This window comes from Monodelphis domestica, chromosome 8, assembly GCF_027887165.1.
Source record: "Monodelphis domestica isolate mMonDom1 chromosome 8, mMonDom1.pri, whole genome shotgun sequence".
NCBI lineage: Eukaryota > Metazoa > Chordata > Mammalia > Didelphimorphia > Didelphidae > Monodelphis > Monodelphis domestica.
Genome location: NC_077234.1, coordinates 47313701 through 47383911, shown reverse-complemented (window position 1 = coordinate 47383911; position 70211 = coordinate 47313701). Strand labels below are relative to the sequence as shown.

The window sequence follows — 70211 nt, the reverse complement described above, 5'->3', positions numbered from 1 at the left end:
GGCTGGGCAACTGATGTTAAATGATTTGCCCAGGGTCACACAACTAGGAAGAGTCTGGGGTCAGATTTAAACCCAGGTCCTCTTGATTCCAGCCTGATGCTCTATCTTCTGTGCTAGCTGGCTGCCACAGTTCTATTCTGATAACTACATTCCAATATATTTGTTTTCCTTTGTTATCCTATGTGCTTTATTCAACTCATTTAAAAACATGGTTCTGAGAATGGGTCCATGGGCTTCACCAGACCACCAAAGGTGCCCATGACACAAACAAGGTGAAGAACTCCAAGATTAAATGACGTCTAAGGTCACTTCCAGCACTAGACCATATGAAGTCCAAGGGATTCTAGGGAATGCGGCTTTGGATATCTCCAAGGAAATGTCCTTGCTGCTAGAAGGAAAAGGACCATGGGATAAGGCCAAACAGAGACAGTTCGCGTTTTTATCTGTCCTTACTTCAGAATTATTATTCTTTATTCTGTGTTAAAGTTAAGCATCTGATATTTGGAGAGTGTCGACATCTGGGGGAAGCAGGCAAGAATGCCCAAGAATTTCTTCTTCAGATTCCCAGGCTCAGCTCCATTTCCCCATTTAACAGGATCATGTTTGTCCCACCTGATAAACTTGTCAAGAACCAGGCTGCCACATGTTAGTGGAAATATAGAACAGAGTGATTTGATAAGAGCCCTGGATTGAGAATCACATGACCTGCACTCAAATCCTGGTTCTGTTGCTTATGTTTGTAGGATCATGGCACCCACTTTGCCTCTCCCTCCCTCCCTCTCTCCCTCTCTCCCTCTCTGTCTGGCTCTGTCTCTGTCTTTCTCTGTCTCTATCTCTTTTTCTCTCTCTCTATCTCTTTCTCTCTCTTTCTGTGTTCATAAAATGAAAGTCTTGGGCTATACAGTCATTGTGGTCCTTTCCAGCTCAAAATCCTTTCATTTTAGAGCAAGAGGCCTGAACTTCAAGGGTTAATTTCCAATGTGTTTGAGCAAAAGACTATTGAGAGAGAGAATTTCCAAACACAGCCTGAGAGATAACAGATCAAGCTGGAGTAGAGGAGAAATAATATTCCTGGGCAGCCACCAAAAACCTTCCTGCTCCCTAATGTGGAAAGGGATTGTCAAGTTTCATAGGGTGAAAATCTGGCTCCCTCTTTCCCACCATAAAGGAGCTCCTTAGGCAACAACCGTAGACCTGCTTTTGTTGTTTCTTTGTAAGCCTCAAGAAGAGTGAGTTGGCATTTCTGTCTTTTTCTTGGAAGCTCTTCCTAAAGGGCATATGCAGGGCACCCTCTAAGCAGGCTAAGGGACCTAGTGGTCAGAAGATATATTCTATATGTGGGTGGGGGGCTTCAAGGCAACTTTTTTTGGAGTTTAGGTATTCCAGGGTGTGTGTGTGTGTGTGTGTGTGTGTGTGTGTGTGTGTGTGGTCAGGGTTGGGGTGCTGGTGGACTACAGTGGACCCAGAGATTCTGATCTGGTCCCAGGTTGACCTAAATTGCCTGAGACCCCTTAGTTGTGCAGTCTACTCCCCCAACCTTATTCCTTCCCTATTATCACACCTACTTGAAGCTATAAATGGAACCAAAGCCTAGCATAATACCTCGTATATACTTGGTGATTAAAGAATGTCACTTATACAATATTAATACTCACATTACACATCATTGCCCTCATTTGAACCCTACTACACCTTTATTCCGTAGGAAATTCAGGTATTTTTCTTCCTGATTTACACGAGAAGAAGTTAAGGCTTGGAGAGGTCCAATGTGTCAAGGGTAGTTGAATCCAGTCAACGCTGGCTCCAACTCTAGTATCCACACTGCTGCCTCTAAAGTCTAATGGGAAATCGAGCACGGTTCAGCAGGCAACTTTCTCTTGAGCTTAATATTTAAAACAGTATAATTATTTTGAAAAATTAGGGGTGGCATTTTTATCATAGATACCAATGGTCATGAATTTGAGTTGACTGACTTGATGACCTCTACAGTCCTTTCTAGATCTAAGTCTATCATCCTATAATCCTGGGAACTAAAGATAAGAGAAAAGTAGGACAGCAAGAAACAGAAAATAGATTAATTTTCGAGTCCGTGGTGCGTTTCAGACCATGGAGAAAGAGTAGATCCCAGCCTCAGGACTCGAGAGTAGGCATTTTTCTCAACCTCCCACCAGGTGAATCAGAGAGGTCAAAGCCTTAGGCCAACCATGGCAGACTGATTATGAAGTCAACCTGCCTTTTATCCTGGGTACCACTCCCAGCTTTGAACCGTGGGAATTTGAAGTCCAGCCTAAGAATGACTCACCTGCCAAACCGTGACTAAGACAGATTTGCTGTCTTGCAATTCCCAAGGATTCGTCATGCAAAGGCCAAAAGGGAATGGTTTAACCCAAGTGTGAAAAACAGAAAAAAAAAGAAAAGAAAAAATCACAAGTTGTTTTTCAGAGAATACTGGTCCATTGCACGAACAGAAAGAAATGTAACTGGACTAGACACCCAAGGAAGTGAATCACTGAATGGGAGAGCTGGAAGGGCTAGTCTGATCCTTGCTTTCCCTAGATAAGGCCTAGAAAGTTAGTTACCCAAGGCTTTCATCAGGACTCATTTTTTTTTTAAATCCTCACCTTCCATCTTGGAGTCAATACTATGTATTGGCTCCAAGGCAGAACAGTGGTAAGGGTTAGGCAATGGGGGTCAAGTGACTTGCCCAGGGTCACACAGCTGGGAAGTGTCTGAGGCCAAGGACTCATTTTTTTTTATATTTAAATTTGTTTCTTTTCAAAATTTTGATTTAGGGGCAGTTCAGAGGATAGAGAGCCAGGCTTGGGTTCAGATCTGACCTCAGGTACTTTCTGGCTATGTGACCCTGGGCAAGTCAGTTAACCCCCATTGCCTTGCCCTTACTATTCTTCTGCTTTGAAACCAATATATAATATTGATTCTAAGAGAGAAGGTAAGGGTTTTAAAAGGAAAAAAATATTTTTATTTTTATCTTTTTTTTTTAAACCCTTACCTTCTCTCTGTGTATTGGTGTATTGGGAAACCAATATACAATATTGATTCTAAGAGAGAAGGTAAGGGTTTTAAAAGGAAAAAAATATTTTTATTTTTATCTTTTTTTTTAAACCCTTACCTTCTCTCTGTGTATTGGTTCCAAAGCAGAAGAGGGGTGAGGGTAGGCAATGGGGGTTAAGTGACTTGCCCAGGGTCACACAGCTAGGAAGTGTCTAAGCTCAGAGTTGAACCCAGGACCTCCTTTTCTAAGCCTGGTTCTCAATCCACTGAGCCACCCAGCTGCCCCCTAATTTAGATTTTTTGAATGCAATGGTATCACATTAATTATAGTGCTTCAATACCTGCAAAAGGTAGGAACATCTCTTTCTAGAATGGGAGGGAAGGTCCTATGATGTAATAGGTAGAGAGGAGGATTTGGAAGCAGGAAGCTTTGAATTCAAATATTATCTGATACTCATTGACTGCATGACCTTGGCCAGGTCACTTAACACCCCAGAGCCTCATTTTCCCCAACTACAAAATGGGACCAGCAATAGCATTTATCTCCCAGAGTTTTTATGAGGTTCAAATGAGATCACGTATGCCATATAAATTTGGCCTAGTTTTATTATGAAGCAAGTAACTTGGCTCTTCCAAGTTTCAGTTTCCTTATTGCAAAATGGGCATAATAAACCCATCAGCATTGCTTCATGGCTCAAATGAAGTAATGTGTATAAAATAATTTCAGAAATCTTAAAGCTGTCATGTAAGTGGTCAGTTACTTGGGTCACATTGATTATTAGAAAAAGCACACATTTTAGTTCAGCAGACATTCCCCAAGCAGTTACTCTGTGACTTCATTCTATTGCCTAACTTTTTATTTGTGTGTCTAAGAACAGACACTCTTAGGGGACTCGTGGTTCATCGGGAATTATGTGAAAGGCTGTTGTATGGGAGACTGGGCTTGGATTGCTTTTGGTTGGCCCCAGAGAAAAGAGCCAGAAGTACTGGGTTTGGAGGTGCAGAGCAGGGAGAGCGTTCCATTGCTTGGAGATGTCCCCAAATGGGCCAGACCGTCTGTCACAGGAGGGAATGGGGTCCCCATCCCTAGAGGTCTTCAAGCAGAGGGTACCTTGTACCAGCTGTCAGAGAGGGATGCTCTCCTGGCTCACGGGGGATCCTCTCGAGATGGAGGTTGGACAGGATGCTTTGAGAGTTCCCTTCCAATGAAAACATTTCCTAATGAGCACCTGTGTGTGTATTCTGAGACTAAGGCCAGTGTTCTTCCCATTACATATTTCCTTTCTATAAAGAATGGAAGCTCCTTTAGGGCACAGGCTGCTACTGTTGTTTTGTTGTTGTTGTTGTTTTTTCTTTCTCTTTATATCTTCAATACTTAGCATGGTTTCCGGTACACAGTAAATGTTTAATAAGTGCTTAACTGATTGATATGAGGAAGATTTTCCTGCCAACGAGGATACTACGAATATAAAACCTTTTCTTTTCCTCCTGACTCTTTCAAGACTGCCTCTTCCAACCTGGTCTAGGCTGGGAGTATGTAAATCATAGATTCAATAGTGGTCCTGAGGCTTTAGCCCACTCCATTAAAAATACTTTATTTGTTTAACATTCATTTTTAGAAAGGATTCTGAGTTCCAAATTCCCTCCCTCCTAGAGAAGACAAGCAATATGATAGCAATTATATATGTAAAGTCATAGAAACATATTTCCAGATTAGCCATGCTGCAAAAAAAGCAAGAAAAAGTAAGAGAAAAAAAAAAGCAAGAGAAGTAAGTGAAAAAAACGCTGCCCTCAGAGTTTATCATTTTTCTCTCTGGACGTACATCTGCTCCATTTTTTCTGCCCTGGGCTGGTTTACCCTCCTTAGCCTGATTGTAGACTCTTGAACTCAAATAATCCTCCAGTCTCACTTTATCCAGCAGCAAAGATTCCACTCCACCCAGCTAGAACATCACTAAGCCAAGTCCTTAAGAGTTAGACCTAGAGGAGCAGCTAGGTGGTTCAATGGATAGAGTCAGGAAGACCTGCATTTAGATCTGACCTAGACACTTGTATGACCCTGGGTAAGTCACTTAACAACCCCCCCCCCCCGCCCCCTTTTCCCCATTCGACTGCCAGCTCCATGAGGACAGGGACTGTTTATGTTTTCCCAGTTGTTTAGCACTGAACTAGGCACACAGTAGATGCTTAATAAACATGTATGACTAACTGACTTCAAGCCTGTGATCCCTCTGGGACATCCATAGGAATTGGGGGCAGTCAGGGGATGCAGTGGAGCACTTTTTTGCCTTGGGACCAATACTTAATATTGAGTCTAATCCAGAAGGTAAGGATTAAAAAAAAATTAAGCTCAGATTCAGTGGTTAATCTTTCTTTTAAATTGAAAAATTTTATTTAATTACTTTAGAATATTTTCCCATGGTTACAAGATTCATGCTCTTTCCCTCCCCTCTCCTCCTCTCCCCACTGTAGCCAATGCACAATTCCATTGAGTTTTATTTGTGTTATTGATCAAGACCTATTTCCTTATCATTGATAATGGCCAGTGGTTAATCTTAAAGCCTTTTCTGGCAGGTGTCTAGGCTAAGATGGGGATGGGGACAAAAGTCTTGCCCTTGGCAGTTCCCCATTCTCATCGTCCCAAGGTTTATGGGAGATGAGATATAGTCGGCTTCAGGAGCATGGTGCCCTGATTTTTGTCAGATGGCACTGGCATGGTTTTATCAGAAGGCAGACTCAAATAGAATCAAACCATCCATAGGGATCATTGTGGGCCACATGTTGAGGTGGAAAACTGCATTAATATTATCTATACTCTATTATATTTTTATTTATTTTGGTAAACATCTTCCAATTATATGAAAAGAAAAATCTTACTATTTGTCTTAGAACTAATACTAAAGTTGTAAGGGCTAGTCAACTGAGGTTAAGTGACTTGCCCAGGAGCACACAAGTAGGAAGAGTCTTGGGCCAAATTTGAACCCAGTTCCTTCTGTTTCCAGACCTGGAGCTCTCCTCACTGAGCTACCTAGATACCTTCTTACTCAACAACATTTTAATCTGGTTTGGCACCTCTTGGGTTTATGAATGCAACCTTGGGTTTGTAAGGATCATTTTAGGGTTGTGACCTAATCTAAATTAATTTGATCACCAGAGAAAATCCCAAATAAAATAACCAAGTCAGTTTGGAAATTTATGGTGATTTTAATTAATATCAGGGAAGGAATTAAGGGGAAGAGAGAGAAAGTGGGTATAGGATTTCTCCCGCCTGGCCTGTGCCAAGGGGAGTTGAAAGACCTCCATCACGAAGAGGTCTTTGAAGAAGATTAGAGGCTTTTCTAAGAGGATAGTGTATGGAAGGTAAAGGAGAAAAGAATCAGCCTAAACCCCGAGAGAGCTCAGTGAAGATGCCTCACCTGAACTAGGCTACTAAGCTTCTCCCAGTATAGTATCAAGGAAAACTCATCGCCAAACCTGGACAATAGCTGCCACCATGCCAAGATGCCAAAACACTTAGCAAGCTGCTGCCAGAGCCACCTCTTCTCGGAAAAAGAGACCGGAGAGAGGAAGTAATGCAAAATATATAGACGGTTTTTACATCACTTTCCTGAGTCTCACATGTACCAATGGTAGCTTAAGCTTGACTTAGGACAGCCCAGGGGTCTGTCAGTTGTTTCTGATTTGTCATTTGTTAGCATATGTCTGTCATAGGCCATCCTCCTAAATACTTAATCCTTAAGTACGGGTGTAGACATTCCTGTATTTTTAGACTATGTAGGGTGGAGTAATCTAAAGTTCACAGGCTAAAAGTTTGACCCTTATGAGCTAGGAAACTTCCCTGTAATTTTTAGAATTCCAGAGTTGTTTTTTGTTTGTTTTGTTTTCCCAATATGGAATAGGTAGTTGTATTTTCACGCAAAGAACTGTTATGTGAAGCAAAAAAGAATCATAGAATGACTAGAATGGAATCTAGCTCTAACATATCACTCTTGGTACCATCTTGGGTCTTTTTCAACAGTTTCTTGGTGGAGGCTGTTAATTATTTTATATTTATATTATATATGTCTTTTAATGAGGACATTGATGCACATCAAGTGACTTGTTTCCTTCTTGGGGGTCTTTCTTTCTGCTTGTTGACTGATTGGATGAAGGTATGAACAGGAAGTGTCCCTATCTCACCAAAGGCTTACCTGGGAATGGAACTCAGAGCATGCAGACCATGGAGGGGAAGGAAGTACATTTCCCAGACCCCACTCCATTCCATCACCCACCCAACCCTCGAGTGACATCCCAGGGTCATCCTTAGATTTGCAAGTTGGCAGGAAGGCCCATGATTGATACATGGAAATGTTACTTAATTGCAACCTTGAACTAAGCCAGGGAAGAGAAAAAGAAAAACTGGAGACTTCTGGTATTTCCAAACCTATTTTTAACTTTCTGTGTATAGCAATGAACCTCTTTTGTGGCCCACTTCCTCTTCAAATGAGGAATTACAGAGTCTTTTGGGGTATAAACTGATAGGAAAAATCAAAGATAGCTAACATAGTGAACATCGATGGAGTATTGTAAAGTTTGAGAAGGGTTTCATGCAGATTTTCTCATCTGATTCTCACAACTACACTGTGAGGTAGTTGATAGCATTTTACAGAGGAGGAAATCAAGTCAGAGAAGGGTTGTTTGAATAACTTGCCATCAGGTAGTGAGCTCCTGAGGTGGATTTAGGTCCTAGGTCATCCTGCTAACAGATGGTCTTCCTTCCATAGCTAAAGATGCTTTCTGTTCCATTACTTCCAGGAGGTTATGAATGAGTAATTAGTAAAGGATTATAATTATATACTTATATATAATTATAATGATAAAAATTAGTAAAGGAATTAATTCGGGTCCCCCCTCTCCCAAGATTTGTCTTGGAGAAGAATCAGATCTTAGAGAGACAGAGGGTGGTGGAATGAGAGAATCCTTGTAGATTTGGAATTAGAATCCCAAATGCTGGGGCTCCCATTTATTACATGTGACGGTGGGCAAATCATTTCCTTTTATGGACTCAGTTTCCTCATCTGTAAAATGAGGGGTTGGAGCAGATCACCTCTATGATTTGCATTTTCCAGATCTAAATCTACAGCCGTAACTGAAATATGGATTGGTGTAATTTAGCAAGTCCTGGAACGTTAATTCCTTCCCTTAATAAATGAGGCAACTGTCTCATGATGGGAAGTGAGGTGGTAAATGTCTCACTGCTATCTAGTGGTGGAGCCTGGACCAGAACTCAGCCATCTTGACTCCCAGTTCCAATAGTCAATGTGAATCATTTGGGGCCATTCTCTTAGAACGATGACCCAGCTGAGCCAGCTTAAATCATCTCTCAAGACCTGAATTCGTCTTGGATGAGAAATTTCCAACCTCCAAGGTCACAGTTCTGTTTGTGCCTTTAGATATTGCATATGGAACCCATTCTTTGGTCGGATCTCTTCTTGGTATCACTGCCCAGTCTCTCCTGTGATACCAGAACTTTGCCACAAGGGCTAAGCTCAACTCTTTGAACCTTGATGTGGCATTGAATTATTTTTCATGTGTTTTCTACAGTGGTTCTGCAGCAAGAATCATGGATTGATTCAAATGCTTATTGTGTGCCTATTCCAGATGAGGCATGGTTTTATAGGTTAAACTTTAATCCATAGAGATTTCTTTTGTGAAGGTTATTTTCTGAAGTCAGTGTGTATAGTGAGTGGGCTAGATGATGCAGTAGGAAGAACACTGGGTCTGGAGTCAGGAAGCCCCAGGTTCAAATCTGACCCCTGACACTACCTGAGTGATCCTGAGTAAGTCACTTAGCCCATTTGGCTCAGTTTCTTCTTCTGAAAAATGAAGATAACAATAGCATCTACCTCTGAAAAATGAAGATAACAATAGCATCTACCTCCTAGGGTAGTTGTGCGGACCAAATGAGATAGTAACTGTAAAGTGCATAGTACAGTGGCTAGCCTACAGTAATCACTATAGAAATATTAGCTATTATTACTCTTGTTGTTGGACAAGTAGATGGATTGAGCACTGAACCTGGAATCAGGAAGACGTATTCAAATTCGGCCTCAGACATTTACTAGCTGTGTGATACTAGGCAAGTCACTTAACCGTTTACCTCAATTTCCTCATCTGTAAAAAAAAAAAAATCAGTAGAAAGACATGGCAGACCACTCCAGTATCTGTGCCAAGAAAACTCCAAATGGGGTCACAAAGAGTTGGACAGGACTGAAACAAGTGAACATTATTATTATTATTATTACAGTGGAAAGGGTACTGACTTTGGGGCCACTGCCTCCTGCTACCTGTGTAACTTTGGGCAAATTAAATTAACCTCTCTGGGGATATGTTTCTTATCTGTAAAGTGAGGAGGAAGATAGATAGAGTGGCTGATCTCTAAGAGAGGGGGCTCCAAACTCCCCTGATCATACACACCAGTATCAGGAAAATGGTTCCGAGCATGGACCCCCAAAGTGTACACTTAGTTATATATTATGCAAGATTGACTGTTAATAATATATTAATGTATAAAAATTATGCCATAATTGATATGTCTCATAAAATGCATATTATAAACTTACCCCCAAATGGACCTTTAAAAGGGATAAGGCAAACTGGAAATAATATTTGATCTTGGTTAGTAAGGAGCCACTGGACAAGTCATGGACATGGTTGGACTTGCCCTTCAGGGATATCATTGAGACATTACGACAGTGGAATGTAGGGAGAATCTTGGGGGAGGGAGACCAATCAACACACTATTGAAAAAGTCCAGGCAAGTGGTGATGCCGATTAAGACAGCATCAAGGGTCCACAGCTAGTCTCTGAGGCCATATTTGAACTCAGGTCTTCTTGACTCCAGACCCAGTGCTTTGTCCACTGAGATACTTAGCTGCCTCTAACTCTCCAGAGGGGCTAATTAAAGGCACACAAGATTCAGTGTTTGTACAGTGGAGAGAATGGGCAGAGCCGGAGCCCTAGGATGGTCTATCACCTTCCCAACCCCTTTGGGGTGAGGCCACAGTTGCTCAGGAGCCCCTCGTCCCCCCTTTGGAGACTGCTCTGAGATTTCTTCTGAACTCATCGCCCTGGTCTTTGATTCTTTAAAAAAGTTACCTTCATAGGTAACAAAACATTGCTTTGATAATTACTTTGTAACGTTGCATATTAACTACGTAAGAGCACGATGCTATTCCATAGCCCCCCAAATGACCTCAGAGAGTGCTTCAGTGTTTGCAAAGTATTTTCCACATGCGGAGTGTATCAATTTTTTAAAGCTTTACCTTCTTAGAATCTTTATATCCAGTGCTCTACTCTGCTATATTGTTTAGTCCAAACAGCTACTTTGATCCTCCCCTCATTCTCTCTTTCCTTTCCCCCCATTTTGTTCTTTCCCTTACCTCCTGTCTTAGAATGGATACCAAGCATCAGTTCCAAGGCAAAAATGTGGCAAGGGCTAGGCAAATGGGGTTAAGGGACTTGCCCAGGGTCACTTAGCTAAGAAGTGCCCAAGTACAGATTTGAACCCAGGAATCCCCCCTTCTAGACCTGGCTCTCTGAGCACTGAAAGCCACCCAGCTGCCCCACCTAGTATTTAGTTTCAAACTTCTGCTGGGATTCCAAGTTCTTGACAGGATGCCAATTTGGTTGAGGGCCATACCGTGAATGTTAATACCAGCACATACGATATAGGAAAAGGACTCTCCCATTGGTCCATTGGTCTAGAGCTGAAAGGGACTGGGAAGCTCATTTAATTTAACCCTCAATTTTACAGAGAAGGAAACTGAGGCTCAGGTTGGTCACTTCCAGGAGTAGATTGCGTTCTTGCACTCAGTTTCTCTGCCTTCAAATCCAGGGTTCTTCAATCATTTATTAATTTATTAAAAAGTAAAAGTATGATGCCATGGCCAGACAATAGCTTTCCTCAGAAGAAAGGGGCCCCCCAGAAAAGAAAACCCCTCAATAGTGAAGTACTAAATATTTTAAAAAAGAAAAAGAAAAAAACCTGGAACAGCAGTTTCTGCAAAACATTTATTAGAAAACTAACGTGACTAAAATATGGCAACAAAACTGAAATAGCAAGAACAGGTCAAGAATTGGCCACAAAACTCTCAGAACAATGCCAGTATCAAATTGAGGATGTCCCTAAGGAAAGCTGTGTGTCAAGTGACTAGACTAGGGTGTGAATGACAGCTAGTTCTTGGTCAATGAAGATTGGTTCGAAGCCTTTCTTCTTCTTAAGGCAGCTATCTCACAGCAGCAAGGGGATCAAAGCTTCATTGGACATTTTTTTTCAAATTTAATTAAAAAAAACAAACCCTTACCTTCTGTCTTAGTATCAATTCTAAGTCAGAAGAGAGGCAGGGGCGAGGCAATTGGCATTAAGTGACTTGCCCAGGGTCACAAGTAAAAAGTGTCTGAAGCCAGATTTGAACCCAGGTCTTCCCAACTCCTGGCCTGGCGCTTAGTTTACTGGGTTACCTAGCTGCCCTCATTGTGCATTTTCTTAGGGGTTAAAACAACTCAGCCAAGAGTTGATTTGAAGCAAGTTGGAAAATCCAGATCCCTTTCCACTATTAAAACTTGAAGCAATTTCCCCTCCTTCCCTAAAGGCCAAATGGAGAACAAATTGGAGGGAGCCTCCCGAAAACAACCCTAAGCTCTGTTTAAAACTGATCAGCATTCTAGGAGGAGAAGCGAGAGACTCCTAGTCCTAAAGGAAAAGGAGAGGGAGAGGGAGACACATACACAGAGGGAGACAGAATGGGAGAGAGAGAGACAGAAAGACAGAGAGGAAGAGAAGAGAGGATAGGGAAAGGCAGGAGAGAGAGAGGGGGAAAGAGCAGAGAAGAACGAGAGAGAGAGATGGTGAGAAAGAGGGAAAGGGAGAGACTGTGGGGGAGAGGGGAGAAGAAAGGAGGGGGAGAGAGAGACACACACAGAGGGAGACAGCGGGAGAGAGAGACAGAAAGACAGAGAGGGAGAGAAGAGAGGATAGGGAAAGGCAGGAGAGAGAGAGGGGGAAAGAGCAGAGAAGAACGAGAGAGAGAGATGGTGAGAAAGAGGGAAAGGGAGAGACTGTGGGGGAGAGGGGAGAAGAAAGGAGGGGGAGAGAGAGACACACACAGAGGGAGACAGCGGGAGAGAGAGACAGAAAGACAGAGAGGAAGAGAGGAAGAGAAGAAGAGAAGAGAGGATAGGGAAAGGCAGGAGAGAGAGAGGGGGAAAGAGCAGAGAAGAACGAGAGAGAGAGATGGTGAGAAAGAGGGAAAGGGGGAGACCATGGGGGAGAGGGGAGAAGAAAGGAGGGGGGGAGAAACATAAAGACAAGCAGAGGCAGAAGAGAACAAGCACCAAAGACTGCTGTCAAGAGTGTTCGTGAGAATGAAATAAATCCAAGCTCCCTGCATTCTGTCTTGTGCTAATTTCTCCTCAGGCTCTCTAGGTTTCTTTCAAAGTGTTGACAGGTCAACGCCAAGCATCCCCGTTTTTTCCAGGTAAGGGTTTGGGTTTAGGCTGACTCATAAGAGGGTGTAGGCTGGGGGAAGGGATGGAGAAACAAGGAGGGACAGAGCTAGGCAGTTAGGAGACTATAAAACATCAGTTCATCTTAGATTCTGACACATGAAGACATATTGAGTACGATTAAAAAAACAACAACAACATTTTATTAAAGTGTAAAAGTACGAAGCCCTGACCACTCTAAGGCTCGCTAATGCTACAAAAACACGTCATGGACAACACGTTGAAATCGTCACATTGATTCCGAGGTTTCCGTTATCGGCGAAGAGATGTGCTATGGCTGTATCAAAAACAAGGCAGTCGCTGTTCAAGATGGCGGCAGCCACCCCATCGTGGATGGATCGGGGTGTGGCTTCCCAGGTCAGTCTCCGTCGATTACCATTCAGTTCCAGCCTATAAGCAAAGTTCTCTGCTTGCTTCCGGGTCCCAATGAGGAGCACAATGGCAAAGAACTGTTGGTGGCCCTCGTACTTCTCTTGTTTCTCCAGCACCAGCATGAAGTGATGGCCAAAGCATGACTGCATCATCACCCAATCGACCGCCCCCGGCAAATTAATGTCTGTAGCGAGGAAGACGATGTCTTCCCCCTGAAGGGTGGTGATGCTCTTGTGAGCGTGCATGAGGTGGGACATCACGGCTTCCAGCGAGCCCTGCCATTTACAAGAGGCACCCGGGCAGGGGCAGGAGTATGGACGGAATTCGCAGATATCTTCATGTTCCGGCTTTTCCGTATGGTGAAGGGTCAGTGAGCATCCCGTGGTGGCGTACTAGAAAGAGAAAGACACACACGCATAAGCCATTCAGCCTTCTCCAAGTTTCTACTTTGGCACGTCTATGGAAAGTTTGGAACAAGGACAGGCAGCCCTAGAGGAGTCAGAGGATGCAGGATTCACGCCTCACCCAGGATTATGACCCGGTGCTGGGCGAGAACGAGCAAGCCACTCTATCTCTGAGTGCCCCCTAGCAATTTGCACAGTTCGCTGCCAATAGGGATCATCTCATCCTTTTTATCTGCATCCCCAGCTAGCACACAGAAGGTGCTCAATACTTGTTGGGTAATGGAGGTTAAGTGACTATTCCAGGGCTATACAGTTAGAAGTGTCTGTGGGCAGATTTGAAACCAGAACCTCCTATCTTTGGGCCACCCAGCTGCCCCTGAGGGTCATTTTTATAATATTGAAATTATGATAAAAAATTGCTTTCCTGATCCTTAGCCTTCAACAAGTCATCTCATTTCTTTGAGCCTCAGTTTCCTTATCTGTAAAATCTGGGAGTTGGAGCAGGTGGTCTTTAAAGCACCCTCTACACCTATGATCCTCTGACTAACTCTCTGATCCTGGCACTTCCCTCGTCCCTGCTGAGGTCACAGTCCTGACCTCATCTCATCCCTCCTCCTAAACACAAAACAAAACTCCCCAGTGGAAAATTACAACAAGAATCTCAATGTTGTTTATTTGCTATATATATGTAAACAATTTGCCAAGTCTTAGCTACGTGATCTAGAAATGGTAGGAACTATTATTTGATTAAAGTATGCTACTGCCAATCCTTTTTGATGTGTCTGAACACTCAGGATTTAGGGGGAGGGAAAGGCTCAGCTCTTGTTTGCTCATTCTCACTTCATGGTACTCAGCTCTGTGTTCCCAAGGATATTTCAAAAGGTAAGTCAGAACTGGACAGGAAGGGAGAGGGAGAGAAAAAAGAAAGGGAGGGAGGAAGCAGAGAGAGAAAGAGAGGAGGGAGGGAGGGAGAAGAAGGGAGAAAGAGAGGAGGGAGGGAGGGAGAGAGAGAAAGAGACGAGGGAGGGAGGGAGAGAGAGAAAGAGAGGAGGGAGGGAGGGAGAAGAAGGGAGAAAGAGAGAAGGAGGAAGAGAGGAAGGGAGGAAAAGAGGAAGAAGGCAGAGGAGGAAGAATAGAAGGAGGAGAAAGAGACAAAGAAGGAAGAGGAGGGAGAGAGAGAAGAGGGAGGAGGGAGGGAAAGGAGGAGGGAGAGAGAGAAGGAAGGAGAGAGAGAAGGGAAGAAGAGGAAGAAGAGAAAAAAGAGAAGAACAGGGAAGAGAGAGGGGGAGGAGGAAGGAGAGAGGGAGAGAGAATGAGAGGAGGGAGGAGAGGAGAAAGAAAGGGGAAGAGAGAGAGAGGAAGGGAGGAAAAGAGGAAGAAGGCGGTGGAGGAAGAATAGAAGGAGAAAGAGACAAAGAAGGAAGAAGAGGAAGGAGGGAGAGAAGGGAAGGGGAGGAGGAAGAAGAGGGAGAGAGAGAAGAGAAGTGGGAGAGAGAGAAAGAGAAAGGGGGAAGGAGAGAGGGGAAGAGAGAAAGAGAGTGGTGACCAACTGACATCAGTTGGTCTAGTTCTTGAAATAGTCTTCAATTGATGGTGAATGCTACAAAAATAAAAGAGCAGCTAGGTGGTGCCATAGTGCACAGAGCACTGGGCTTGGGGTCAAGGAATCATCTTCCTGGGTTCAAATCCAACCTTAGACACTAGCTGTGTGACCCTGGACAGGCCACTTAACCCCATTGACCTTAGTTTCCTTATCTGTAAAATGAACTGGAAAAGGAAATGGCAAATAACTAGTATCTTTGCCAAGAAAATCCTCAATGGGGTTGCAAAGAGTTAGACATGACAGAAACAACTTAACCAGAAACAAAAGTGAAATTCGTTTTACTCAACATTAATTTGGATGGCAGCACCAAGCACAAATGATCAATAAATTAGTTAATGACTGGAAGGTGTCACAGGATACCAGGCTGATGAAAACTCAAGATTAACGAACATAATGACCAATCTTGGCTTCAGGAAACCAATGATGAAAACACCCCTCCCTCTTCTTAGAAAGGAGGTGGTGGGCTATAGATGCCAAATAAAAAATACAGTGCGCCATACAGCCAGTTTTTGTTTTGCTCAGCTGTTCTTTTTGTTCTGTGTGATGATAGTGATGAATAGCAACAATGGCCTTTTTGAAGCATTGATTGGTTTAGATTTTGGTCATGGTTACCTTACAGTATGGGGCCATTTAAAAAACCTATATAAGAACGCCACCATTAATCCATGCTATTTAAAAATAGTAAGCAAGCACAGACTTAAAACCCAACAAACCAACCCAAACAATCCTTACCTTTTAATATTGGTTTCAAGGCAGAAGAGCAGTAAGGGCTAGGTGACTTACCCAGGGTCACAAAGCTAGGAGGTGTCAGAGGCCACATTTGAACCCAGGATGTCCTGTCACCAAGTGTGGCTCTCTCTATCCACAGAGCCATCTAGCTGCCCCCAAACATATACTTTAAAAAATCTTTTTAATTCAACAAACACTTATTAGGCATGCAGGGAACTGTGGTGTGAGAATTTATTTTCCATTTCCTGTATTCATCCCTATATATTTGGGGGAATTGCTGTGTATTCCTCTGGCTGGGATCTGGGTCAGAGATCCCAGGAAGTCTGCTGCTTTATGCATTTTCTCTGTCCTTGGGAATCCAAGGAATGTTTTCCTTTTTAACAGAAATTGTTTACTAATTGAAGGGGCCAAGGATGGCTTTCCAGTGTACTGGGGAAGGGTGGAGAGATGGATGGATCCCCTCTTAATTAGCCATTAAAGATAACTGGGGATGGTCCAGGGAAGGACTGAATCCTGAACTCCTAAACATCTAATTATTGCCTCGCTGGGGTGGTCCCTGGTTTTTGAGGGCAACCATGGAGGCTTATATCACTTTGTAGGTTATGATGATGGCCTAACCAATCAACCCGATATAGTCAATAAACTCGGATCGTAACCCCCAAATCAGGCTCTCCAGATCATTTAAATCCTAATGGGGTAAGCGAGGGACACAGTGATGAAATGAGTGGCATCTGCCCCTAGAAACTTGTACTCGATGGGAGTGAGGGCAGGATGATGCATACTCATCAATAACCGTGACCTAAGGAAGATATGGCCAGTGCGAAGGAACAGGGGGTTCCGGTTAGGAGAAATCTGGAGCGGAAAATTACCAGAATGGTTCTGAGAGTGCTTGGGGCTGAGTGACTTACTCAGGGTCATACAACTACAAAGTACCTGAGGCTGTATTTGAATCCAAGATATCCCAACTCTAGACGTGGCTCTCAATCCACTGGGCCACCTGGTTGCCCCCAAAACCATTGATTCTAAGAGGAACAGGGGAAAAGGGAATGTTTCCAGGGGCTGGGGGATGGCTAGTGTTGTGGGGTGCTAGAGGTGGAAGGGTACGTTTTGCAAGAATGCAAGACTGAAACTTAGCTTGAAAATAAAAAGAGAAATGTATTAATTTGGAAAATAATATTGAATCTGGCAGTGAGCTAGGACTGGGCATGAGACCCAGGACTGATCTGTCAGTGCACCTACTATGTGCCAGATACCATGATGAGCTCTGGGAATCCAAAGCAGGGTGAAACCCAACCCTGACTTTAAGAAGCTTACATTCTAATGGTGGGGCCAACGTGCCTTGAGCTGGGGGATATACACACACATAGAAAGCAGAGATGGAGGACAAGCTCACCGGGAAGACATGAGGGACTAAGGAAAAGGCTCCAGCAGAAGGGAGGATCTGAGTTATGTCAAAGGAAGGGAGGGAAATGAAGAGGCACCAGGAAGGAGAGGAAGGTAAAGAAATGGAAGGAAAGAGAGCATGCCAAGCATGGCGGACAGCCTGGCATGGAGATGGGATAGGGAAGGTTGTGTCTAAAGAAATCCAAATGGGCCAATGGATTGTAGAGTGTGTAAAGGAGAGTATCTAACCCTAACCTACCCCGAAAGGTTGAAAGGTTTGAATGCCAAACCATGGACTCTCTATTTGATCTCGGAGATAACAGGGAGTCAATGAAACTCGGCAAGGAGTGGGATGATCTGGGCACACCTAGAAAACCACGTTGGCAGCTGAGTGGAGGACCAATTGGAAGGGGAAGAGACTTGAAGTAGAGAGACTAGTTCAAAGACCATTGCAATAGTCCAGGGGAAAGGTAAGAAAGGCCAGAACTGGGGAACAGCTGTATGAATGGAGGGAAAGGAACATACTGCGGGGAGAGAGAGATGTTGGGAAAGTAGAAAGGACCAGATTTGGTCAAGGATTGGAGAAGTGGAGCAGAGTGGAAGTGAGGTACTGATGGTGGGAACCTGGAGGAATGAGAGGATGATGGTGCCCCTGATTGTAATATGGAAATCTGGAAGAGGGGAAGACTTTGAGGAAAAGAGAATGAGTACATCTAACATACAGGTTTCATCCTTAAGGAATTCACCTCCTCAGGTGGAGAGTGGGGAGGCTTGCGCACCTCCCTCCCCATTACTGTTTTTTCCTGATTACAATATTCAGAATTTCCAGAATTCACAACCTTTCCTCGAAAATGTTCTGAGACTTCTGCATTCATTTTCTAGTCATTATTCCTTAAAAAGTCCGGTTAAGAGAATCGAAGGCAATGCAGATCCATCCTCCAATGAGTCCATCTTTTCACCACATCAAGATATTTAAACTTCATCCTCAAAAAGCTGCAACCATCAGAAAAAAACAGTCTCTGTTTATTTGCTTGGTTTTTAAGCTAAGTTATATTAAGGAAAATCAGAGAGAGGGGAAGACACGGGGAGGAGAGAGGGAGAGAGAGAGGGAGAGAGAGGGAGAGAGAAGGGGAATGAGGGAGAGGGGGGAAGGGAGAGAGAGAGAGAGAGAGAGAGAGAGAGAGAGAGAGAGAGAGAGAGAGAGAGAGAGAGAGAGAGAGAGAGAGAGAGAGAGAGAGAGAGAGAGGGAGGGGGGACAGGGATTGACAGGGACAGGGAAGGAGGGAGGGAGAGAGAGAGAGAGAGAGAGAGAGAGAGAGAGGGAGGGAGGGAGGGAGGGAGGGAGGGAGGGAGGGAGGGACAGGTAGAGAGGGAGAGACAGGGAGAGGGAGGGGGAGAGAGAGAGAGAGGGAGAGAGAGGGAGGGAAGGAGGGACAGGGAGAGAGATATGCAGGCAGTATGTGGGAAGGGAGGGGTCTCTTTCTCTTCAGCTTTCAAATAGTTAAAAAAACCCAAAACACCTGGTTCAAAAGGCCAAATGATTAAGAACATCGCCTGCCAGGTTCTTTGGCTAACATAATCATTCTAGTCTCATTGGAAAGATTTTTCTAAATAGGCTGTTTATTTCCAACCAACCAGGAAGAATACCAGGAAGGAGTTGTCCTTTGGCTAACGATCTAAAACCCCCCCACCCCCACCCCTTTCTCCTCCCCTGCCCCAAACCCTCAAACTACTGGGTGATTTGCTTTTGCTTTTGTTTTTAAGCCCTTACCTTCTGCCAGAGATAAATACTGTGTATTGGATCCAAGGCAGAAGAACAGTAAGGGCTGGGCAATGGGGTAAAGTGATTTAAATACCCAGGGTCATGCAGCTAGGAAGTGTCTGAGACCAAACTTGAACCCAGGACTTCCCGGTCTCTAGATCTGGTTCTCTACCCTCTAAACCAGCTAGCTGCCCTCTTGTTATCTGTAAAAACATGCCATTTATGAACAGAGCGTCCTCTTGTCCAAGTCTGTAGCTCTATAAAGATGAAAAATCAACAGAAGCAACTTACTCCATTTCTCCCCTACCAACAACTCTCCAAACCAAACAAAAAACCCAGGTTACCCAGAACAGAAAACGCGGTGCATGACTTGGGCATAACAGCTCCTCTGCTGGGTATTTAATGCACGTGGACATACCTTTGAGCGCTTGCCTTTCACTTTCCTAGATGGGATGTTTTCTTTTTGCTTCTTCAACATGTTTTGGGAGTTTTTCTTTTCTTTTTTTCTTTGAGAGTGAGAGAGAGTGAGTGTGTGTGTAGCCATCTTTTCTCCGGGCCAGAGTCTCTTTCAGTAAAAGTTCCTTCCACCTTTTAAACCAAAACAGCTGGCAAGTTTGCCTTTAACAATGGCCTGTTACAGGCCAGGTGGTAGAAGAAATACTGTTAAATTGAAGCAAGGCCCGACTGCTGAGGGGACTAGAAAAGCAGCCATGCCATCTTAGGGACAGTCTGAAGAAAGGATACCTGAGACCATAAGTGGTTCTCCAGATATTTTTTTTTGTTTGTCTTAACCCTTACCTTCTATCTTAGACTCAATACTTTGTATTAGTTCCAAGGCGGAAGAATGGTAAGGGCTAGGCAATGGGGGTTAAGTGACATGCCCAGGGTCACACAGCTGGGAAGTGTCTGAGGCCAGCTGGAATCCAGGACTTCCCATCTCCAGTTCTGGTTCTCTATCCATCGAACCCTTGGTCTCCAAATATTTGAAAGGCTTTCAGGTGTGATACAATGAAAAGAACACTGGCTCTGGAGTCAGATGTCCTGGGTTAAAATTCTATCTCTGTGATCTTGGGCAAGTCACTGCATTTCCAGGGACATTGGTATGCTTATTTTAAAATGATGGGGTTGCTGGGGGCAGCTGGGTAGCTCAGTGGATTAGGAGCCAGGCCTAGAGATGGGAGGTCCTAGGTTCAAATCTGGCCTCAGACACTTCCCAGCTGTGTGACCCTGGGCAAGTCACCTGACCACCATTGCCTAGCCCTTACCACTCTCCTGCCTTGGAACCAATACACAGTATTGATTCCAAGATGGAAGGTAAGGGTTAAAAAAAAATGATAAGGGTTGGACAAGATGGCCCAAGGTCCTTTTCTAGACCTGTGATCCTACAAATGCACATGGAGCAGGCTGGTTCTGCTTGGTCTCAAAAGGCAGAACTAGGAGTAATAATAAGTGGAAGTTCTAGAGAAGCAAATTTCACCTTAAAATAAGAGGTAAAAACTTCCTAACAATGAGGGATAACCCCAAATTTATGTTTCCTTTGCTATAACTCATCTGGCCACTATGGGATTGCCCCATTACACAGATGACTGAGGCCAAATGCTAACTCAGATACTTGCTGTGGGGCCCTGGGCAAGTCACCTAAACTCTTGAATCCACAGGTGATTTTCTAGGACCACAAGTCTTAAAATGTTGCCTGAGAAAGTGCCAGCCTATTGATAGAGTGGACTCCCTAGACCAACTAAATCATGAGGCCCAGCCTATCTTGACCAGTCCTGTCCATGCAAGGTGGGGACAGGATGCTGAGGATTTGAATGGACTGGACCAGATGGTCTTTAATTCCTTCTGGCTCTAAGTCTATGAGCCAGATTTGGAATCAGACATCTAAACTCAGATCTTGACCCTGTCCCTTACTACCTGTATGACTTTGGTCAAGTTACAAGCCTTCCTGACACTCAATCTCCTCATCTGTAAAACGAGGGGGTTGGCCACCCAGGTCCCTTCCATGGACCTAGGAACTGCTCTCAGGGACCTGATTTTATCAGGCTTCATATTCTTATTACTGTTAACAGTATTTCAGGAGCCTATTAAAAAAGACCAGGAGTATTTTTATATTCCACTACCAAAATTCTTGGTTTTCTTTTTGGATTAACAGTTAACAAAGGCTCCAAATTGTCTAGGTCTTTCTTTTCTTTCAATTGTCCAGGTTAGGGGAATTTATTTAGATATGGAGGTTAAGAGAACCTGGCTCCCATGCAACTTAGATGACAGCACAATGTAAGGGCCTTTCCTTACCAGAGAGATCAGGCACAATGGTAGATAAGAGTTGTTTGGCAGGCTCGATGAATAAATATGCTGTTTGCAGGGAAAGGCCTTCCAGGAGAGGCCTAACAGGGGCTTACTGTTCCAGGCTTTCTGATGTTACTTGGAGAATCTTTTAAATGGTGGGCAAGTAGAATAATACAAAGCGTCTGGGTGGCAGCAACAACCAGTAAAATGCTCTCACATCCAGGGTGTCATTTCAATCTACTTATAGGAGGTCGGCTAATATCACTGACCTCATCTCAAGTTATGAGGAAGCTGAGACTGAGAGAGAAGTTAAGTACTTAGCCCCAAGTTACATAACTATTGGGTGGTAGCTCCATGAATAGAACCCAGATTTCTGACCTCCTTTAGGGCTCTCCCCCAACCCCAGCCTTATACCTCCTCCTTGATCATAATAGTAATGTTTTTGAAATATTTTAAATTTGGGAGAAAGCTAAAAAATTTTTAGGTTTTCATTCAGATTCAGAGTTCTAGCTCAAAATTAAATATAACCAAAAAGGTTTCAAATAAGATTAAATTACATCTGGCACATCTGGTTTCCTCCTCTGCCTCTCCGCCCTCTTTAGCTTGTTTAAAACAACAACAACCTCTCATTTTTTTTCTTGATGGAGTAGGTTAAGATTTAAGTCAGAGCAACTAGGATGTTCAAGTTTTCTGACCAATCTCATTAGGATAGGGGCTCCCAGAGAGGAAATTCTCTACTAATGCACACTGGCACCTTTCCTCCAATTTAGAGTCTTAGGAAGTTGTCTAGTTCAGTGGCCTAACATTAGAAGGGCACTTGGTCAGTATTTTTTTAAAACCCTTACCTTCTGTCTTAGAATCAATACTGGGTATTGGTTGTAAGGCAGAAGAGGAGTAAGGGTTAGGCAATGGGGGTTAAGTGACTTGCCCAGGGTCACACAGATGGGAAATGTCTGAGGTCAGATTTGAACACAGGACTTACCATCTCTAGGCCTGACTCTGACTCCACTGAGCTACCCAGCTGCTCCTAGACTTGGTTAGTATTAACCACATCAGTATGTATCACAAGTAAGACAAACTCAGGACAAGCTGATACTGAGGCCAGCTTTCTTGCCATTGTACAACACAATCTCTAGCCACTAAGTCTCTGATACAAAACCAATAGACTTAAATGAGTCAATGAATATTTATTAAGGAACTACTAGGTATGAGATGGTGAATATACAAATAAAAAGGAAGAAACCATGCCTACTCTGGAGACGTACGGTATGCCCACTTGTTAACATTCTGCCAATGGAGCCATGGGAAGAATATGAGAGTTGACTCAAGTTTGAACTCTACCTCTGATGACTGATATCTGTGTGACCATGGACAAATCACTTGGCCACTCGGTGCCATTTCCTCATATATAAGATAGAGATACTAATACCTCTCAGAGTTAATGAGTTACACGGTACTTTGCAAACCCTCAACTGCCATAAAAATCTGGCTTAGAATCTGGGTTCTGACATGTATACAGTCTTCTGTCCGTGTCTGTAAAATGAGGGGGTTGATCTGAGCTGCCTGAACCAGATTAAAATGCAATTATGATGATGGTGATGGAATCCTATTGTGCTCAAAGGAATAATAAAGTGGAGGAATTCCATGGAGACTGGAACGACCTCCAGGAAGTGATGCAGAGTGAGAGGAGCAGAACCAGGAGAACATTGTACACAGAGACTAATACACTGTGGTACAATCGAACATAATGGACTTCTTCATTAGTGGCGGTGTAATGTCCCTGAACAACCTGGAGGGATCTAAAAAACACTATCCACAAGCAGAGGACAAACTGTGGGAGTAAAAACACCGAGGAAAAGCAACTGCTTGACTACAGGGGTGGAGGGGATATGACAGAGGAGCGACTCTAAATGAACACCCTAAATACCAACAACATGGAAATGAGTTCAGATTGAGGACACATGTGATACTCAGTGGAATTATGCATCACCAATGGGAGGGGTGGTGGGAGGGGGGGAGGAAAAGAAAATGATCTTTGTCTCCAATGAATAACGTTTGGAAATGACCAAATAAAATAATGTTAAAAAAATGCAATTATATTTGTTTCATGGCCCATTTTCTAGCTGAGTTTGACCCTACTGATCTATGTGACCTTCCAAGATCCTTTCTAGCTCTATATTCCTAAATGCTTACATAGCTCAAAACAATGTTTTTAAGAAAAAAAGGAATGGGGAAACTAGATGGGCACTTCCTAGCTGTGTGACCCTGGGCAAGTCACTTGACCCCCATTGCCTAGCCCTTACCACTATTCTGTCTTGGAACCAATACACAGTGTTGATTCTAAGGCATAGGGTAAGGGTTTAAAAAGAAAAGAAAAAAGGGCCCAGGCTTAAGTTTAACCTGTCTTCCCCTTCTCCTCCCAAATCCCAAGTTCCCACTTCCTACCCTTTGTCCTAGGCAAGGTTATTTCATATTAAGAGCATGGCATCCTGGAAAGAACCCTGGGATATAGGCATGAAAAGATTTGTATACAAATCCTGGTATGGTGGTTTACTGAACTCTGTGTCTACAGGCAAGTCTCTCTACTTGTCTGGGCCCCAGTTCTTCATCGGTAAAGGGAGAGGGATTGGACCAGACGGCCTCTAAGGCCCCTTTCCAGCTCAAGACCAACGAGCTTATCATTTTCTCCCTTAAAATATCGAGTCTTGTCCAGGAATCTTCCGTCTGGGAGGCAAGGGTCTTAGTCTCCTCAGATGAAAGAGAAAGCCCAGGTTTCTGAGGTCTGAGTTATTCTACAAACACTTCCACAACCTCACACCTACCAGGCAGCAAAGCGCATGTGTGTGTGTGTGTGTGTGTGTGTGTGTGTGTGTGTGTGTGTCTGTCTGTCTGTCTGTCTGTCTGTCTGTCTGTCTGTCTGTCTATGTGTCTGTGTAAGGAATCCCAGTTGAGGGCTTATGGCTGCTTTAGGAGAGTGACCCCATCGAAATGGTTTTTAAGAGATAAATACAGATGACCATTATGGAACTGAAAGGAGGCTGAGGAGGAGGCTGTAACTTGAACTGATTTATTCCCTTGTACTTGATCACATGCTTCAGAAAGTGAACAAATTGAATTATAGGATTTTAGAGGTGGAAAGGATCTCAGACGTAATCAAGTTCAATCCATTTAATTTTCCAGATAGGAAAACGAGACCTAGAAAAAATAAGTGACTTGTCCAAGGTCACACAGGTATGTAGCAGAGCCTCCAGTCAGACTCTAGCTTCCTTCAGATCCCAGCTAAAATCCCACTTTCTTCAAAAAGCCTTCCTCCATCTCCCCTTACTGCTAGTCCTTTCCCCATTACCTCTAATTGATCCTGTATATATCTTTTTTTTTTTGGTGATGTCTGCATAGTGTTTTCTCCATTAGATTTATTTTTTTTTAAACCCGTAACTTCCATCTTGGAATCAATACTAAGTATTTGTTCCAAGGCAGAAGAGCGGTAAGGGCTAGGCAAGGGTGGTTAAGTGCCTTTCCCAGGGTCATAGAGCTAGATTTGAATCTAGGACCTCCCATCTCTAGGTCTGGCTCTCCATCCATTGAGCCACCTAGCTGCCTTCCCCTGCCTCCATTAGATTGGGGGCTTGAGATTGGGGACTGGTGTTCCATTGGTGCTCCATATGCCCTCCCTCCACCCTTTCCACCTCTTTATTTCCTCTGCTTAGCAGAGTCTCTGGCACAGAGTAGATTCTACCTTCTAAATAGTTGTTGACTGATGCTGATCCTAAAAGAAGGGAAGAGTCAAGGAATCAGGAAAAATACTCGATATTTCCTGGGGATAAAGCAATCTCTTGATAATGATAATGAATAAAAAAAATCACAGTGACAAAACAAAGACCAAAAAAATGAGGAAAAAGAGAGGGACGGTGGGCATGCCAAAATGCCACCTTTGACTCCTCTTGAGAAACTCTGCAGGTCGCAATGGCAGAGAGCTTTGTGCAAACACATTCTTTCTTGAAAATAAATCATGCCCTGGTGCAAAACATACATTTCAAGGCCTTTGTCCAGTGCAGGAACTGACCCAGTTTCTTCACTGTGGAAGCTTAAATCTAAGACTCAGAATTACTGCAGGACTTGTTTGTATGTGGGCAGAAGCACCATAAATCTTAGACACCTCTATGGTAAACACACCTGTACCTACCTGGGAAAGCAAGGTGCTTTCTGTTGTCCATTAGCTCAATGGAAAGGGGGATATTTTAAGAGAATCCTTTCTGTAAGATGCCATGGCGAGGGGGGAAGTACAAATGATGGAGTCCGAGGACCTGGAGTCAAATCCCCTCTCTGCCAAGTGACCCAGGTGACTTTGAACTAGTCATTTAACCTCTGTGAGCCTCAGTTTCCTTATTTATAAAATAATAACAGTTAGCATTTATATAGAGCCTACTATGCTCCAGGCATGATGTCCAATATCTTTTACAATTATCATTTCATTTGAGTCTCCCAACAACCCTGGGAAATGAGTGCTATTATTCCCCATTTTACAAATGGAAGAAACAGAGGCAGACAGAAGTTAAGTGACTTGCCCAGGGTCATAAAGCTAGTAGGTGTTTGAGGTCAGATTTCAAGTCAGATCTTCTAGACTAGACTAGATAGCCTGTGAGGACCTTTGCATCTCTATTCTCAATTAAAACTTTGACTGGGGGGGTGGGGGTGGGGTGGGGTTCTGGGACTGGCTGTGGTCAATCTTATGTCATTTCTCTTTCCCTTAATTTCTCTGCTTGTAAAAGATACTGTCCTACTGCTAACTTACAAGGAGAAAAAAAGAGACCATCTGCGTATTTATAAGAAAATAAATGAGGTTTAGGAACTCACTGTTTATAAAGTAGCTGTGTGAAATCCTCAAATGAAAAGGGCTTCTGAAATACAAAGTAAGATCATCATTTCTGTACTGGCATTTGTTTAGTTTAACTAAAAAGAAAAAAGAAATGAATTCATCGGCACTTCCCTGCCATTCTCAATCGTACGAAGCATAGCAAAGAATCCAAAGGCTGGCCCAGCAGAATTCTCTCCCTCACTCCCCCCCAGATGTCTACAGGACAAAGTCCAGACTCCGATCTGAGCCCCTGTGCCCACTGCGCCCTCCTTCACCTGTCCAACATAACCCCTTGTTCCTCTACAAAAACCAAAAACCCTCCACCAGGAATTCCTTTTCATTCTACTCCGGGGCTTAGACAGACCCGTTATCTGCCATACATGGTGAAGCAAGGTGGGTAAATTTTACTTCTAGTTGCTGTCTGAATCTAGGCAGTCCCAGAAAAGATTTTTCATTGTGGGATTAAATTTCCCCAGACAGACATTTAAGTATTCCCTTTACAGAACTTGTTTGGAAGCCTTTAAAGAGAAGTTGTCAAAGGGTAGCAAGATAGCTCAACAGAGAAGAGAGCCAGACCTGGAGGTGGGTGGGCCTGGGTTCAAAATTGGCTTAGCCACTTTCTAATTGTGTGACTCCGGGCAAGTCCTAGCCCTTACCATTCTGCCTTGGAACTGATACTCAGTATTGATGCTAAGCCAGAAAGACAGGGTTTAAATTGTTTTTTTTTTTTCAATTATAGTCATTGATTAAAAAAAAAAGACCATAGTTCTTTTTTCTTCTTTACAGGGGTACAATAGTTTTCGGTTTTTTTTTTTAATAGGGGGACCAAAGAATTCCTTTAAATTTCCTGTTAACTGGCAAATATATTGTCCTTGAGCAATTCTCTGAAAACTACTCATCTTTTATCTCTATATAGATTTATACACTGAGTTTTTAAGCTAGAATAAACAAAATATAGCCCAAACCCCCCCCCTCCTTACATTCTGTCTTACAATCAATACTAGGGATTAGCTCCAAGGTAGAAGAGAGGTAAAGGCTAGGCAATGGGGGTCTAGTGACTTGTCCAGGGTCACACAGCTAGGAAGTATCCTAGACCTGGACTTCCTGGTTATCTATCCACAGAGCCATCTAGCTGCCCCATAATTGTTGATAAGATTTTCCCATCATTTACTTTTTGGCTCAGACTTATGATTCCCCTGGGGTCAGAGATTTTGGGTGAGAAGACTCCCTCTACCAATGCATATCTACATTATCCTGCCAATTAAGAGCTTCAGAAAAACTTCTGAGCCACGGAGGAGATAAATAGTTATAGCTAGAGAGTAACAAAGGTACAACTTGAACCCAAGTCTTCCCAGGAGCCTCTTAGACCGCCTCGCAATCTACAGTACCACACTGCCTGTCGTCATTTATTTACCAGAATGAAAAATAAACAAAAATGAAATTGCATCTAACTAAAGCTTCCCTGAAACCTTTAACTAGATCCGAAGAGAAACCAACCTTTTATCCTCTGCAAAAGCAGTGGATCTGCCGCGGGAAGAGTGGACCTAGGAATGGAAAACTTGGCGTTCAGCTGTGGTGCTCGCTCGCTTCTTCCGATCAGCTCGGGGACTCTGGGCAAATTTAGACTCGGAGTCTTCTAGGCACCTGCTCTGTCACTTGCTGTTTGCCTGTGACACAGGAGGCGTGTGGCTGTGGCTACTCTTTCTCACTGACTGTGTGCAGACTCCCAGAAAGCTAGAACTCTCAGATGGGACAGTGTAACAATGAGTATCTCTTTTATCTCGTACGCTTCCTCCAAGGCATACCAAGTATTTTTGATACATCTTGATTGTGGGAAACCCAACTGACTCCTCCATCCCATGGCTTTTGGGAAACTGGGTGAGAACATGTGTGAGATAACTGTCAACCACAAAGTAACAATTTTACAGCTGATGGGCTGAGAACATTGCTGAAGAAAGCAGAATGTTCTGCAGATAGGGAGAGGATAAACTGGGGTTCCGCAGAGGGAAGTAAAACCACTACAAAATTACTACTTTACTCCAGGTCCCTCAGCATCCTTCTTCTGACCTACTATTTGTAGCCCTTTTTTTCCAAAGCCTTCCATCTTAGAATCAATACTGTGTATTGTTTCCAAGGCAGAAATACAGTTAGGGCTAGGCAATAAGAGTTAATTCTTTTTTTTTTTTTAATTTTATTTAATTAGTTAATTTAGTATTTTTTCCATGGTTACAAGATTCATGTTCTTTCCCTCCCCTCCTCCTCCCCCCACCCCCCATAGCTGATGTGCAGTTCCACTGGGTTTTACATGTGTCATCAATCAAGACCCATTTCCATATTATTGATATTTGCACTGGGGTGATCATTTAGTCTCTATTCCCAATCATATCCCCATCAACCCATGTGATCAAGCAGTTGTTTTTCTTCTGTGTTTCTATTCAATGAGGGTTAATTCTTGACTTGTCCAGGATCATCCAACTAGGAAGTGTCTGAGGCCACATTTGAATTCTGGACCTCTGGTCTCTAAGCTTGGCGCTCAATCCACTGAGCTCCCTAGCTGCCGCCATCTTGGCATTTATAGCCCTTCATAGTCTTGCTCCATGCTCCTTTTTCCTTCACATAGTCTCTATTCTACCAAACTGACTAGCCAGCCCCCCCCAAAGAGCATTCCTTCTCCTAGTTTTCGGTCTTTATAGATCACAGCTGACATTTATTCTCCTCTCCACTTCATCTCTCATTTCCTCAAGGGTCACCTCCCATAGAAAGTTCTTGGTCAAGCCCAGTGAGTGCTTACCCCCCCTTCCTTTTGTTTCCTGATGTGCTGACAAACTGTATCCCTGTGGAATGGAAGCTCCTCCAGGGCAGTGACTGGTTTTCATTGTTTTTCCTTCTCTCCCTGGCATTTTGCACAATACAGTTTGCTCATAGGAAGAATGAAGGGAAGAGGAGGGAAATCACCACTGATGTAGACCACTACTACAAATATCGCCTCTTTTGATCCTTTAATAAATGCTTGTTAAACCGTATTGAATCAAACTGGATTTTTCTCAAAGTACTTCCGACAAGACAAATCCTTTTAGGAGTTCTGGTAAAATCTGACCCCGGACACTTCCTAGCTGTGACCCTGGGCAAATCACTTAACCCCCATTGCCCAGCCCTTACTGCTTGTCTGTCTTGGGAGTGATGCACGGCATTCATTCTCAGAGGGAGGGTAAGAGTTTAAAACAAAAAGAGAGAGAGAGAGAGAGAGAGAGAGAGAGAAGAGCCCTGGGGAAGTCAGTGCTTCTTCTTGGCCGAACTGGACAGAGCCCGAGAGAAGGCTGACAAACAGCACGTATGGGATGGTTGGTTCTCCGTAATAGCTTTAACTCCACACGTATCCCTTGCCGGCCAAGATATTACGGAAACCTGAGAACATCCTGTTAGGTAGGAGACGGTGCTCGGCTTTAAAAGCTGGACTGGCCCCACTGCTGTGAAACTCCCCGTGGCAGCTGACTCCTGACTGGGCATGCTTTCCATTTGCCCCCAGCCAGAGGAGTGGGCTAGCAGCCCGTTCTACCTTATCCTGAAGAACTTGTTCTGTAAGATCCCTTCTGAGTAACAAATGCTTACAATAATAAAACCACCAGGAAAAAGACGGCATGAATAATGGCTCTTGGAGGCAGGGCTAAGCTACCTTAACCTCTCTGTTTCCCATGTAATAGAAGAGATAGGGAAGAAGGAGAACTGGGGTTCATTGGTAAGGGAACTCCTTCTGCCAGGGCATTTGGGGATCTTTTCTGCAATTCACAGTCATAGACAACTGCGCAGAGCACTGAGATTTGCCCTGTGTTACCTGGTCAGTACATGGCAGAGGCAGGATTTAAACGTAGGTCTTCCTAGCTTCAAAGCCAGCTCTCTAGCCATCATGTTCCCTTGCCTGCCTTTCAATAGGATAAAAGCTGACATTTTCATATGACGTTAGAGTGATAGATACTATTTTTTAATTTTACAGGTGAAGAAACAGAGGCACAAGAAGATCAAGAGATTTGTCAAGGGTGATGTAGTTTGTAGTCACTGTATGAGGGAGGATTTGAACTCAAGTCTTCTGACTCAAACTCTGAAGCACCACTGAAAAAGTCCAGGGATCAAATCATGCCGTGCTATCCTCTTATTTCTGAAGGTATTAGTATATCTCCTATACTGTGCAAGGAAATCTACTTTCATTATGTCAGGGGTAGCAATGGGAAGTAAAGGTTGCAAGAGATGATTGACAGGGGCTTGAGACCAGAATCTTCTGGAGCCTGGTTGAGTCAGAACTCCTAGAACAGTTCCCCAACTGTCACTCTGAACCTGGGAGGTGAAGGAGAAAAGGTGTGTGGCTGAGACGTCTTGAAACCCATCCATCAAGCTTCTGGGCTTTTGTTATCTTCAGTCTTCTGCTGGACAGCGACTGGAGAGCTGACCTTCCTACTTTGATGAGGCCATCGGTGGGATTTTGATTCCTTGTTGGACTTGCCTTTAGGAACTTGGCTTTTAGTTTAGTGGGAGCTAGAGGGTATTGATTTAGTGGGTAAAACCTTTTAGATTCCACCCTTTCCCACTCTCCTTCCCGTCATCAATAAATCCAATAATTTTCTATGTACTCTTTCCCCACTGTATTACTTTTCTTCCCCCTTTCTAAATTATATACATGTTAATGCAGGCCATCATGTAGACAGCAACTTAAATATCCTATTTAGCTCCAAAGACTGTATTCCCACGTCCGCCCTTCCGCTACCTTCGATTCTGGATGGTGACTTTTTTTTTAATGTAACGCCACCACCTAAAGCATTCACACGTTTTACATAGGATACATTCCAAATTTTACACGGTGTCCACAGATTTTAAAGTTCTAGCTAATTTATAGTGAAAGCTTGTTTATAGAAACATTCCTACAATGAACATAAATGCATGCAAAACAACTAAAAAACAAAGCTAGTTCACCATGGAGAGAAGAGCACTTGGGCTAAGAGCAAACCCCAACTCCTTCCCTCTCCAATAAACCCTTGAAAAGTTCTGGGGACACCAGAAGTCATCCCTACATTGGAAAAACAAGACAGACAAACCCCTGCACAGACACTCACATGCCCCTCTTGTCTCTCCCGGGGCTTGGCCATTATTTATGACCCCAGTATTGAGCACAGGCTCTGTTAGACAGTTGCAGCCTAATAAATGTGTTGACTGAAAGGAATTCCCCAAACCTGATTATGTTAGGCATTCTAGTCAGCAGAAACAAGACCCCCAAAGCCCCCGAATCTAACCAGGATTCACCAAGAGGGCAAGCTTTGAGGAGGGCCATTTGGTGCCTGGGCAGAACTGTCAGGAACCCTTAGGGACCATGCATTCAGTGGCAAAGGCAAAAGGGCAGGCAAGGTTCAAATGCCACCCTGGGGCATGAGGCACAGGGCGAGGAAGTAAGTCATAGCCTATTAAAGCAGAGGACTGGCACTGCATGTGAGGAGGGTATCCCCCATGGCAGGGCTGGTGGCAAGATGAGGAGGAGAAAGGACCTCCTGTCATTCTAGCAGAGACTAAAGGGGCCAGAGAAGGAAGGCACTTAAGATAAAGGAGCTAAGCACCCAATCAGAAGCTTTGGATGGGATTTATGATTTGTGTCTTAAAACCCCATCAATCAATCAAAAAGCCCTGTATTCCCAGGCTCCTGAGAGCATCGCTGAATTACAGTGGGGTCCAATTCTTCTTGTTCATGGAAATGACCATGAGTCGGTCAGAAAAATCTTCAACTACACACATCCCTGACTGATTTTTATTTTATTTTATTAATTTTTAAAAATTTAATTTAGTTTTTTATTTTGTTAAAAAAAATTTAAATCCTTATCTCCCACCTTAGAATTTATTGGTTCCAAGGCAGAAGAGTGATAAGGGGGTTAAGTGACTTGCCCAAGGTCATATAAGTAGAAAGTGTTTTGAGGCCACATTTGAATCCAGGACCCCTGTCTCTAGGTCTCTGGCCCTTGGTTTATTTTTATTATTATTTTTAATTATTTTATTATTTATATATATTATAATTTTGTATATATTTATATTTATAAATATAATTTTTTATTTATTGTTTTCTTTATGAATATCATTTTCTTTTTGTTTCACAACATTTTTCTTTTTGAATATTATGATTTTCTTTTTGTTTCATAAAATATGAAACAAGGGGACAAAGGAGAGCTAGCAGTAAGAAAAAGCAGTGGAAAGGGAAAGGAGAAGCTCCCGCGTCTGCCATGCTGGCTCACAGCTTCTCCCAGAAGATGCTCATCAAGTCTCATTTTTGGAGCAGGGGTCAGAGTTAGCAGGAAAACCAACCACTTCCCCTCCATCTGAAAATAGCAGTCCTGTCAAACCCAGTGCCCGAGTCTCAAAGCGGAAGGCAGGGAACGAGCATCCACTGGGCACATACTATGTGTCAGGCGCTGTGCTAAGCGTAAGAGGCGAGCCTATATATGGTGAATAGAAATGAAAGCTCCCCCATCTCTGGCTCAAGGCCAGCTCCTAGGACGAGGGTCCAGATCTTTATCCCACGAATGAATGAGGCTGAGCGTAGAGATCCCATGATAAACTCTACATGAGTGAGGAGAAGGCAGGAAGGATGGGCGCCCAGTTTTGGGGAGACATGGGGCCAGGGAGCAGGGAAGTGAGGGCAATGGGAGCAGAGCTGTTGGAACATGGCCAGTGGGTTTCTATTACTCCCATCCATGGCTTTCCAAGGAGTACATTCTGATTCTACATCTCAAAGTGGAGGTGGGGGGACTGTCTTGGGTTTATTCTCACATTAGTCTTACAGGTGGGGCCACATTATGAGGACTGGTGTCAGGAGGTGGAAGAATGGGAAAGGACACTATTAGTAACTAGACAAATCTAGGCACTCAATCGTTGTGCATGCAGTGCCACGAGCTCTTACTTATAATACAGGCGTGTCTTTTTGTTGTATACAATAATGATGATGATAATAGACTGGATAAGATTTACACTTAACAATTCTTATCTCATTTGATCCTCACAACTGTCCTGGGAAGTAGGTCCTGTGATCATCTGCATTTTACAGATGAGGAAACTGAGGCAAAGTAACTTCCCCAGGATCATACAGCTAAAGAGTACATTAATGACCAGATTTTTATTCATCTAGTACTTTATTTTAAAAATATTTCTAAATTTTTTCCATGATTAAATTTAATTTTGACTAATTTTAATTGATTTTTACTTTGAATTTACATTTTAAGTCCATTTAAATGGATTGAATTTAATTTAAAAATTAAAAATATTTTTAAATTTTTTACATGATTCAGGTTGTCTCCTTCCCCTTCTCCACCCCAGCTGACCAGCAATTCCACTGGATTAAACATGTTTTATCACTCAAAACCTATTTCTATCATACAGTACTTAAAAAAAACAAAAACCTTCTATCTGTCTGAGAACTGATACAAGTATTGGTTCCAAGTTAGAAAAGTGGTAAGGATTAGGCAACAGGGATTAAATGACTTACTCAAAGAATGTTCTCTATTTCTATTTTTTTTTTTAATCCTCACCTTCCATCTTAGAGTCAATACTGGGTATTGGATCCAAGGCAGAAGAGTGGTAAGGGCTAGGCAATGGGGATTAAGTGACTTGCCCAGGGTTACACAGCTAGGAAGTGTCTGAGGCCAGATTTGAACCCAGGACCTCTTATCTCCAGGCCAGGCTCTACCTAGCTACCCCCACAAAGTGCTTTTTAAGGAGCCCCCACATCCCATTTCCAGCCTCATTATACATCATTCCCCTCCATGCACCTATAAACTCTACAGTCCATTCAAACTGACCCTTTTGCTTTTCTTCATTCCAAATTCCCTCCCTTTGCAGTAGGGCTGTCATGGCTCCCTCTTCACCTTTGCATCTCTGGTTTCATTCAGAATCAGTCCAAATCCCACCTTCTGCCCAAGACCCTTCCCAGCCTTACCAACCATAGTGCCCCCCCCCAAGGTTGGCCAGTATATATTACATACATGTATATATCGTCTGCACCTTCAGAAAATGACTAGAAAACTGATATCACGAAGGAAAAAACCCCAACAAAATTCTAAAAGACTTAAGGACTCAACCAGCACAATGATCCACAAGGATTCCAGGAAAAAGTCTTTTGGAGAGGCGGAGGGGCAAGTGGGAGGGAGAAAAACATGCCTGATCATTAAAAAAGAGAGAGAGAGAGAATTGAATGGAATTAAAAATGGAAGCTCCTCAAGGAGGGCAGGATGGATTTTTACTTTTGCTTTGGGATCGCCAGTACCCGCTCCCTAGTATATGCTTAATAAAAGCTTGTTGGGTTGTTTGGGATTCTGATTCCTAATATTGGTAGAGTCATGGATTTGGAGATGGAAAAAGCCTTAGAGGCCATCTAGTACAATCCCCTCACAAACTGAGGCTAAAAAAACGAAGGGGGGAAAAAGAGAGAAAACAATAACAAAAACTAAAGGGACTTACCTAAGGTGGCACAGACAGTAGGCTGGGATGGGAACCCAGATCCCTGGTCTCCCAAATCGGTGTTCTTTGAATTGTAGAAAAATCAAATCCCTGGGAGGCCTTAATCACTTTCTACTGGGCACGGATCACCTCGTGTCTTGAAGCCTCTGGGAAATCTTAATGCAGGTGGCAGGAAGAATTTTTTTTTTGCCTGCTGAAACTAGTTATCCTTCCCACTACCTCTACAATAACAAATGTTTCCTTTGGGTCCAGATCAGAAGGAACTGTGCCCAACTAGTTACAAATAGCACTTTATTCAAGGCTTGCCCTTCGAGACCTCTGTTCTCTCACTGCTGGGGAATGGCGAGCCATGCCAATCAAAAGGAACTGCTTGTGGAGTTCAAGGGAGATGACCCTTTCTCTCTTTTGGCAGAGAGGAGAGGGAGAGAAATGGGTCAATAGGAAGAGAGGAGGGGAGGAAGGAAAAGAGGAAGAGAAAGTTTTCAACTGGGTAAATTCCATCTCATCTCTTGCTTTTTAAGCCTTTAGACTAAGTCTGAATTTTGGCTGCCCAGGTAACCTCTTTGTTCCATCTGAATTAATCTCATTGTTTTGTCTAACTTTGTTTTTTGTGGCACCAGTTGGCAAGGCTAGAACCATCTCCAAACTTTAAAAATTTAATTCACCAGAACTCTACCACACAGAAACCCCAATAAATGGAACCTACTACTCCAGGGCACTTTTTTTTTAAAAGAGGCAAACCACAAACAGAACTATTATTTATTTTTTTAAACTTATTCATTTAATTAATTAATTTAGAATATTTTTCCATGGTTACATGATTCATGTTCTTTCTCTCCCCTTCCCCTCCTCCAATAGCCAATGAGCAATTCCATTGGGTTTTACATGTGTCATTGATCAAGACCTATTTCCACAGTATTAATAAAAATAGAGCTATTATTATAGTTTTTCTAGTCCAACTTGAACCTGAGACATGGAGTAATCTGACCAAGGACATACAGGTAGGAAGAAATGGTTGGGAATCATATCCAGGGCATCCTCTGGAGGCCAAATCCTCCATAGTACCATCTTTTGATTCTTCAAATCAAGCAAGCAGACACATCAGAGATATTGCCAAAAATCAATGCCCTCACATCAGTAGAGCTGGAGGGCCATCTCCCCTATCTTCTGCACTAACAACTCGATGGAGGGTAGGATCAAGCCTCTAGGCTTGGGTTAGATCTGCTCCTGAGAGTTTGTCATTATAACAAAGGATTGTGGGAACACTGGATAGTGCTACCTGGGGGACTATGGTGATTTAACACTTCCCCTCTCCCCCAAGGGAAACCTTGTTACCACTCAAAATGGAAACACATCTGCTCACCTTATAATCAATTATCCATTAATATTTTAACTTTCTCAGAATATTTCAAAACAATCACTTCCCAGAGCTTTACCGACTCTTTTAGCATCACACTTTCTCATCAGTCTCTTCCCTTTGTACTATTTTCATTTGATTTTTTCCCTGGTATCTTCAAAATATTAGAAATCCATCTGCTATGCACATCTCAGATGATGTTTAGCTATGACACATAGTGTGTCTGCAACCTGACTTCTTCCTTGTGCAGGAAATAAAAATGCCTCAACTAAACAGAAATCAAGAGCTCAGAGCTAATTCTTACCTCCTAGACATGGTAAAATATTCCATGTTCCATGCAAAGAGCATTCCATTTCTCACCTCCATGGCCTTAACTGGTTGGGTACCATGTTTGGGATGGTCTCCCTCCTTGCCTTCCCATCCATGGTTTCCTTCAAGGCTTAGCTCAATTCCCAATTCTGCAGGAGGCTTTTCTAGCCACTCTTCCCAGGTACTAGATTCTAGTAGTCAAAGCTCTCTCCTCTAAGGCTTTCTCTTCCTTCCTTCTTTCCTTCTTTCTTTCCTTCTTTCCTTCTTTCTTTCTTTCTTTCTCTCTTCTTTCTCTCTTTCTCTCTTTCTCTCTTTCTTTCTTTCTCTCTCTTTCTCTCTTTCTCTCTTTCTTTCTCTCTCTCTCTCTTTCTCTCTTTCTCTCTCTCTCTCTTTCTCTCTTTCTTTCTCTCTTTCTCTCTCTCTCTCTCTTTCTTTCTCTCTTTCTCTCTCTCTCTTTCTCTCTTTCTTTCTCTCTTTCTCTCTCTCTCTCTTTCTTTCTCTCTTTCTTTCTTTCTCTCTCTCTCTTTCTCTATTTCTTTCTCTCTTTCTTTCTTTCTTTCTCTCTTTCTTTCTCTCTTTCTTTCTTTCTTTCTTTCTCTCTTTCTTTCTCTCTTTCTTTCTTTCTCTCTCTCTTTCTCTCTCTTTCTTCTCTCTTTCTTTCTTTCTTCTCTCTTTCTTTCTTTCTTTCTTTCTTTCTTTCTTTCTTTCTTCTCTCTCTCTCTTTCTTTCTTTCTTTCTTTCTTTCTTCTCTCTTTCTCTCTCTCTCTCTTTCTTTCTTTCTTTCTTTCTTTCTCTCTCTCTCTCTTTCTTTCTCTCTCTCTTTCTTTCTTTCTCTCTTTCTCTCTCTTTCTTTCTCTCTTTCTTTATTTCTCTCTCTCTTTCTTTCTTTCCTTATCTTCCTCTTCCTCCTCCTCCTCCTCCTCCTCCTTCTTCTTCTCTCTCTCTCCCTCCCTCTCCCTTCCTTCCTTCCTTCCTTCCTTCCTTCCTTCCTTCCTTCCTTCCTTCCTTCCTTCCTTCCTTCCTTCCTTCCTTCCTTCCTTCCTTCCTTCCTTCCTTCCTTCCTTCCTTCCTTCCTTCCTTCCCCTCTTAGCATCAATTCTAAAACAGAGAAGTGCCAAAAGCTAAGCATTTGGGGCTAAGTGACTTGCCCACTGAGGTCAAATTTGAGCCCAGGTCCTCCCAACTCCAAGCGTAGTGCTCTATCCCCTGTACTACTTGGCTGCCCCTCCAGTTATCTTTCTATCTCTTTTTATCTTTTATGTACCAGTTGAGGAGTTGTTCTCTCCACAGTAAGTTCCCTGAAGGGCAGAACTACTTCTGCTTTTCTTATCTCCGGTGCTTTGCCCAGTGCCTGGAATATAGCATCAAATGCTTAACAAATGCCTATTGATGGACTGATAGGTTTGGGACACGGCTACACACACACACACAGAGTCATCACACCACTTCTTCAGTCATATTTCGCATAGACACTCTAGATGGAAAAGTGTCTTTAAAAGACTTTCAGCAAGAAGACTGTACCAGAGGGTCAGAGGACCAGAGATCATCACAACGCCTTCATCCCCAGAGCACTCTGCTCAACTGCTGTTTCTACTCTAAGGGAACAGAACCCAGAAACCTAGGTCATTGTCCCACCTCCCCACCCGCTCTGGCCCCCAAGCCCCTGGCTAGGAAAGAAGTGATGCTGGCTCTAGGATTGGACGACAGCATTCATGCATTTATGAAGCCCCCACTAGGTATGGTACTGGAGACATGAAGACAAAACAAAGCAAAATCATCCTTGCCTTCAAGAAGCCTCATCCTACTGGAGGAAAGGGAGCTCTGCAGATGGGGAGAAGATAGTATTCAAGATATCACTACAAAGAGCTATTTTTTTTTTCAATCTAAGCTTTCTGTTACGAAGATTTTTCATTTTACCAATTATGTGTAATAACACATTTCCACAGAAGTTTTCTGAAGTCATATGGTCCAAGTCGTCTCTCTCCCTCCTTCTGGAGCTGGCAAGCACTTCCATCTAGGTTATCCATGTATTATCATGCAAAGCATATTTCCATATTGTTCATTTTTATAAGAGAATAATCACATAAAACCAAAACCCAGATAAATTAAAGGGAAAAATCGTATGCTTGTGATTTCTATTCTGATTCCAACAAGTCTTTCTCTAGAAGTAAAGAGCAGGGGGCAGCTGGGTGGTTCAGTGGATTAAGAGCCGGGTCTAGAAACAGGAGATCCTGGGTTCAAATCTGGCCTCAGACACTTCCTAGTTGTGTGACCCTGGGCAAGTCACTTAACCTCCATTGCCTAGCCCTTACCACTCTTCTGCCTTGGAGCCAATACACAGCCTTGGTTCTAAGACAGGAGGTAAAGGTTTAAAAAAAAAGTGGAGAGCATTTTTTGTCATAAGTTCCTCAGAAGCAATATAAGCTTTCAAGTCAAGATTCTCCTAACTTACAATTGTAATGGGATAGATAGAATACTGCTGTGCCATAAGCAATGACAATAGCAGGTTAAATTAATTTTATTTTTTAAATCCTTATTCTCTTAGTATCAATTCTAAGGTAGAAGAGCTGGAAGGGCTGGGCACCTGGGGTTAAGTGACTTGCCCAAGGTCACAGAGCTAGGAAGTATCTGAGGCCAAATTTGAACCCAGTTCCTCCTATCATCAAGCCTGGAGCTCTATCCATTGTACTACCTAGCTGCCAAGCAGGTTAATTAGAAAAACAATAACATGGAAACATTTACATGAATTTATGAAGAGTGAAATAAGCAGAACCAAAAGAATATTTCATAGAGCAAAAGAAATACTGCTTGAAGAACTGAATTGATCTTTTCAATGGAAGAATTGAAGAATGATTTACGTGTGTCGATCTCCAAAGAAAGAACTGACAAACAGAAACAAGCAAGACCTAGTTTTATATGCACATAAATCCTTTGGTCAAATGATGCCTGCTCTAGTGTGGGGAGGGGAAGGAGGGAGATGCCTAGGAACTTTAATGTAACGAACTAATTAAATAATTAATGATTTATAAATAAATAAATAATGATTTAAAAAAAGAATTCCCCTAACGTGGGAAGCACAGGCAGAACCCAGGCGTGTTGACAGCTTAAACAGTGTGCCTGCATTCCTCATTATGTCACAGATTATGCTGTGAGCAAAACAAGTTTTGAGAACCATGAGGTTAAGTGTTTGTTTTTAGCCCAGCTTCAATTTTCAAAAGCTAAATGGAATAATCCCTATATTGCTGTTCCTCAGTCAGTAAATATTTCCATGCTGTTCATAGATCCATAAGGCACTGGGAATAGTAATCGAATTTAGTTAAAACTTAAATCCTATTGTGTTTTACTCAGTTCAACCTAGTAAACATGCATTAAATACCTATAGGCTGAGGTGCTCATATACAAAAACAAAAAAGTTCCTGCCCTCAAAGAGCTTACACTCTACTAACCACCTAAGTTACTGTCAATGAAAGCAGTCTCCCTTTCACTAACACTGAACTATAAATGTACCTTTTCTCAGGAACTAATTCTATTGGAAAGACAGAAAGATAGCTAGACAGACAGATAGGTAGATAGATGCACGGATGGATGGATGGACGGACAGACGGACGGACAGACAGATAACTAGACAGACAGGTAGATAGATGCATGGATGGATGGATGGATGGACAGACGGACGGACAGACAGACAAACAGACAGACAGACAGATAGACAGACAGACAGATAGACAGACAGACAGATAGGTAGAGAGATAGATATAGTCACATGCCCTCCAGGGCTCCAACCATGCCTGCATTAGTCAGACTCTAAAACAAGGGGAGCCTATCCAAGCCCACATAATAATGATCCATGTTCTAATGAGATTCTACTCTATTTTACAAGCATTTATGCACTTCTCCCACAGAAGTGGTGTCCAGGGCCCTCCCTTCCAAACCAGGAAAAAATCTAATCCTAAAAAAACAGAGATTTAGATGATAAGACACACACAGAGCAAGGTCTTCCAGAATCTCCTACTTCTCTAGGACAAAGAGTTTTTAGCCTCAGGTCTCAGAACTTCTTAAAAACAAAACCAAACAAACAAAAAAACCCAAACATCTTAGAATCAAGTCTAAGATAGAAAAGCATTCCGGACTAGACAAACAAGGTTAAATGACTTCCCAGGGTCATATAGCTAAGAAGTGTCTGAGGTTAGATTTGAACATAGGACTTCCTATCTCTAGTCTTAGTGTTTTACCCATTAGCTACCCCTTCGTAACTGCATTTTTTTTTCTTTTTAAAATTAAACAAAGTATTGGTTCCAAGGCAGGAGAGGGGTAAGGGTTAGCAAATGGAATTAAGTGACTTGCCTAGATTCATCACTAGGAAGTGTCTAAGGCCATTTTTGAACCCAGGCTTGGCTCTCTCCACTGAGCCACCTTGCTTTCCCTATCAATATATATCTTTTTTTTTTCCTATCACTGTATTTCAGTAGAATTAATTTCTTTTGTAATCTTATATGTTTGATTGCATGCACTTAGAATCCTTGTTTTGACAAGGGTCCATTGGCTTTTTGCCACACACTCCACATGGTCCTTAACACCAAAAAGGTGAAGAATCTTTAAGGTTAATTTGTTAAATTCCTCGTCTCCCTCCTGATCACTGGCTGGCAGGCTAATCAGTCTTTTGCCCTAAGCTGTCAAGTCATATCTAGCTGTATTCTTGAGATCAAGGCCTGGATTGTTTTTCATCTTTCATTTTTATCTCTGTCCACTATATAAACACTGTGTCAGCACATAGGACAGGCGTAACAAAAGTCTGGTAAATTGAATATTTGAGTGCTGGGCACACCCCAAAATGGGGGGGGGGAGGGGGAAGCTGATGCTGAGATGACCTAGCAGAAGAGCCTGTAGTTATGAATGACAGTACAATTCTCCTTTACATTTTGGATAGGCTTCGCAGTTTATAAAATGCTTTTATATCTCATCTCTTCTTTGGTCCGTTAAATGTTTGCTGAATTGAACATGTCGATTTGACCTTGTTGCTACTTCAGCTACTCTCTTACCAATTTAACTCTTTAATTTGTCTTTCAATTGGTTTCCCAGTGGCACAGGAAGTTCCAACCAACCTGACCTATTAGCCATTCCATGAATTCATCCCATGCCTATCTCCCTGACACCTTATGCCTGCAATTTGCTCTCTCCTTACCCCAGTCAATTAGAATTAATTCCTAGCTTCACTTCTACTCTATTGTTTTTTGTTTCAGGATTTTAGTTCTTTAATATTTATTTCATATTATCCCCCTTCTGGCACAGGAAGTTCCAGGAGGACTAATGGGCCATTTCCTGAATTCCGGGGATGTCTATCTCTCTGACCAGGTGGAGGGTCACCAATGGGCCACAAACCAGTCAATGGGGTGTTCACTCCAAGCATATGAAGCCCTCTCTGGCCAAAAAGGTGGATGACAATTTGTTTCAATGGCTATGAAGGTGGCTGAAGTAGGCATTGTGGAGGGATTAGAACTTGGTTAGATGCTGCAGTCAGCACAGGTCATCCATTTCATCCCTGACCATCACCAGGTAGCCTAACTTTTGTCTGGCTGCTGGGCTTCAATGACTTGGAGAGACGGAGGCTGACAACTTTCTCTAACTCACTTAAATCCAATTCATCTACAAGCCAAGACATCACCCCACCTCATCATTGGTCCTCTTCCAAAACAAAGGATGAATAACAACAATCTCTGGGACACTTCATGCCTGGAATTTCCTCTCTCCTTACTCTAGTCCATTAGAATTATTTTCTAGTTTCCTTGCCTACTCAAACACATCTCTCCCAGTTCTCAGTCTCCCTCTCCTCAAATCTATTTATCCGATATGTCCGTATCTGGGTGCATGTTATAATGGGAGTTCTGAAGAGCAAGAACTGTTTCCCTTTATTAATCTCTATATCCCTTGTACTTGGAGAGAAGGGCTTAATAAGTGTTTATTAACTGAATTGAGTCCTACCTATAGCATTCAGCCAGAGTGCAGGAATTTCTACCCCTCACTTCTACTTCTACCCAAGATAGAGGACTCTTCTTTTCTTCAGGATCACATCATAGCTACACCTCAACTCATCCCCGCCCCCCAAACCTGCTTCTCCTCTACCTTCTTTCCTCTCTTCCTCCAGACGTCCACAGCTAATCAATTAGACTTGTCATTCCTCTTTTTGCCATTTTTGCACACACTACTCCTCATTGTGCCATTTTCATTGGTTGCCTCTCATGCCCTCTATTTTTGCCTCCACCTTCTAGCTTCCTTCAAGTCTCAGCTAAAATTTCGATTCCAAGGAATCTGTCACCATCTTCCTTAATGCCTTCTCTCTAGGATTCTCTCCACAATGTTGTTGTTTAACTGTTTTCAGTTGTATTTGATTTTTTGTGGACCCATTTGGGTTTTTCCTTGGCAAAGATACTGGAGTGGATCGTCATTTCCTTCTCCAGCTCATTTTATAAAATGAGGAAACTGAGGCAAACAGGGTTAAGTGACTCGTTCAGGGCTGCACAGTTAGCAAGTATCTGAGGCTGGATTTGAATTCAAGTCTTCCTGACTCTAGGTCACCACTCTACCCACTACACTACTAGCTGCCTATAATCCTAGATGGACCCTTTCTTTGAATAATATTCTTCAGATGACTGAAATAAAATGTATTTGGATTACAAAGGAAATCAATTCTATTCAAATTCATTTATCAAAATATTTTTAACAACAAGATCATGCATTCCTATTAAGAACACTTGCTCTAGTCACTTCCCACATCCAGTCCAACCTACATACAGTTCCCAGATTAGTCACTATGCTGGATAGCTCCTTTCATGTGTCACAAACTTGCTCCAGCCCTCACCCATATCTCATGCCATCCATCCCTAGGTAGGATTGGAAACTCATCCCTTAGGTGAGAAACAGTGCTTGGGATTCTTTTATGGCTTGTTCTCTTTGGCCATACCAGAAATGAAAGCACTTACTTTAGTGGGGCATTCAATTTCCATCTTGATGGTTCCAGCTTCCCTATCCAGCTCATGTATCCTATACTGTCAAAATTATGTGATTAGTTGTTCCCCATACTTTTCCTTGTCTCTGTACATGCTGGATAGCCCTCCCTTCCTCCCCTCATTGCTCTGCTCTGTCCATTCACTTTATCTGTTCCTAGGATAGATTGTCTTGGGCTTTTCTTTTTTATAGTCGATTAATTACCACATCTCATTGAGTCTACCTCTACAATAGTTCTGTATTCTCCCAATACCATCCTTTGTTACCATCTACCTAGAAGAGTTCACTAGCCCCCTAAATGGTTCATTCCATGTTATCCAACTCCCTCCTTCCTCCAATCCATTCTTCATAATCTTTTTTTTTTCTAAACTCTTACCTTCTGTCTTAGAATCAATACCGTGTATTTGTGGGAAGGGCTAGGCAATGGGGGTTAAGTGACTTGCCCAGAGTCACACAGCTAGGAAGCATCTGAGGTCACAGCTGTACCCAGGACTCCCCTTCCCCCCATCTCTAGATCTGGTTCTCAGTCCACTGAGCCATCTAGCTAACCCCTCATTCTTTATAATCTTAAGCACAGAACTGGTCCATACCACCACCCCTCCCAATCTTCAGTAGCCTCCTATTCCTTGAATGGAGTTCAAACTCCCATGCCTAGGTCTTAAGGCTCTGCATAATATGGTACCCCTGCCTTCCAGTACATTTCATATAACTCGCACTGTGCATTCTATGCTCCTGATAAAAAGAACTCTTCTCTGCTTCCATCACCCACAGTGTCTTTATAGTGCTGCTCCCTATGAGCCTTTATTTGTGCTTTCCCTTTAGACTTGAAATTCTCTCCATTCTCCCTACCCTTTCAACTTGCCTTCCTAAATTCTCTCTTATCCTTTAAAAGCCCAACTCAGATGGTACCTTTTTCAGGAAGTCTTCACTGTTCTGCATCATTCTTTACTCATTCTCAAATTCCCCAAGCCACGTGCTATTGTGTGTCAGTTGTCCATTTTATATCTCCCCCAGCACTTAGTAAGGCAAAAATATTTCTTGAGTCATGTGTGCTATTGTGTATCAAATGTCTACTTTTTAAAAAATCTCCTCTGGCACTTAGTAGGGAAAATATTTGTTGAAGATGGAAGGGATTTGCACTATTGTATATCAGCTGCCTACTTTTGATCTTCCCTAGCACTTAGTAAGGCAAAAATATCTGTTGAGGAATGTGAATCACTGAAGCTCTGCCTTCCTCCTTCCGACTCATCCTTCAAGTCTCCACTGAAAAGTTCAATCGTTTAGTCATGTCTCACTCTCTGTGACTCCATTTTGATTTTTTTGTGGCAGAGATACTGGCATGGTTTGTCATTTCCTTCTCCAATTCATCTTAAATATGAGGAAATGGAGTCAAACAGGATCAGATAACTAGTGTTGGAGGCTGGATTTGAGCTCAGGTCTTCCTGAATTCATGTCTGGAGTTGTCCTTGTAGCCAACTTCCACATTATCCATGACAGCTAACATTTCTATAACTCTTTAAGGCTTGCAAAGCCCTTTAGAAATAGAGTATCACAGAGACGGATACACGGTGGTAGAATAGAACGTAATGGACTTTTCTACTAGGAGCAATGCAGGACAATTCTGAGGGACTTGTGAGAAAGAACACTATCAGCATCCAGACAAAGAACTGTGGGAGTAGAAACACAGAAGAAAAACAGCTGCTTGATCACATGGGTTGATGGGGACATGATTGGAGATGTTGACTTTAAATGATCACCCTGGTGCAAATATCAATAGTATGGAAATAGACCTTGATCAATGACACATGTAAAACCCAGGGGAATTCATGCCAGCTACAGTAGGGGTGGGGTGGGTGGGGAGGAGGGGAGGGAAAGAACATAAATCATGTAACTATGGAAAAATATTCTAAATTAATTAATTAAATAAAAAATTTCCAAATTAAAAAAAGAAAGAAAGAAAAAAAGAAGAAAGAGTCCTTAAAGAGTTTAATATGGAACTAAGGCTTTGGTGACAGTTTTATTTCCTTATTGCATAAACAAGGAGTGCAGCTTATAGTCTCTGCATGTCTCCTATCTATCAGTGGAGGCAAATTCAAATAGAAACCAGATATATGAGGATCCCTCTGGGCTGCCTATGTAGGGACATGATCTACATTTTACTGAATTCTTACTTAACTTGTTAAATATGTCCCAGTGATATTTGAACCTAAATTTGTTCAGCTTTGGAAGTGTTGTGGGCTGCATTCAGCCACGGGGCCTGTCTTGGACACCTCTGCTCTTCATGATCTACCAGTGTACACATGGTAGGTGCTCAGGCGATATTTTTCTGAATAAAGCTTTGGGCTAGCTAGGCGGGCTCAGTGGATAGGAGAGCCAGGCCTGGAGATGGGAGGTCCTGGGCTCAAATGTCACCTCAAATTCTTCCTAGCTGGGTGATCCTGGGCAAGTCACTTAATTCCAGTTGTCTAACCCTTGCAGCTCTTCTGGCTTAGAATTAATACTTAATATGGATTTTTTTTTCTTACACCTTTACCTTCTGTCTTAGAATAGATACTAAATATAGGTTCCCAGGCAGAAGAATAGTAAGGACTGGGCAGTGGGGGTTAAGTGACTTGCCCAGGGTCACACAGTTAGGAAGTATCTGAGGTCAGATCTGAATCCAGGACCTCCCCCCATCTCTAAGCCTCGCTCTCTATCCATTGAGCTGCCTTGCTGCCTCTAGTATGGATTCTTAAGGCAGAAGGTAAAGATTTGAAAGAAAGAAAACCTCTAGCTAAATTATCTCTTTTCACAGAAGAGGAAACTGACTTTCAAATTATGATTTGTCCAGTTGCACACAAGTTGTGGTAGGACCTAAATTAGAACTCAGGGCTCCCCAGTAAAATTTTAGAGCTCTTTCTACTGCAGTCTGATAGACCTTTCATCCAAAGAAAAATAATTTCACTGCAAAAAGGCTTGACAGAAAGGAAATGGCTAGTCATGTCTGCAATCCAATTCTCAACTTAAGGTTCCCTGTTCCTCTCCCCAACAATGTGTGCCTAAAACATGAGTTCAGACACTTATTAGACCTGTGACCCTGGACAAGTCACTTGACTTGTGTTTTCCTCAAGTTTCCTCATCTGTAAAATGGGGATAATAATATTGCCCACCTCTCAGGGTTGTTGTGAGGATCACATGATAAAGTACAGGATTTGTAAAGCTGCTTAGCAAAGTGCCTGGCATAAAGGCTCTGTGAAAATCTTAGCTATGATTACAATTACATTCTAATACATTTCCATTTTCTGGTCAAATGTCTAGGAGAACTGTAAGGCTTACAGAATGCTCTGAAAAAAGGGTGAAAGAATCGTTCTGAGCCTCTTCTGGTATAGTGGCAAAGGTTCTAGCTTCTGAGGCAGAGGACCTGAGTTAAGTCACTTTATTTCTCTGGGTCTCTGTTTTCTATAAAATGAGCAAGTTGGACTAGATGGCCTCTGAGGTCTCTGAGTAAGCTTTGGCATTTTCATTCAGGTGGCAATAGGGTAGAGTGCTTAGAGCACTCAACTTGAAGGAAGAAAGAGCCCTAGCTGTGTGTCCTTGGACAAGTCATTTCACCTTTGTTAGTCTCCATATCTCAATCTGTAAAATGAGGGAGTCTCAGAATCTCCTCAAATACTGGAACTTGTTTATCCTACAATCTATTTGCCTTTTCCTAATGAATATAAATAACAGTTCCTTTAATAGCCACTCCTGACCACCCGAACGGTGGTTTCCCACTGAGGTTTCTTAAAACAAAACTCTTACTTTCAGACTTAGTAACAACTCCAAGACAGAAGGGCCAGGGTTAGGCAAAGAGGGTTAAGTGACTTGCTCAGGGTCACCCCGTTAGGAAGTATCTGAGGCCAGATTTGAACCCGGATTCTCTCAAATCCAAACCTGGCCACCTTGCTGCTCCTTGGTGAATTTTAACCCACAGTAATTTGGGTTTGTTAGAAACTTGAACACAAACAAGAGAGGAAACCCCCTCTCCCCTCGCAAAAAACGATCCCTCTGCTAAAGATCCCCCACCCTCACCTGGGAAAGGGGAAGTCCCTGGGAATGGCGCTTCTTCTCCAGTGCCCTCAATCAAAGGTCTCCCTGCAAGCATCCTTTAGGTAAGCCACCACCTGGACCAGATGGTTCAGTCTGTTGGGCATCAAGGCTTGACAGAGCGATAAGGAGAGCCTCGAGGAGACCACGGCAAAGGTCTGAGAGGAGATTACTTTTAAACCCTCCTCTAGCAAATTCTTCCCAACTAATTTGCTAGAAAAGGATTTTCAACAACTTAGTGAAATCATCCAGTCATTCAAAGGCACATTTCGTACAGAGTTTGCCCCATTCTCCTAATTACCAGATCCTTTGGGGAGGCTAATGCCAACCTCTTGCTCCATGTCCTCCCCTTGCCAAGCAAGACCGGAGACTCACAGATCAGGAAACTTTAGCAACCATCTCGTCTAAGCCCCTGAGGATGTTATGCTCAAACTTTCAAATTAAGATGTGTACTACCTTCTCCTATTATAGAATGTTTTGTTTTGTTTTTAAACCCATACCTTCGGTCCTATCAATCCCCCCCCCATCCCCCTTTAAACCCTTATCTTTGGTCTTGATTGGTTCCAAGGCAGCAGAATGGTAAGGGCCAGGAAATGGGGGCTAAGTGACTTGACCAGGGTCACACAGATAGGAATAGCCTATCAATTCTAAGGTAGAAGATCAATAGGGTTAATTGACTTGCCCATATGTTCTATCGATTCTAAGGTAGAAAATCAATAAGGGCTAGGCAGCTGGGGGTTAAGTGACTTGCCCAGGGTCACACAGCTAGGAAGTGTCTGAGGTCACATTTGAACCCTGGACCTCTTACTTCCATTCTCTAAGCCACTTAGCTGCCCTCTTATTATAGAATGTTAAGTGCTGATCAAAACCCCCAAGCCAAGTCTAATTGGAGAAGTGAGAAGGGTGTTACATCTTAGGGTAATATGATTCAAGGCTAGAAGGGAATTCCCTCCCCCCCAAAACCCCTACCACCTTCCATCATAGAATCAATACTATTGATTAGTTAATGGGGATGAAGCAACTTGTCCAGTGTCTCATAGCTAGGAAGTGTCTGAGGTCACATTTGAACCCAGGACCTCCCATCTCTAGGTCTGATTCTCAATCTACTGAGTCACCTAGCTATCCTTTTTCTGATTTGCTTTTGTAAAATGAAAGGATTGGGCTAGATGGCCTCAAAAATCCTCTATAAGGGGCCACTGGATTGAGAGTCAGACCCAGAGATAGGAGGTTTAGGGTTCAGATAAAATAGTTTCAGACACGTCTTGGCTGTGTGACCCTGGCCAAGTCACTTCACCCCCATTGCTTAGCCCTTACTACTCTTTTGCCTTGGAACCAATCCACAGTATTGATTCTAAGATGGAAGATAAAGTTTTTTTTTTTTTTAAAGTGGGGGCAGCTGGGTGGCTCAGTGGATTGAGAGTGAGGTCCTGGGTTCAAATTTGGCCTCAGACACTTCTTGGCTGTGTGACCCTGGCCAAGTCACTTCACCCCCATTGCCTAGGTCTTACCTCTTTTCTGCCTTAGAACCAATACACAGTATTGATTCTAAGACAGAAGGGAATGGTTTTTTTTAAAAAGTGACTCAGAGCGGTAAAGATGACATGTTATTAGAGTGGTAAATTTCTTGGGAGAATAGGCTGTTTCCTTCTTTATATCTGTATTCTGGCACCTGTACCTGGCACACATTAAGCCTTTAATTAAATGCTTGTTGATTGATTTCTCAAGGCCACACAAGAACTAAATGACCCAGCCTGAATTCAAACCCAGATTTTTGCTTTCTTTTTAACTCCAAATCCAATATTCTTTTAACACACCATTCCTGTTTGGAAACTGAGGTCAAGAGAGCTAGATGGCTTGAGCCATGATCACCCAGAGTTAGTGGCAAGGCTGGGACCAGAATTCACTTCTGCCAGTACAGCATGGTTTTTCCTCTCTTAGTTCACTCACTTATATCTCTCCCCCCACCCCCATTTCCCATCACTCAGCTGGCCAAACAGACAGAAGCTTAAAAATAACCGCAAGGCAGTTCTCCTACCACTCACACCCTCTGAGCATTAACTAGCTGCACGGAGGACTCTGGAGGAAGACAGTTTGGATCTCAGGACAACCAAAGCTGGGGCAAATCCGATTTCAATTCCATAAATCACTCGGAGGAGAAACGATGATACCAAGCCAAATCCTCCTAGAGCTTGGTACCTGGCCAGTGAGGTGCGCATCTCTTATTCTAAACAGCATTTTATTTTAGCTTGCAAAGTGATCCATCTGCTCCTCGCATCCCTCCCTCCCTCCCTCCCTCCCTCTGAGTCAGGCCAGGAGGCTGCCAAATCCCCAAAGTGAAAGCCCATTGCTCCCATCCTTCCCCTTCCCCAAAGGCACCTTCACCTGGAGGACTATTTTTTTGGCTGAGCAGGAACTAGCCAGCCTCGCTTATCCTGAAAGTGAAACTGAGTATGTTCATTACATCACATGTAAGTTTCAGGCATCTTTACCCTTCCCTTCCTCTTGGTGCAATTGCAGCACTTTTTTGAAACCAAAGGAGATTCTTCTCTTCTCTTCTCTTCTCTTCTTTTCTGGCGTTGGGAGGGGGGAGAAGGAAAAGAGAAATTGGGCTCTCAACACCTAAAGGTAAGGTTCACAACTAGAGGATTTTTCTCTTAAGTTTGGCTACAGAAGTTCCTTCCAGGGTAATACACATCTTTTCTATGTACTCTTTCAATTAGAAGATAAAATCCACTTCTCACCCTCTTGTGTCCAGCATGGAGTTTCACTATTTTTCTTTCTTTCTTAAAAACAAAACAAACAAACAAACAAACAAAACAGGGGACAGCTGAGTAGCTCAGTGGATTGGGAGCCAGGCCTAGGGACCGGAGGTCCTAGATTCAAATCTGGCCTCAGACACTTCCCAGCTCTGTGACCCTGGGCAAGTCACTTAACCCCCATGGCCTAGCCCTTGCCACACTTCTGCCTAGGATTGATTCCAAGAAAAGGTAAAGGTTTAAAAAAACAAAAACCAACACACCCTGATTTTCTGTTTTAGAATAGATCCTAAGTATCAGTTCCAAGGCAGCTAGGCCATGGGGGTTAAGTGACTTGCCCAGGGTCACACAGCTAGTAAGGATCTCTGATCTCCAGATCTGGCTCTATCTACTGAGCCACCCAGCTGCCCCTCTTTAATAACATTTTGAAGGAAGGAGTTTCACTGTATTTCTTCCCCCCCGCCCCATTATATTTCTAATGAGGCAAAAGTGATCCAACATCTAGTCATCTCTATTTTCTAGAGTGCCAAATCATTCTCATGAATTTCAGGTGTCTTTAAGAAAATTCCAGAAAGCCCCCTCCCACCCCAAACATAATTTATTGGGTAAATTCACTGAGTGACTCCCTAGAACCAAAAGGGGAAAGGTTTGGGGCTAAGATAAGGTTCTCTGAGGAGGTAAAAAAGTGATAAAACACATCTAAAGTAAAAAAAAAAGTTGTCTCTGAAGCCCTAAGTGAGGCTGTGTGATGGGTAAAAGGCAATTTATTTTGGTGAATTAGGTTCCACAATTCAAAGGATACGGATTTGATTCAAACCCTTACATAATACTTTATTTTAAGCTCGCTCGGTGACAGTACAACACCAAATTAAGTCACTTGTCTTCACCCGACTACAATTCCCCAGCTGTAATTCCCCCGTGGATTTTCCATTTAAAAAGAAGCACTTGCCCTACAAAATAGGAAACACCAAGGGACAGATGACTCCCTAAATGGCCCATGATGATGCCTAGTTTTTCCACCACGACATTCAAAAGTCCGAGACTGAAGTGTCTAAGTTTGTATTCACAGTCGCTGAATTTCCTCTTCTGTAAAATGGGAAGACCGCCACCTGTTGTGGGCTCAAAGGAGATACTCGCTGCTAATCTGGTCTGGTGTCATTTTTTTTATTATTATTATTACTATGATGATGCAATAGCTGCAGCAAAGGGTTTATTCAGAGGTAATTGTGAAAAGGTCAGTTCTAAGCCCCAAAGCGCTCTCTTGGCTCCTCTCCAGATAAGTTAAATGGGTATGAAAATCTAATTTGGGGGCCGGTTCACCTAAAGATCTGTACCCACTCTTCCCTGGATGGCCACGTCTTAAAGTGCGGTGGGGGAAGGGGAAACGTGCTGCCGAGCGCACCTGATGCTGGGGGAGTTAAGAAAGCCCTTAGAAGCCCTCTGCCTTACTGAGGAGGGCTCCCCCAGGAGAACCCGAGAGCCAGGGAGCAAGGGAACAGGGGGTGTTTTCAGGCCTGCGATTGGAACTCCTGATCAAAGGAAGGAGAATGAACCATCCCCTGCCCAGGGCCCTGGGACCAGGGTCTGTGGTTAAATAAACTTGTCTTTTCCTTCCTTCTCGGGCCTCTGAGCTTCTCCATCCAAATTCTGGTTTGGTGCCAGTCTCCGGAGTGCCAATCAGAGGGTATGTTTCACCACGTGCATTTCCCCAAAGAATGCAGGAACCGGGAGTGGGGTGGGGGGTGGAGACAGGGGAAGAAGTTTTCAAGTAGTTAGTGTTGAAATGGAGAATGAGGCAGGTGAAGGAAGAACGTATGTAGGGAATCCGACCCCCTGCCCTGGTCTGGACGTTAGGAGGGGCGGTACAGGGCTCATAATACAAAGTTTTTGGGAAAGCTATCAAAATCTCAAGAGGGAGCCTAACGATCATAGAGCTAGAGCTGGAAGGACCTTACGGGTCATCAGGTTCAACTACTCCATTTTATTGATGAGGAAACCAGCTCAGAGTGGTTAAGCGACTTGCCCAGGGTCACACAGTTAGTGTTGAGATTCGACCCCAGGTCTGCCCGCCCCTAAGTCCGGCGCTCTATCTGCACCTCTCCAAGGTGGCCATCATTCGCCTACCTCCCCTTAAGACCCCTCAGGGGCGAGCGGGCGCCCCTAGATACCCAGCGGCGGAAGGCGAGGAGTTGCCACGCTGCACCTGGAGCTTCCTTACCTTGCAGGGAAAGAGCACAGCCGAGGCCACTTTTTCCATGGCCAGGTTCCTGATGCTCGGGGTCAGGGACCCCCTGCACGTCGGGCAGCAGCTCAGCTTCTGGCGGCATTGGTTACAGACCAAGTGCCCGGCCTGGCACTGCAGGATCGGGGGCAGGACATAGTCAAAGCAGACCGGACACTCGAAGAGCGAAGTCAGCTCGTGGTGCTGAGGGGAGACCGGCCCCCCGCCGCCGCCGCCGCCGCCAGGGCCAGAGATCACTGCGGCCGCGGCGGCCACCGCGGACGAGCCAGGTCCAGCAGCCGAGATGGTGGCGGCGGCCGGGGGCGCAGCCTGGGACGGGGCGTGCGGCTGCTGCTGCTGAGGTTGCTGCTGCTGCTGCTGCGACTGCGGAGGCTGCTGCTTGCCACAGGGTTTGTTAGCACCGGGTCCGGTGGAGGACGGGCGGCTCATCGCGTTCGGAACCAACCATCGAAGTGTGGGCGCCGATCGGCCGGGGCACGGAAACCAACCCGCTGCCTTCCCGCTCGGGAGTCTCGGGGTGAAGCGGCGAGCGCGGCCGACCGGGGACCGCCCACTGCTCAGGGGAAGCAAGTCGGAGCGAGCGAAGAGGCGGGGAGCTCCCGGGAGCCGTCTCTGCCAGCCGCCGCCGCCGCCGATTGGCCGCCTCCAGCGTTCCGACGATGTCTCGGGGTCCCAGCGATGGCTCAGCCTTCCGAAGGCGTCTCCAAACGCAGCTGTTCCCGCTAGCCCGCGGAGCCCCGGGCGCGCCTAGCTCCCTCTCCGGCCGGCCGACCCCCGCCACCACGAATCCCACCTGCCTCCTAGCCAGCTCCGGAGCCAGAGCCGTGCGTGGAGCCTCAGCCCACCCGCTTCTGGAACATTATCTGACGCAAGAGACCGAAGCGACGTGACGCCGCGGACACGTGTGTGATTCCGCCCAGCCGCTTCGCTCCGGGGAATGGCAGCGGCAGGCTGCCCACGGAGCTTGACTCCGCCTGGCTTCGCAGCGGGGCGTGGGCCGAGGGAGGCGTTCTCCGCCCCGACCCGGGAAGGAGGAGCCCGGCTTGTTGTGCTGCCCGAGTTTCCTGGCTGCCTCTGGCTCAGTTGAGCGCCTTCCCTGCTTGGAGCCCGGCGGGCGTTGGTTGTCAGAATGGGGATTTCGTTCGCGGTCTTCGGGTTTTAGCCGCTACCGAGCCGGAGAGGGAGGGGGCGAGAGACTTGGCACAGACCAGCACGAGGCTGGGCGCCCCCCTTTCCCCCGAGACTCAGTCTCCAAACGCGGCTGATCCTTGTTTGCAGCCACGCCCTGGGTAGCACCCTGGGTAGCAACCTGGGCAGCGTCATTCGGAAACCAGAAAGACCACTGGCTCCTCTGCCAATAGACTGAGAGCAGGGACTGCCTGCCTTTTGTAATCCGCATCGCTTACCCTAACGCCAGGCACACAATCCGCGCTTAATCATCTTTATTGACGGACTGTGCCTGGGATCCAGGAAGCCTCAGCGGCAGGTCGCCTGTCAAGGGGGCTGGAGGGTTCCCTGGACAGCAGCAGTCAGAGGGATGGGAGCCCGGGTGGAAGGTTTGATGCAGGAGAGCCACATTTCTGATAGGTCAGTTACAGTCGCGGGACCTTGTTTTGGCGGCCATGGAGGAGAGGAGCCTGCAGCTGGCAAGCGAGAACAGAGCATGTCTAAGTAACAAGGTCACCCAGCTCCCCGACCACGTTCCACAGGCTTAGCCATTGTGGACCTGCCGTGCCCCTAGCAGTTTGGCCAGTTTACTGAGCAATGGCGCGTTTGCCAGGAAGGCGCCAGAGAAAGGAGCTGAAACGGCAAGCCTTCCCTCCTCTTTTTAAATCAGCTGGTTAGTAAACCTGGTAAGGGCCACTACTTTTGTTCAATTTTAATCGATGCTTTTTGAGTAGCTGATGGAGAGGGTGTAAATGTTTAACATCCAGCTCTTAAAAAAATGTACAACCTTTTGTTTTTTTAACCCTTTCCTTCTGGCTTAGAATCAATACCATATATAGGTCCCAATACAGAAGAGCGGTAAGGGCTAGACAATGGGAATTAAACGATTTGCCCAGGAAGTGCCCGAGATCATATTTGAACCCAAGATCTCTCTCTTTGGTCCTTCCTCAATCCGCTGAGCTACCCAGCTGCCCCCTACACACTTTTGAAAGTTTAATCTGCATTCACATTTTCTCCAACAGCGGTCTAGACAATCAACAATCAATTAAGTCATGAGTAAAAATCAATCATTTGTCACATCCTCTGATTTCTGCCGTGTCTGCTCACACTGCCCTCAGAGCCAGTAGTAGTAGCTGGCTCCTGTTTGCAGCAAACTCCCTGGGATATTTAGAAGCTGTGTGACTACAGGGAAGTCCTTTAACTCCTCCTGGCTTCAGTTTTTTCATCTGTGAAAAGGAGCTCCCGGTGCCTGTGGTACTTACTTGACACCCAGTGGTGATGTGGGTCGATTAAGAAGATGGATGGACGTGCAGAGCTCTGCAAATTTTAAGTCACTCTGAAAAGGCTACTTGTCATCACTGTATCACTAAGTGGCATAATAAAGTGCACATCCACCACTAGGCTACCTCCCAATGATCCACTGAACTCTGTGGCTTTTACTTCTGAGACCTAAAACAGACTCGTCTGCTAGGCATTTATTTAATGTATTTCAAAACCTGGCTGGGACCTTCCTTTCCAGCCTTATTATACATTACTGCCCTTGTTATACTCTACACCCCAGCCAAACAGGCCTTGATGTTTATCATAGAACATTCCATCACCTGATCTCTGGCTGTCCCCCATGCCTGGAATGAGCTCCCCTTCTGGCCTCTGCTTCTTAGAATCTCTGACTTCCCTGAAAGCTCCATTCACACAAAAGCCCATGCTTTTCTATTTATCTTATATCTATTCTGTATATCCTTATATATTACAAGTGTATTCCTTCTCCCCCATCTCAGCAGAATGGGAGCTCTTTTATTTTTTTTATTTTTAAATAAAAAAACTTATCTTCTGGCTTAAAATCAACACAAAGTATCAGTTCCAAAGCAGAAGAGCAGTAAGGGATAGGAAATTGGGTTTAAATGACTTTTCTAGGGTCACACAGTTAGGAAATGTTTGAGATCAAATTTGAACCCAGAACCTCAGGTCTCTAGACCTGGCTCTCTATCTACTGAGTCAATTCATTGCCCCTGAGGGGGAGTTCTTAATCTTTTTTTTTTGACTTTTGTTTTATCTAATGTGGCTTTTATTCAATGGACAAGCACTTTTTTGCAACTGTTCTTGTGGAACATCAAATAGTAACAGGGAGTTTTCTAGACTTTTTTCTTTTCACCCTTATTAAAAATGAGATCCATCCTGAAAATATAGAAAGAAAGAAGTTTTAACTCACAAAAATGCTGTACATGATCAAAAAGTCACTAAAATAACACACGTGGATATATAAAAGTCAGTCCCTTTCTGCCACAAAAGGAATAGGGGAACAACCTTTGTTGATGATTTTGTTTCTTCCTGCTTAACCTTTTTTTTTTTGGTATCATGGTCTCCTTTGGCAGAAGTCCGATGAACCCAACGGATACCTTCTCAGAAGAATGTTTTTGAATGCATAAAAAAGACAGTTACAAAGGAAACCAATTATATTGAAATATTGCCAGTAGACAAGAAGACTGCAATCCCATGTGACCCAGAATATGGATTTAATAAGAATAACAATTATGAAGTAATGATGAGCATAAATGATATTTTGAGATATCTGAAATAATTATAATGTGATATGAAAATTACTTGTGATTTCTTTTGGGGACAAAGTCACAAATACTGTTAACATTACTCGAGCTTGTTGCCTATAGTTATTATTTTTTTAAACTTTCCTTCTATCTTAAAATAGATACTAAGAATTGGTTCCAAAACAGAAGAACAGTAAAGGCTAGGCAATGGAGATTAAGTGACTTGTCTAGGATCTCACAGCTAGGATTTGAACTCAGGACTTGTCCAGGATCACATAATTAGGTTTTGAACCCAGGCTCCCTGTATTCACTGTTGAAGGAAATGCTAACATTTAGTTCAAGATTTTTGAAAATGAAGATGTAAATTTTTTTCTATTCAAGTTTATAGATCCCCTAAAATCTGTCCATGACCCTTGGGGGTCTTTGGATCCCTAGTTAAGAGCCCCTGCCATAGAATGGCAGCTCCTCAAAGGCAAGGATGTTTTGGCTTTAGGGTGGTATGTAGTAGGCACTTGGTTGGTTGGCTGAATTCTATGGACTTGAAACCTTGGCTTATTAGTTAATAGCTAGAGGCAGCTAGGTGGTATAGTAGATAGAGCAAAAGACCTGGACTTGGGAGAATCTGGGTTCAAATCTGACCCCAGACACTTTCTAGCTGTGTGACTGGGCAAGACACTTATTTCTGTTTGCCCAGTCCTTGCTACCCATCTGTCTTAGAATTGATACTAACCCATAAAGTAAGGGTTTAAAAAAAGTTAATAGCTTACATTTATAGAGTGCTTACTATTTGCCATGTACTGTGCTATTATTTTATTTAATCCTCTGGGAAGTAGGTACTATTGTTATCCCATTCACAGAAGACAAAGCTGAGGCAGCAGAGTTTGTGACTTGTCAAGGTTACACAGCGAGTGAATGTCTGAGGTTGGATTTGAACTCAGGTCTTCCTGACTTAAAATCCTCTGATTCTTTCTAGCTGTCCCAGCTGACTAAAAGGAGATAAGCCTTGGCATTCTCTGTATTTATGGGTGTAGTCTGGAAGATCTTAGAAGCCTGAGGGAAAGCCTCTGGGAAAACCTCAAGAGGATTGGCCTCTGAGAATATACTGGGCTGTGGATGTCTCTGCAACCTACTTTCTAGTCCAGTGACTTCTAAGTATTCCCTTGTCCTTAGGGCTCCACTGGTTGGAATGAGGTGCTCTCTCAATGAGCTCCATGACTCACAAGACCTAGGACAATTCTCATGTGGTCAAGTAATTGGCAGCATGGTATTATTGAAAGAGAACAGGGCCACCAACAAAGTCCTAGAGCAAGAGATAGAAAAGGAAATTCCATTCAAAAGAACTCTGGACAATATAAAACCCCGGGGGGGGGGGGGTGCAGTGGGAGTGGGGAGTATTCTTACCAAAACACAATGACATGAAAATAAAGTTAGAGCTAAACTGTTAGGAAAATATTGATTGCTCATGGATAGGTCAAGCCAAAATGACAACCTTTCCTAAATTAATTTACCTATTCAGTGCTGTACCAATCAAACTACCCCAAAAATATTTCATAGAACTAGAAAAAATAACTATAAAATCTACCTGGAAGAACAAAAGACCAAAAATATAAAGGGAATCAATGAAGAAACTATGAAGAAAGAAGAACTGGCCATACCAAATCTCAAACCAGACGATAAAGAAGTAATCACCAAAACTATCTGGTACTGGCTAAGAATAGTAGTGGATCAATGGCATAGATTAGGTGACCAACAAATGGTAGTTAATGCCCATAACAATTTAGTGATCAATACACCCAAAGATCTAAACTTTGGGGGAAAGAGCTCACTATCTGACAAAAATTGTTGGGAAAAATGGAAAATAGGAAGACAGAAACTAAGTAGAGACCAAATCTCACTCCATACACCAGGATAAAATCAAACTAGAAACTTGATCTAGAAATAAAGGGTGACACCATAAACAAATTAGGGGGAAATGGAAAAGTATACTTTTTAGACCTTCAGATAAGGGAAGAATTTCATTACCAAATAAGATGTAGAGAACATTACAAAAAATGAAATGGTCAATTTTGATTGTATTAAATTAAAAAGGGTTTGTACACACAAAACCAACACAACCAAGATTAGAAGGGAAACAACAAATTTGGAAAAAAAAAGTTTCATAGCAGCTGTTTCTGACAAAGGCCTCATCTTTCAAATATATAGAGAATAGAGTCAATTTTATAAGAATACAAAGCAGTCCCTGATTGAAAAATGGCCAAAGGTTATGAACAGTCAGAGGAAGAAATTCAAACTATCTCCAGTTATACAAAAAAAATGCTCCAAATCCCTATTGATTAGAGGAATGCAAATTAAGACTCAGATTCTACTTCACACCTATCAGGTTGGCTAACAGGACCAAAAAGGAAAATGATAAATGTAGGCAGGGATGTAGGAAAGTTGGGACAATTACACACTGTTGGTGGAACCAAGAACTGATATAACTATTCTGAAATACAATATAGAACCAGGCTCAAAGGTCCATAAAATCATGCAGACTCTCTGACCCAGCAATACCACTACTGAGTCTGTACCCCAAAGAGTTCAGAGATAAGGAAAAAGGACCTGCTTATACTAAAATATTTCTAGCAGCTCTTTTGGTAGTGTCAAAGAATTGGAATATTTTCATCAGCATTCAGACTCCATCAATCCTTTCTCTGAAGGCAGATGAAGGCACTTTTCATCATGAGTTTCTGGAATTGTCTTAGACCACTTTATTGTTCAGAGTAACTGGATTATTCACTGTTTTTCATTTTTTTAAATGCTGGCACTGTATACGGTATCCTTCAATTTCTGATCATTTCACTTTGTATCAGTTCATGTAAATCTCTTTAATTTTTTCTGATATCATCTTACTCATTATTTCTTATTGCCCAATAGTTTTCCATCACAATCAAATACCACAGTTTGTTCAGTCATTCCCTAATTGATGGACAACCCCTCCATTTCCTATTCTTTTCTGCCATGAAAAGAGCTGCAATAAGTATGTTTTACCAAATAGGTCCTTTTCCACCATACACACACTTTTAAAAAAGTTCTTTGTAATACAAACTTAGTAATGGTATTATTGCTGGACCATCAACCAAACAATGAATTAAACTCTTATTTGTGGCATTTGCCTATTATCAAGGCAATGACTGAAGGGGAATTTAGAATGCACAGAGTAATGAGCCCAGTTACCCAACTCCCTTTGTCAGGGACTGAGATGGGTGAGCAGGACCGACTGGTGGACCAGAATCTAAAGCGTCTGTTGCTAAAGAAAAGAATTTTCAGAAAGAAAACAGAAAATAAGACAAGATAAAGTTACTGAACACTCTAGAAGGCCAAATCTTATACCAAATTTACTGAGAGATCAGCAGCCAAGCTGAACAAGAAAATTGATGACGTGGAAGAAGATTTCTATGGACAGAAACCAAAGAATAAGGCCATTAGCAAGAAAATAGACCATGCCTTCAATGGCATGACATGACCTAAAGTTAATTCTTACCATTTCTGCCCTGTTCTAGATCTAGCTTCCCTAGTTTGAGGAAACCACCTTCCTCTCTACACTGTTGTTTCCTTCACGCATCCCTACATCCCACCACCCTGTTGTGTTTGTGTGGTTGTGGTTGTGGTTGTTGTTGTTTTTCTGGATTCTTCTCAGTTTGGCTTGGCTGGTCGCTTGGAATTGGTTGGGGGTAGGGGAGAATCACAGAGCAATTTATATATTCAATCCCCCTTTTCTGACAATAAATGAAAATGTTTCTGAAATTCAATAAATACATATAACAACACAAAACAAAACAAAAAAGTAGCCTGGGACCATTTTGTGGAGGACCGTAAATACTAAGCTGAGAGTTTGAATTGTATCCTGTTGGTAATAGACTTTTGAGAAGCAGAGGGACCTCATCAGATTTATTATATATGATATGATATTACATTATATATAGTATTATATTATATGTTATATAGTACTATATATTATATTATGTAGTATATAACAGAAGGATAATATACATTTTATATCTCATTAGTGAGAAACAAAACAAAAAGGTATTGAGATGTAGATAAAAACACCACCTATACATAATATACCTCTATCTCCTTGGATACCTGTGGCAGCTGGGTTTCGCTGTGACTAGAGTACTAGATCTGGACTGGGTTCAAATCTGGCCTCAGATACTTACTAGCTGTGTGGTCCTGGACAAGTTTCTTAACTTTTTTTGCCTCAGTTTTTCTCATCTGTAAAATGACCTAGAGAGGGAAATGGTAAATGACTATAGATCTTTGCCAAGAAAACTCCAAATGGGATCATGAGGAATTGGACATGCCTGAACAGTAACAACAACATAAGATTCTAGACCTAGAATCAGAAGGGTCCTCAGATGCCAACTAGTCCAATTCCCTTATTTTATAGATGAGGAAACTGAGTCTCGTGGAAGGTGAAGTGACCAAGAACTTGAGGGCTGTGGACTCAGTATACCTTCCAGCATTCCCCATTTTTTCCATAAAGAGGGATACAGTACAGATGGCTGGACTCTTCGCTTAGTCTAATGCTCTCTTGTTTGGAAGAGACCCAATGAGGGATTGACTGCCCCCAGCTCACAAAATTGGGCTTCCATTGAATGGCTAGGATCCAAGCAAGTATACTTATCTATACCATATTAGTTCAGTGAGAAATACATGTTCCAAGCCTTCCTTTGAGCCAAGGGCAGTTCAGTCAATAGTAGTAATGACACTGAAACTCATGATGATTGGGGACAGAATCAGATATTTAGAGTCACCCAGAAATGAATTCTGCCTTTGCCACTTATTATCTTAATGCATGTAAGTCACTGTACCTCTCTGGGCCTCAGTTTCCCTTTCTGTCAAATGAAGGGTTTGGAAAACAATTGTCATAAATTATCTCTATGTGTCACTGAAAAATAAAGATTTTTTTTTTAAATGAAAGGGTTGGGATACAGCTAGGTGGCTTAATAGATTGAGAGTCAGGATTAGAGATGGAAGGTCCTACGTTCAAATCTGGTCTCAGATACTTCCTAGCTGTGTGACCCTGGGCCAGCCTCTTGACCCCCATTGCTTAGCTCTTACTGTTCTTCTGCCTTGGAGCCAATACACAATCTTGATTCTAAATTGGAAGGCAAGGGTTTAAAAAAAATTAAAGATCCAAATATTTTCATATTTTTTTTATTTTTTTCATATTCTGAAGAATATGTTTAAAAAGCCCTTCTCTGTCTACCTGGGTGTATTTTTTCTTCATCCCTTCTTTCTCTAGGTACATTCGTCTGCTCTCCCTGTAGCAACCTTTACACAGATGACTCCCAAATCTGTATTCTATATCTAGTCCAAGTTTCTATCCTAAGCTCAAGTCCTGTTGTCAGATTTCTCCAATTAGATGTCCTTCTGGCACCTCAAACTCAACATGTCCCAAATTAAACTCATCTACACCTTCAACCCATCTCTCCTCCAAATTTCCTTGTTTCTGCTGATCTTCCCAGGCACTGCCTCTTTGACCATTTCATTTTTTTTTTACCATTCTACCATCCTCCCCCATCAACTCCAATCAATTAGTAAATAAATTCCATTGGTTCTGTTCACACAGATCTTAATCCCAGTTTAAATTCTAAATACCTCTCATCTAGATTATTGTAATCATCTCTGGAGTGATCCCTCAACTACAGCCTTTCCCTTCTCCAAACCACCCTTATATAGTTACAGAAGTCTGGTCTCTCCTTGGCTCAAAAGCCTTTGATAACTCCCTGTCACCAACATGATAAAATATGAGTGTTCATATTGGTATTTACAAACCTCCACAATCTAGTTTCAACCTACTTTAGTATTAGACTTCCTTAGAATTCAGACTAACTTCCAGACCACCTGGATTTACTGGTTGTTCTCTATCTCATCCTGCCCTCAGGTGCCTTTGGGCATTTAAACAGGCTATTCTCCATCCCTGGAATGTACTCTCTACTTATCTGCACCCATTGAATTTTTTTTTTCTCTTTAATGCTCTGTTAGCTGTTGGTGGAGTTGTGATCTGATCCAGTCATTCTGGAGAGTAATTTGGAATAAGCCCAAAGGGATTTAAAACTGTGTACATCCTTTGATCCAGCAATAATACCATTACTAAGTTTGTATTACAAAGAACTTTTAAAAAGTGTGTGTATGGTGGGAAAGGACCTATTTGGTAAAACATACTTATTGCAGCTCTTTTCATGGCAGAAAAGAATAGGAAATGGAGGGGTTGTCCATCAATTAGGGAATGACTGAACAAACTGTGGTATTTGATTGTGATGGAAAACTATTGGGCAATAAGAAATAATGAGTAAGATGATATCAGAAAAAATTAAAGAGATTTACATGAACTGATACAAAGTGAAATGATCAGAAATTGAAGGATACCGTATACAATGACAGCATTTAAAAAAATGAAAAACAGTGAATAATCCAGTTACTCTGAACAATAAAGTGGTCTAAGACAATTCCAGAAACTCATGATGAAAAGTACTTTCATCTGCCTTCAGAGAAAGGATTGATGGAGTCTGAATGCTGACGAAAATATACCATTATTTTGCTTTCTTCTTTTTTTTGAGATCTCTTCCATAAAATGACTAAAAATTATGGAAAGATTTTTTTTTATATGATTACAGCAGTAAAAATCTACATCAGGTTGCTTGTCATCTCTGGAAAGAGAGGAAATAGTAGGAGGGAAAGAAGGAAGGAGAAAAATTGAGACTCAAAATTTAGAAAAAGAATGTTAAAAATTCTTTTTTACATGTAATTGGGGTAAAATATTGTTTTAAAACAATGCTCTGCTAAAACCCAAGTCCTCCAAGGCCTTCTCTGATTCCCATAATTTCTCCTCCCACATGAAAGTGGTATCTTTCTTCTCCTATTCCTTTTTTGGATCTCTGTTTTGTTATTTGATCTTGTTTGGTCATTTTCCCAGTCATTGTCAACTCTTCATGACCCTATTTAGGGTTTTCTTGGCAAAGATACTTCTCTGGTTCATTTTACAGATGAGGAAACCGAGGCAAACAGACTAAAGTGACTTTCCCAGAATCACACAGGTAGTATCTGAGACCAAATTTAAACTCAAGTGTTTTTTGTTCCAGGCCCAACTCTCTATCCAGTGAGCCTTCTTGAGGTCCTTATTTTGTCTTGAGCTTTCCTTATTAATCTTATTTGCATTCAAGGTCAAGGAGACCTGAGTTCAATTTCAACCTTAGACACTACTAGATTTGTGTTGTTAGACAAGTCACTTAACCTCTGTTTGCCTCAGTTTCCTCATCCATAAAATGAGTATAATAACCACACTCACCTCAAAAGGTTGTTGTTAAAATCCAATGAGATAATATTTGTAAAATGCTTAGAATAGTAGATGTATAGAAATGTTTTTCCCCTTTTCTCCCCTTTCCTCTGTGTGTGTTTTACCCTTTCTGTGGTAGCTTTTCAGAAAAGACACTTTCTTTTTCTTTCCTCTTTTTTTCTTCCTTTCCTTCCCATTTCTTTTTCCTTCTCTGACCATGTGCAAATTAAAGTCTATTTTAAGATATTTGTTGTGCTTATGGAAGATAATTTTATGTTCTCTGTTCTTAATTTAAAAACCAAATCGAGCCTTATATTTTCCTCTCTTAAATAAACAAACAAAAACACCCTAAAACTAAATTTAGTTGTTGGTTTTTTCTTTTCTTAAAACATGATTTTTCTTTGGCACAAAAACAATGATTTAGGGACATGTTAGTTTCAGTTTTGCCTTTTTATAAAGCAAGTCAACCTATCGGCTCCTTCCCTGGGAGATATCCCTGTCTAATAAGACCACATTTTCTCTTGTTTCTGCCCTTCACTCCTTCATGCTGCCCTAGGATGTGTGTCCACGAGAGTGTCTGATTTCAGGATGTAGCTACTGCTGTGTGGAGGAGTGTAGTGAGAAGTAGTCAGGCTTAGCATTGGGGAATTTAGAGTTGGAAGGGCCCTGACAAGTCATCTTGCCCACTCCATTCATTTTACAGCTGAGGAAACAGGCCATTAGCCCAGAGAAGAGAAATGATTTACTCAAGGTCATACAGATGGTCAAGTAGCAAAACCTATTTCTCTAGGACTGATGACCACATCAGCTTGCCTTCTCTACCCTACAAGCTTCTGTCTTTAGTCCCTGCTTATTCTTTTTTTTTTTTAAACCCTTACCTTCCATCTTAAAATCAATACTGTGTATTGGTTCTAAGGTGGAAGAGTGGTAAGGGTTAGGCAATGGGAGTGAAGTGACTTGCCCAGAGTCATGTAGCTAAAAAGTGTCTGAGGCCAGATTTGAAACCAGGATCTCCCCCCTCTGGGATTGGCTCTTAATCCACTGAGCCACCCAGTAGCTCCCCACTGCTTATTCTTTTTGGGTTTTGGTCTCAAGTAGGATTCCTAGTTGATAGGAAACAGTCTGACAGCTCCTGAGCTATTCCATGATATTTCTTACTGCTCTCCACAGCAGCCATCTAGTTAAGCTGGGCTATCCTGGAAAAATACTATGCATTTACCTCCAAGCCTCCAAATACTACCCACCCCTCCCCTCAACCTGAGCCACCCTTCTCCTTTTCCCCTCATCAGTGTAAAACCTGTCCATCCTCTAAGGTCCAACTCAAAGCCCATCTTGAGTAGATCTGCCTTGAGTTCCTAAAGCATGCGCCATCTGTTTCACATATTTTGTCACTTAAATAACAAGAGCAAAAGAGTATGTGATAAACAATTTGGGGGTGTGTATATTGTGAACCTTAAAACCAAATAAGCACACAACTTTGTAGCAAAGGTGTTAATTCCATTGATTGATAGAATTCAAAAATGCACATGTGTGGAGTGTCAGGGAGCCCCAAGGCCTCCCTTCTTCCCCCTTACCCCCCCCAAGAGACTGGAGGAGATACAGGCTGATATAGCGCTTCAAGAAAAAGGGGAAGAATGGGTTTTTAGGCTTAGGTAAGATGGAAAATTTGTCCCCATCACAAGAAATAGAAATCCTGTCAATGTTTGAATATCAGGATGGAACTCAGATAAGATAAAGGGAAAACATGGGCTCTATTTGAGGCATTATTCAGGGCACATGGACCTTTTGGGGCCACATTTTTTTTTTAAACCCTTACCTTCCATCTTGGAGTCAATACTGTGTATTGGCTCCAAGGTAGAAGAGTGGTAAGGGCTAGGCAATGGGGGCCAAGTGACTTGCCCAGGGTCACACAGCTAGGAAGTGGCTGAGGCCAGATTTGAACCTAGGACCTCCCATCTCTAGGCCTGGCTCTCAATCCACTGAGCTACCCAACTGCCTCCAATAAATGAACTTTCCTCCTTGTTGGGGAATCGAACCCTGGTCTCCTGAGTGACAGGCAGAGATACTCACCACTATACTAACTAGGAAGATCACATTTTTTTTTTAAAACCCTTACCTTCCATCTTGGAGTCAATGCTGTGTATTGGCTCCAAGGCAGAAGAACAGTAAGGGCTAGGCAATGGGGGTCAAGTGACGTGCCCAGGGTCACACAGCTGGGAAGTGTCTGAGGTCAGACTTGAACCTAGGACCTCCCTAGGCCTGGTTCTCAATCCACTGAGCTACCCAGCTGACCCCTTGGGCTACAATTTTGCAAAGAAGCATACCTCACTATTCCCTAATCTTGGTACTCCCAAGGAATCATAAACATCACAAAAAAGTCATTGGAAACTTGTTAACCCATAAGAATATCTTGTTTTCCCAAGTAGACTCAACTCAGAAAGTAGAAACCCTGCTCCATCTATCTTCTTGTATCCCCACCCTCTCCTCCCTAAGAACCTACCATGGGGCTACAAGCACAGGGTATGTACTGAACCCATATGGGGACAGGAAATGTATTTGATATTGTTGGGGAGAGGGGAAGTTGAATGTGGGGGAAACTGCCCAAGAAACATAAATACTTAAGTATTTTAAACAGAGAAGCCTGTGACATGCCTGGCAGGATGTCATGCAGACCCTTCTAAATTCCCCAGGAGCTTTTCCCAAGCAGAAGTCTCACCAGACTAAGTGCTGCTGAGCTACTGAGTCATCTTTAAACCAAAAAAAGGAAACAGCCCCATTTTGTTCTGAAAATGCACACAAATTTGCCTGCCCGGTTTGTTACTGTACCATGGCAAGTCTTGCTCATAACAAGAGGGTAAAGAACATCATTATTATTATCACTGTCATTAATAACGATAATGATTCTTGGGAAATTGTGTCATTTCATCTCTCTTTTGTTAATGTACAATTAGCTCATCATCTGTGATTCTTTTTTAGAGCCTGTTCTGATATGTTAAGGAAGAAAAAAATGAACATTTTTCCTGTCACTCCTGAACTGTGCTTTGAAAATTAGTCTGGAGTTCCCCTCCAGCTAGGGAAAGGTGTGTCATAAAGGGTAGGGTGGGGGTGAATGGAAAGAAGTAAACCTCTGATCTGCTAGAAAATGAGTCACATGTCATGAAGGTTCCAAGGAACATCTGAATTTCATCTTCATTGAAGGTTTAGTTTAAAATACTTTCACCACCAATAGGAAAGCACCTCATTGAAAGACCATTTTTCCAACCAAAATGTGCTAGAGCTTTGGAGGTCCCTATGTCAAAATATTGGCATACTGACAAAGTCAGTCTGGTTCTTGCTAAATGTTGGAAAGGCTAGACTCTGTGTGTGTGTGTGTGTGTGTGTGTGTGTGTGTGTGTGTGTAAATCAAGTCAAGAACTCAACATTTATTAAGCACTTTTGGTAAGCCAGGCACTGTGCTAAATGCTGGAGATACAAAGAAGGGCAAAAAGCAGCCCTTTCAAGGAGCTCACAGTTGAAAGTGGGAGACGACTTGCAAACAACCATGTGCAAAGAAGATGTATGTGAGGTTATTTGGAGAGAATCCTAGAGGAAAGGCAGCAGTGATTAGAAGGATTAAGTAATGTTTCTTGCAGAAGGTGGTATTTTAGTTGTGTTAGATTAATTTAGGAAAGGGAAAGAGTTTATACAAAGGGGAAATTACATATAAATAACTGAGTTTATTAACAGAGAAGGGAAAGATAAGGGAGGATAAGGGGAAGGGTTTGCATAGGACTATTTACCACAACCCACTATAGTTCATTTCTAAGATGAATCCTTTTCTAAGCTAAACTAAACTAAAGATTACTAAGGATTACTAAAGTTAAGTCCTAACAGGGAGCCCAGATTCTCACTTAGAGTCCTTTGGTGGGTCAGGGAGCAGGAATCCAAGTTATGCTATCCTTAGATGATCCAGGCAAAGTAGAGATTCTCTTCCCCAGTCAATCTGTCCACCAGGATGACTGGAGATTGACTCTTCTAGTTGATCTTTACAGGCAAGCTACTTGATAGATGGTTTTTCCAGGGGAGTCTCAGATCCACAGCATTCAGTCTTCCCCTCCAGCTCTAGACTGACTTTGGGAAACCTCCTTCCTCAACAGTTTAGAACTTTGACCCAGACAACTTTTGGAGAATTCTAGGCTGTCATGCAAACTCTTGCTACAGTTGGGACCTGGAAAAAAGCCAGAAAAGCCAAGAGGCAGAGGTGAGGAGGCATGGGGGCAGGCCACTGAAAATGCCCAGTTAGTATATAGAATGGCCTGCTCAAGGAACTGTAAGGAAACTGATGTCACTAGAAGATAGGATGCAGGAGACAGAGTGAAACTAATCCTTAGTAAAGCTTATTAAATGTTCATTGTGAGGGGCAGCTAGTTGGCTCAGTGGATAGAGAGCCAGGCTTGGAGTAGGGATGACCTGGGTTCAAATTTGACCTCAGATACTTCCTTAGTTGTGTGACCTTTGGCAAGTCACTTAATCCCCATTGACTAGCCCTTACCACTCTTCTGCCTTGGAATCAAAACACAATATTGATTCTAAGATGGAAGATAAGGGTTTAGAAAAAATGGAAAATGCTAGATTTGGAATGACATGACTTGGGACCTGATACTCCCTAGATGCCTTTGGACATATTTCTTTACATCTCTGGGCCTTAGTTTCTCTATTGGTGAAATTTATTCAGGGTCTTTAAGGCCTCTCCCACTTCTAGTTTTATTCTTTCAATAACAAAAACTTAATAAGCAGCATGATCTCTGATAGTGATAAATATTTGTCAATAAATAAACATAAATTCTGAGAGTGATAAAGGCAAGGAAGTGGTCTAGGCAAAGTGCCAGATGGATCAGGAAACTCTGGAGCAAGGAGAAGACCAGGGGGAAAAATTTCAGCCTCTGTTCACAAAAGGGACCCATGGGAGGCTTCATCACCCAGAGAATGCCAGATCTAAATGTGTGCTATAGAGAGACAAGAAGGAAGAATAATACATTCAGTGAAGAGAGCACAGGATTTGGAGTCAGAGAAAGTAGGTTGAAATCTGAGTTCTGCTACTCCCTGGATGACCTTGGTTACCTCTCTGGACCACCATTCCTCCTCTGGAGAAGGTGGGACTGGCTGACCTCTGAGGTCCAGTCCAGTTCTAGACCTCTGATCTAGAATTCTATGATTCTATGATCCTATGATCTGCCTAGCTGTGTAGTCCAGCCTGGATTAGATGAGGAGGGATGGGAAGGTGGGAGACCAACTGGGAAGCTACTCTGTCTTTTCTAGGAAGGAGGCAAATGAGAGTTTAATGAAGGAAGGTGGTCAGTCTGACCCCAGTGCCATAAAGGCCAAAGAGAATAAGAGTTGAGAGAAAGCCATAGGGATTGTAGATTACATTGTTGTATACTTGGCAAAGTGAACTTTTGGTATGGTAGGGTAAAAACCAAATTGCGGGGGGGTCCATTTTCATTTTATTTCATTTTTAGCAAGGTCTAGGCAAATAAGAAAGAAGAGTGGCAAGGGCTAGGCAAATGGGGCTAAGTGACTTGCCCAGGGTCATATGGCTAAGATATTTGAGCAGTTTGCCATTTCTTTTTTCCAGTCCATTTTATAGATGGGGAAAATGAGGTAGCCAGGATTGAGTGCCATGTACAAAGTCACACAGCTAGTAAAATAAGTGTCTGAGGCTAGATTTGAACCCAGGAAGATGGATCTATCCACTGTGCTACCTCGCTGCCCATACCTTCTTATTTATTACTCTCTCTCAGTAGCAAAGTGCTCAATAAACCTTGGGTAACTAAATATATCCACTCTAAATACTTAGTGTGTACATGTTGTTGTTTGCTCTTTTTTTAGTTGTGTTGGACATTTCAGAATCCTGTTTTGAGTTTTCTTGGCAAAGATATTGGAGTGGTTTGCCATTTCTTTCTCCAGCACATCCTGGGTGTGTACATATTGGTTGGTTTTAGGGGGTAGAGCAAAAAGGGGCAATTAATACTTCCGAGATACAGGCAGATTATCTGGCAAGTTCCAGGAGAAGGGCTTGGGCTATTGTCTCAAGGGAGGAATCACAGGTTGTCCCACCTCACCGTTGGGATTCTACATGTGAAATGCTAACTGAAGTTTCAGAAGGGAGGAGGAATAAACCTGCAGTCTACCAAGGGCATAAAGGGCTTACTTAGGAATACAGTGACGCAGAAATGTGTATGTGAGTGTATAGTTAATGGCTCACAATGTTGATTCATTTATATTCTCCAGAGGAAGGATAATCAATTGGCAAATGAACATTTTATTAAGTGCTTACTATGTGTCCGGATGCATTAGCAGTTATAAAATTCTAAAAAGCAAAATCATATTCTTAAGTGTAATAAAAAGGTACATAGCATTAGAGACCAGAAATGGAAAAATACATTTTTTTTTTAAAAGAAAAGCATGGGAACATTTATGGTTCTGTTGGCCCTGCTCCATTCATTCAGGGTGAATTTAGAAATAGACTTCCTAATAGTCTCCCCATTATGTAGCAAAGGGCCTGACACATAGTTGGGACTTAATAAATGGGAATTGACTCACTTAATTTTTTTAAAGCCTTACCTTCTGCCTTAGAATCAATAAGATTCCATGGCAGAAGAGTGATAAGGGCTAGACAATGAGGGTTAAGGGACTTACCCAGGGTCACACAGCTAGGGAGTATCCGAGGCCACATTTGAACCCAGGACCTACCTTCTCCAGCCTTGGCTCCCTATCCACTGAACCATCCAGCTGCTACCCTGAACATGTCTTTTTTTTTTTTTATTCAAAGATATTTTATTTTCCCAATACATGTAATAATGATTTTCAATATACAGTTTCCAAAATCATAATATCCAAACCACCCCTCTACCTTCCTTCCTTCCACTCAGAAACAGTAAGCAATTTGATCTGGATTATACATGTATCATCAAGCATCCTTCCCAATCTTCTTATTTTTTATATAAAGATGAGGCTGGGGGGGTGGGGATGAA

The 70211-nt window shown here is 42.8% G+C and overlaps 1 protein-coding gene across 2 annotated transcripts; it reads right to left on the bottom strand.

Moving 5' to 3' along the window:
- Positions 1 to 11050: 11050 nt before the first annotated feature.
- SIAH2 (siah E3 ubiquitin protein ligase 2) lies at positions 11051 to 53430 on the bottom strand. 2 transcript variants are annotated; one of them, XR_471913.3, is made up of 3 exons: positions 27450 to 31972; positions 25952 to 25995; positions 13235 to 13322 (listed from the first exon to the last, which is right to left on the bottom strand). XR_471913.3 is itself a non-coding variant. In XM_001363370.5 (2 exons), exons 1-2 carry the CDS (start codon positions 52591 to 52593, stop codon positions 12765 to 12767), a joined length of 1011 nt encoding a protein of 336 aa, XP_001363407.1. In that variant the 5' UTR covers positions 52594 to 53430; the 3' UTR covers positions 11051 to 12764. The 2 variants fall into 2 exon arrangements, 1 of the variants encoding a protein (XP_001363407.1); XM_001363370.5 differs by lacking the exons at positions 25952 to 25995; positions 27450 to 31972 and adding an exon at positions 52141 to 53430 and having other exon boundaries at positions 11051 to 13322.
- Between the last annotated feature and the right edge of the window lie 16781 nt (positions 53431 to 70211).

Bases quoted from the DNA above. Each gene is read 5' to 3' on its own strand.
- SIAH2 (XM_001363370.5), bottom strand. From the start codon at position 52,593: ATGAGCCGCCCGTCCTCCACCGGACCCGGTGCTAACAAACCCTGTGGC. The intron at 13,323-52,140 runs GTAAGGAAGCTC...TTCTCTTTCTAG, and splicing joins CTGTGCTCTTTCCCTGCAAG to TACGCCACCACGGGATGCTC.